The 72,089-nt window shown below is 38.9% G+C and overlaps 1 protein-coding gene and 1 pseudogene across 3 annotated transcripts; one reads left to right on the forward strand and one right to left on the reverse strand.

The window, feature by feature from the left end:
* Window positions 1–35,779: 35,779 nt before the first annotated feature.
* On the reverse strand, window positions 35,780–53,442 carry BIRC3 (baculoviral IAP repeat containing 3). 3 transcript variants are annotated; one of them, XM_043481801.1, is made up of 9 exons: window positions 53,294–53,442; window positions 47,464–50,679; window positions 47,256–47,355; window positions 45,571–45,649; window positions 43,598–43,646; window positions 41,796–42,038; window positions 36,871–37,125; window positions 36,573–36,614; window positions 35,780–36,459 (listed from the first exon to the last, which is right to left on the reverse strand). In XM_043481801.1, exons 2-9 carry the CDS (start codon window positions 48,314–48,316, stop codon window positions 36,266–36,268), a joined length of 1,815 nt encoding a protein of 604 aa, XP_043337736.1. In that variant the 5' UTR covers window positions 48,317–50,679; window positions 53,294–53,442; the 3' UTR covers window positions 35,780–36,265. The 3 variants fall into 3 exon arrangements, with proteins under 3 accessions (XP_043337736.1, XP_043337737.1, XP_043337738.1); XM_043481802.1 differs by lacking the exon at window positions 53,294–53,442 and adding an exon at window positions 53,024–53,257; XM_043481803.1 differs by lacking the exon at window positions 53,294–53,442 and adding an exon at window positions 52,997–53,257.
* A 12,305-nt stretch (window positions 53,443–65,747) lies between these two features.
* On the forward strand, window positions 65,748–66,320 carry LOC122450020 (annotated as a pseudogene).
* The last annotated feature ends 5,769 nt before the right edge of the window (window positions 66,321–72,089 follow it).

Here is a 72,089-nt window from a genome sequence, read left to right on the forward strand (position 1 = left end):
GCAGCCCCATGGACTGTAACACACCAGGCCAGCCTGTCCCTCACCATCTCCGCAGAGTTTGTCCAAGTTCATGTCCATTGAATTGGTGATGCCGGCCAACCGTCTCATCCTTTATGGCCCTTTTCTCCTTCTGCCCTCAATCCCAAGATCAGGATCTTTTCCACTAAGTGGGTACATTCATACGCGTGTATATGTTAATCATGAAGGAACCACAGAGGAGCCCTTATCAATAACGTTTATATAGTTGTGACATGTTTGTAAAGTTAAGTGATACAAAAATTGTAAATACAAAATCTTGGTTTGCTCCCCTCTCTAGCAGTGTGTGAACACAGTGGCATACAGTAAATATTTGCTATATTGCAGCAAGGGAAATTTTTAGTTTATGTTTTGTGAAGACTCTCTTTGTGAATGATACCAGATGATTTCTTCTCTCAGGGGAACCCCAGGGGGGCAAATATTTCAAAAACTTCCAAATAAGCTACTTAATTAGGCAGCCGGGGGAATTCCAAGACCCTGAACCATTTCCCATTTCCTGTCCCTGTCATTTCTGCCTGCCAGTCAGTCACAGAACAGGAGGGCTTCTGTTCGAGTGTTAATAGTAAAAAGAAAGTATTCATAACAGGTTGTGATACAGAGAAAAGAAATGCCGTGACTCCCAATGACTAAAAACTTCCAAATATGCACATGAGGTTTGATAGTAGTTCAGTATTTAGTCCAAGTTACAATTTCTCCGAAAGTTACCCAACTTTCTTTTTATGTGTGGGAAAATAAATATAGCAAGAACTGTTCATTCTGGATTCAAGACTATTTCTCATTTTCAATTCTTGTCCTGACCAAAAAAAGAAAGAACAGTATAAGGGAAAATTCGTATTTCAAAAACTGAAAGTCCTTAGATATTTCCCCAAAAAACTGTGTAATAACACTCAGGTATAATAAATGTAGCTTTAACCCTGTATAACCTTGTGCTGCTGCTAAGTCACTTCAGTCATGTCGGACTCTCTGCGACCCCATAGACGGCAGCCCACCAGGCTCCCCTGTCCCTGGGATTCTCCAGGCAAGAACACTGGAGTGGGTTGCCATTTCCTTCTCCAATGCATGTATGCATGCTAAGTCGATTCAGTCGTGTCTGACTCTGTGCGACCCTATGGACAGCAGCCCACCAGGTTCCTCTGTCCACAGGATTCTCCAGGCAAGAATACTGGAGTGGATTGCCATTGCCTTCTCCAGTATAACCTTGTAGTTGAATGTTAAATTTATTGTTGCCCACTGACTAAGTTAATCTTTTTAATATTTACAGTGTAGAATTGCTGGTGATTTTTTAAAATAAAGTGTGTATTCCTACTGAGGTTGCTATCCTAATATTTTTCACATTTATGTCGACAAAATATTTACAGGATCCAAGACAATTTTGAAGAAGAATATAAGATTGAAGGGACTTACCCATGAGATAATGAGTTATATAGTAAAGTCATAGTCATTAAGATAATACTGAATTAGCGCAAGGACGGACAAATAAAGGAACAAGATATGGTGCTTAGAAATATATATATGAACCTGACATTGGTATTATATTACATATCAATGAGAAAAGGATTTAACTGGTCAATAAGTAATAATGAGTGGTTACTCTAATGAAAAATAAAGGTAACCTGGACTGTTAAAAAAAAAAGTTCTAATGGGTAAAAACCCTAAAGTGAACAGCTATCTGTATGAATCTAGGGATTTTAACACTTTGTGAGTTATAATGTTTTGCAGTTATTCTCAATAGACCAATGGGAGCTTATTTATGTTGGCTCCTGAATCCTTTTTTAAAAATTTATGTGTATATTTTAAATACTTATTTATTTGACTGTGCTGAGTCTTAGTTTTGGCTCATAGAATCTTTGATATTTGTTGTAGCATGCAGGACCTTTAGTTGGAGTGAACCCAGGCCACTGCATTGAGAGCAGAGTCTTAGCCACTAGACCACCAGGGAAGTCACTCCTGAGTCCTTTAGAAATGGCCCTGGTAGTCTTTGATTGCTTTCCATACTGGCTTTGTACATCTCTTACCCAGTAATTATAACAAGCCATTTATTCAAAGTGCTCTGTTTCCTCCAGTGGGAAATGGTATTTAAGACCATAATCTGACTGTCTGTGGTACTGTTATTCAGTTTTGAAGCCATTTGGTGTCATATCAGAGGCTCTGAAGAGCTGCTAGTCCTCTGTGTCTCAGTGCGGAATTCAGTGAGAGGCAAAGTGATAGACAAGAAGATGCTTGTGAGGCTTACAAGCAGGTAGCAAGAGGGTGCCATGCCCCAGGATCTTACTGGGCTAGAGTTTTATAATCAAAGGAAAAATGAAAGAGGGAGAAGAACTTGTTTGTCTTTCTTGAGTAGCTCTCAGAGTACTTTCCACTGAGTAGACTTTATTTTGTGGGGGCTCCAAAATCACTGCAGATGGTGATTGCAGCCATGAAATTAAAAGACACTTGCTCCTTGGAAGAAAAGTTATGACCAACATAGACAGCATACTAAAAAGCAGAGATGTTACTTTGCCAACAAGGGTCCGTCTAGTTAAAGCTATGGTTTCTCCAGTAGTCATGTATGGATGTGAGAGTTGTACTATGAAGAAAGCTGAGCGCCAAAGAATTGTTGCTTTTGAACTGTGGTGTTGGAGGAGACTCTTGAGAGTCCCTTGGACAGCAAGGAGATCCAGCCAGTCCATCCTAAAGGAAATCAGTTTGGAATATTCATTGGAAGGACTGATGCTGAAGCTGAAGCTGCAATACTTTGGCCACCTAATATGAAGAACTGACTCATTGGAAAAAGACCCTGATGCTGGGAAACATTGAAGGCAGGAGGGGAAGGGGACGACAGAGGGTGAGATGGTTTGATGGCATCACCGACTCAATGCACATGAGTTTGAGTAAACTCCAGGAATTGGTGATGGACAGGGAGGCCTGGCGTGCTGCAGTCCGTGGGGTCACAAAGAGTTGGACACAACTGAGCGACTGAACTGAACTTAACTGAGTAGACATCATGCTTCCATCATCAGTTCCTCCTCCAGGCTGAGCAGGAAAGTTTTCTTGTTCCCTGCATGGTCAATTTAAGTCCACAACTTATTGTTTTTAATGTGTGCAGAGAGCATGTCCTAAGAATCGTTAACTTGAGATATATGGGTTTTATGCGAGCACTGTTTTATTGTTTGGGGGCATGTCTCATGCTTCTGCTGCATGGTTTTGTTGCTAAGCAAGCCTACTTGGTTTTGTGGTTAAGTAAACCTGCTTTCTTGAGTAATCATTAACTTAAACAAGGGTCGCCCATGTTTTTTCTACTTATAATGTCCTAGTGAGATTAATTATTTAATCACCTACTTTGTCCCTTTACTCTGTTCCCATCAGTTGTATTTTTCTTATAACCTGTTCTGTGGACAAAGCTGGATAACCCTTGATTGTACATCTGTAGCTCCCTTCCTTCACAATGAAAAATCCTTATTCTCACCTCCATTTTCTTCCTGCCCTGTAGGTAATGATTTAAACGTTTTTATGGGGTTTTTTATTCTAAAAATTTAATTATGTATATTTATCCATATACTTATTTTTTTATTAGATAAACGGTAGCATACTTTTCCCCACTTTTCCCACTTACTAATTCTGGAGATCACTCAATACTAGTATAGATAGAGTTCTCATTTCTGCACAGTACTCCATTGTATAGATGTAGCACTATATAGTCAACTAGTCCCTGTTGGTGAAAAAATTAATCAGTCAATCTAAGAAAGAAATGGAAAATTTGTTTGAGCCAAATTGAGTGTTATAACCCAGGAATAGATTCTCAGAAAGCTCTAAGAACAGTTCTGCCCCTTAGAGGTCAAAGCACAGTTATATCAATATAAGTTTTTGAGACAGAGGGCTGTATATTAAATGATGTATTATTGACAGTTTATACAATCAAGTCAGTAATGGGTTATGGGTCATTGTGGCCCCTTCCTAGATTAAGAAGGACTGTTATCTTTTAAGGAACTGTCTTGCTGGTGCTGGGAGAATGTTGCTCTGTATAGTTGAGCAGGTATTTCTGCAAATGGAAAGGTCTGGTCGATGTTTAATGCAGATACATAATGCACAGTGTCGGGAGAGAGGAGGCCAAAGGGCTGAGAAAAATTTTTATGTTTGATTTTTTTCTTGTCTTGCTATAAAATGTAATTTTACTTCATATACTATAATGTATTCAACTACTTCCCTATTGATGGACATCTGGGTGGTTTCCAATCTTTTGCTATTACAAATAATACTATAATGAATAGTCATGAACATTTTGTTTTAGGATATATTCCCAGAAGTTGGATTCTTAGGTCAAATGGCAAATTCGTAAGTAATTTTGCTAGACATGATCAAATACCCCTTCCCTTTCATGGAAGTATTAGCATTTTGCAATCCAGTCAGCAATGTATGTAATTTCCTTTTTCCTACATCGATTCATCCAGGAGATGGGCTTCCCTGGTGGCTCAGCTGGTAAAGAATCCGCCTGCAATGTGGGAGACCTGGGTTCAAGCCCTGGGTTGGGAAGATCCTCTGGAGAAGGGAATGGCTACCTACTCCAGTATTCTGGCCTAGAGAATTCCATGAACTGTATAGTCCATGGGGTCACAAAGAGTTGGACACAGCTGAACAACTTTCACTTCACTTTCATCAAGGAGATATGTTGTCAAACTTTTGAATTTTTGCTAGTCTGTTAAATAGTATTTCAGTGCATTAACATTAATTAATTTCATTGCTTTAGGATGAATGAGATTGATACTCTTTTCAGTGCATCAGTTGCATATGTAATGGTTATTTAATTTTTTAGGAAGTATAAAAGAATATTAGTATTTATTATGTGATATTATTAAAGAAAAAAATTGTTCTGACACTTGTCAAAACATTAACAAATAATGAACAACAGAAAGGAAGACTTAACTCAAGACTGTTGCAATAAAGCATTGCAATGGGGAGAGAGATCAGACTCAACTCTGAATACCGCAAAGATAGCTGAGAATTTGTAGCCAACCAGTATTATGAAGGGGTCAATGGATGTAAAATTACTTAGTGGAGACATCAAAGGCAGATGGATCCTTGCTGAAGATTGGCTGAGGGCTTATATATATCAAAGGCGGAGGATAAAGTATTTTATCAGATATTAAGGTTGGGCACATTCTCACTAACATGATTTAGCAAGATTCTTGCTAAGACTGGGCTAGACAGGCCAAAGATGCATTGGGGAGTGACAAATGGAGAAGGCACTGATTTAAATCTATGTAGCAAACTTTACCCTGGTTTACTGTGCTTTTCCTGGAAACTTCCCCATAACTGGCCTCCTCACACCCTTCTTTTTGTTTTGAGGTGAAAGTGGTATTTAAGTGGCTTAGTCCATGTCAGGGAGTTACTCAGTTTCCCCAGGGTATCTCCCATGTATACATGAGGTAGATGTGTGAAACTTCTGATGTTTTTCTTGTTAATAGTCTTTTATTACAGGGGTCTCAGCCAAGAACTCAGAAGGGCAGAGGGGAAATTATTTTTTTTCTCCCTTACATCAGTATATACCATAAGGAAGGAAAAATTCTTCCTCTGCCCATCTTAGGTTCTCCAGCTGGGATGCTGGAAACTAGACTGGCCAAAGATAGATTGGCAAGAGAAAAACAAGTTTATTAACATGTGCATTACACATGCATGACTAAGAATCCTCAGTGATGAATAACATTAAAGATGGGATTAGAACTTGGGTTTTAATACCAGCAAAGGAAAAGAGGTTTGGGGTTTCTGGATGAGAATCAAGATATAGGAAGGTAATCAGGAAAAGCATGGTAAACAAGAATTGTTTAGTAAGGTTTGCTTTGCAGATTTGAGTCCTTGTCTTCTCCTTTGATAAGAGTTTTAAGAGTCATCTTTAAGATACTAAAGAGCAAGACAAAATAATCCATTTTCCAAAAGTACACTTTGGGGTGGCATATTCTGGCACCCCTTAATACAAGAATGAAATGTATACTTTCCTGAATTTTTGAAGTATTGTATTTAAAAAATAAAACCCAACACATTAAAAATTTGGAAATTTTGGCCATGTCATAATTTTCTTCCCCAAATTCTAGTTACTTACAACATCCCAAGTATTACCTTTCTATCTGTTGGGGGAAAAAATCACTATCTGTATTAAGTTCATGACAGCTTTAAAATTTTGTTGTCTGTAGCAAAAGTCAAAATTTTAATATCAGAAATATTATTTAAAACCTTAATTAGTAAACTTTAATTGATGTAAGTTAGAATATCAGCAGCTCTAATTTCAAAAATCAGTGAGTTAACAGCCATTAAAGACGATGAAATAATTCAATTTGCAGCAACATGGATGGATCTAGAGAGTGTCATACTGAGTGAAGTCAGTCAGACAGAGAAGGAAAAGTATCATATGACATCCCTTATATGTGGGATCTAAAAGGAAATGATACAAATGAACTTACAAAACAGAAAGAGACTCACTGACTTAGAAAATAAACTTATGGTTGCCTGAGGGAGGGGATCATTAGGGAGTCTGGGAAGATCATGTACACACTGCTATATTCAAAATGGATAACCAACAAGGAGCTATTGTATAGCACATGAAACTCTACTCGACGTTATGTGCCAGCCTGGACGGGAGGGGGACTTTGGGGAGAATGGACACATGTATGTGTGTGGCTGGGTCCCTTCACCATTCACCTGAAGCTATCACAGCGTTGTTAGTTGGCTACACCCCACTACAAAATAAAAAGTTTAAAGTCTGAAAAAAAAAAATGAGTTAAAAGTTAGGATGGGACTTCCCTGGTGATGCAGCAGATAAGAACTCGCCTGCCAATGCAGGGACATAGGTTCGATCCTTGGTCCCGGAAGATTCCACATGCCACGGAGCAGCTGAGCCCGTGTGCCACAACTTCTGAGTCTGCAGTCTAGAGCCTGTGAGCCACAGCTGCTGAAGCCCGCGTGCCCTAGCGTCTCGCACTGCAACTGTTGAGCCCGCTTGCTGCAACTACTGCAGCCTGCACGCCTAGATTCTGTGCTCCACAGCAAGAAAAGCCACTGCAGAGAAGCCCTCACCGCGATGAAGAAGCCCATGTGCAGCAACAAAGACCCAGTGAAACCAAAAATGATAAATGAGAAAACAAAAGGGCGATAAAGGTTTATATAAATGGATTAAAGATGTACTCTGTGAACTCGCTGGTGCTCTGTGATGACCCAGAGGGGTGGGATGGGTGGGTAGTGGGAGGGAGGCCCACTAAGGAGGGGATGTATGTATACTTACAGCTGATTCACATTATTGTAGAGCAGTTACCCTCCAATTAAAAAAAAGAGATGCCCCATGCCTATTGACTTCATATAACTTTTTCACAGCAGACTCCGACTACTAGCTCAAAATCTTGCCTGTGCCAAATTCAAATTTTACACATCTGATTAACTATATCCTAAATAACCATATTTTAAGCCATTTAGATCCTGCCTGTTTTGCATACCCAGAATCCGCAAGACAAATCCTCAGTCTAAGAAACCAAGTCCCTGCTGGCCTTTTGAGATCCATGACTAAGCTGTCTGTAGCAGCACTTAGACGCCTAAACCTCCTGCCTGGGAGTTCCCTTGCCCTCTTCCCCTGCGGGGTGGCCCCGCGCCTCTGACTGGAAGGTCACCCACCCTCTGTGGGAACTTCCCCTTGCCCGAAACCTGCCAAGCACACCAGCGGAAAGCTCCTTGTGCGCGACTGCCACCTGCTGGCCTTTTCTTTAATAAGCCCCCAAATCCTCTAACAGTAACAAAAGGAAAAGAACTGCCACTGGAGAAAGACTGTCGTAAGGAGTCACCCTAGCATACACAAGGCATAGAGAACCTTGTTCTTTCTATACATATTTCCTTTCGAGGAAGTAGAAGATAAAAGACTTCTAGGATCCAAAAAGCTGATGAAGGTCTAGGGGAAGTTTTTCCTGTGGTTTTCCGGAAAGCAATCATGAGAGAGAAATTGAGCAGCTTAATCTAGTAGAATTATTTGAAAGCCTTAGAAAAGTGCAATAAATAAAACTTTAGATGACTTAGAAAGTTGAGTTCTCTTCACAACATAGGTAAACTATATTAAATAGTGAAAACATACCATTTTATAAATGACAGTGCAAAATTACTCAAATCTTTGAAGTGTATGGAATATGTCACAATGTACAAAACTTGGGCATTACAGTGAAAGAGATTTTGCTTTAATCTCTGCTGTTTCTCCTTGAGTTACATGCCTATGAACAAATTATTTAACTCTGATTCATTTAAGAATCGTGGAGGTGAGTGGCCAAGATAGCAGAGTAGGAACACCCTGAGCTTATCTCTCACAGGCAAAACAAAACTACAACTACATACAGAGCAACTATTGATAAGAAAGACTGATATCTAGAAGAGAAGATTGTCTACAACTAAAGATATAAAGACAGTGAGATGGGTAGGAGGGGAGAAGACACAGTATAGTCAAGACCCATACCTCCAACTGGGTTACCCACAAACGAGAGGATAATTACAATTAACAGAGGTTCTCCCAAAGGAACAAGGGGTCTGAACTCCACACTGGGCTCCCCATCCAAGGAATCCTATACCTGTAAGATGAACCCCAAAATATTTGGCTTTGAAGGCTAGTAGGGCTTACATTGGGGAAAGCCAAAGGGTTGTGTGAAATAGAGACTCCACACTAATAGGGTACATACAAAATCTCACATGTTCCAAGACCCAGGGCAGAAGCAGTCATTTGAAAGGAGCCACCTATTGACCTTGGAGAGCCTCCTGGAGAAGCAGGAAGCAAATGGAGTTCACCCTTGTAACATACACGCTGATGACTTTTGGCAGTTCATTCTACCACTAGGACGCTGGTGCTGGGAACTGCCATTTTGGAATCCTCCTCTAGCTTATTAATATTAGGACCAAGCCCTGCCCAGCAGGCAAGCTGCCTTAAGACCTGCTGAGGCCATAGCCACCATCATAGAACATGGCCTTGTCCAACAGAGGGCCCCGAACCTGGCTCCATACACCAGTGAGCCAGCACTAGTCCCAGGAACCCCAGAACACTGCAGTTAGACACCTGGGGACACAGCTCTACGCACCAGTGGGCCTTCACTAGCATTGGGACCAGCCATCCAGCAGTGAGCAGACATTGGCGCCAAGATTCCACGGACCCAAGCCCCAACTATCAGTGGGATAACACACCAACTCCAGAACCCCAGGGCCCTGCAGCCAGAGACCCCAGGACGTAGCTCCAGCTGCCATGCCTGAACCAGCCCCAAGAAGCCCTAACTGCTAGTCAGTACGTGGGCACAAGTCCCAGCACCATTGCAGCCCCACAGACCGCCATGGCAGGGCCCAGCCCATCCGTCAGTAAGCCAACACCAGCCCTGAGACACAGCGGACTCTCAGCCAGCTGACCCAGGGTCTGGCCCCACCTACCAGGGTGCTGACACTAGCTTCAGGACCCTCAAGGCTTTCACACAGAGAACCTGGGACACTGCTCTGACCACCACTGACCAGCACAAGTCCCAGGACATCCTGTGTCCAGGCCCCAACCACCAGCATACCAACACCAGCTCTAAGAAACCCTTCAGCCAGCCACCCTGGGATCCAGCCCCACTCACAGAAGGGCCAGCACCAGCTATGGGACACCTCAGAACTTGTAGTGAGCCATATCAGAGATTGGCCTCACCCACCAGCAGGCTGCTACTGTGTCTAGGAATCCCAGCCCTATATCCAGGTTTTACTGAGCAGTGGGCCAGGAGCCCTGGGAGCCCACTGGGTCTCTGCCGCCACCCGCCCAGTGACCCAGCCCCACTAACTAGTGTCTTCATGGGCCAGCCATCCCCATCAGATCACTCAGTGTAGTTAGCCCACCACAACAGAGGACCAATGCACCCCACTCTGGGGCACCACTAGAGCATATAGTTCTGGTGACCAGAGAAGAGTGTGCTGCTTGGATGCATAAGACATCTCCTACAAAAGGCACTTCTCCAAGGTTGGGAAATTTAACCAGCCTACCAAATACACAGCAATAAAAAGAGCAAATTAGGCAAAATGAGGTGACAGAGGAACATAAAGATGATCAAAGAACTCAGGAGAGGAAGGAATGGACAGAGTGAGATGTTAGATGTTTTTAACAGAGAGTTAGAAAATATAAAGAAGAACCAAAGAGAGATGAATACAAAAACTGAAATGCAAAATACAACAAAAGAAATCAAGAGTAGATTAGATGCAGTAGAGGAAAAAATCAGTGAGCTGGAAGACAGAATAATGGAAATAACTGATGTTAAACAGAAAAAAAAGACAAAAGAATAAAAAGAAATGAGGACAGTTTAAGAGATCTCTGATACAATCTCTGAGACAATACCAAGTGCACTTATATTCACATTACAGGGGTCCCAGAAGGAAAAGAGAGAGAAAGTAGCAGAGAACATATTTGAAGACATAATAGCTGAAAAATTCCCCAACCTAGTGACAGAGTCAATTCCTAGGCAGGATGATAAAAAGTCCAGGGTCCCCAAGGAGGAGAAAGGGGTCTGGAATTCTCAAGGAGGAGGAAAGGACAAATGTTTTTTTTCTAAATTCCTTAGTAAGGATTATATAACAATAATGTATCCTGCTTTTTTGTTGCTATCACAACAAACTGTGGAAAATTCTTCAAGAGATGGGAATATCAGACCACCTGACCTGCCTCCTGAGAAATCTGTATACAGATCAAGAAGCAACAGTTAGAACTGGACATGGAAAAATAGACCTGTTCCAACTCAGGAAAGGAGTACGTCAAGGCTGTATATTGTCACCTGTTTATTTAACTTCTATGCAGAGTACATCATGAGAAATGCTGGGCTGGATAAAGCACAAGCTGGAATCAAAATTGCTGGGAGGAATATCAGTAAGCTCAGATGACACCAACCTCATGGCAGAAAGCAAAGGAGAACTAAACAGCCTCTTGAAGAAAGTGAAAGAGGACAGTGAAAAAGTTGGCTTAAAACTCAACTAAGTTCAGAAAACTAAGATCATGACATCTGGTCCCATCATTGCATGGCAAATAGATGAGGAAACAGTGAAAACAGTGGCAGACTTAATTTTTTTGGGCTCCAAAATCACTGCAGATGGTGACTGCAGCCATGAAATTAAAAGATGCTTGTGCCTTGGAAGATAAGTTATGACCAACCTAGACAGCATATTAAAAAGCAGAGACAGTACTTTGCCAACAAAGATCCGTCTAGTCAAAGCTATGGTTTTTCCAGTGGTCATGTATGAGTGTGAGAGTTGGAGTATAAAGAAAGCTGAGGGCTGAAGAATTGTTGCTTTTGAACTGTGGTGTTGGAGAAGACTCTTGAGAGTCCCTTGGACTGCAAGGAGATCCAATCAGTCCATCCTAAAGGAGATCAGCCCTGGGTGTTCATTGGAAGGACTGATGCTGAAGCTGAAACTCCAATACTTTGGCCACCTGATGCGAAGAACTGACTCATCTGAAAAGACCCTGATGCTGGGAAGGATTGAAGGCGGGAGGAGAAGGGGACCACAGAGGAAAAGATGGTTGGATGGCATCACCGACTCGATGGACATGGGTTTGGGTGGACTCCGGCAGTTGGTGATGGACAGGGAGGCCTGGTATGCTGCGGTCTATGGGGTCTCAAAGAGTCAGACACGACCAAGCGACTGAACTGAACTGAACTGAACTGAATGTATCCTGCTTGAGGACATGTTTCTCCTTCCTGAAAACCTTCTGACTCATCCTGTTATCTTAAAAGGTGTATTTAAATGGGTCTAGTAAGATCTTTACAAACTTGAGACATTCTTTTGATTTATTGTAATAACCAATTAGAAAGTATATAACTCCCTTGCTAAGACATGGGGGCACTCTCTGCCCCCCTTCTGATGTCTGTGTCAGAAACTTTCTCTGTCCCTTTTCTTACTTTAATAAAACTTTATTACACAAAAGTTCTGAGTGATCAAGCCTCATCACTAGCCCCAGATTGAATCCCTCTTCTCCAGAGGCCAAGACTCCCGATGTCTTTTCATGGCTTGGCAACAACCTTTCACTAGGAAAGGAAACAGGCACACAGGTCCAAGAAGCACAGGCAGTCATAAACGAGATTAACCCAAAGAAGACCAAGACTAAAACAATAAGAACAAGCAAAATATTAAATTAAAATGTCAAAAATGAAAGATAAAGAAAGAATATTAAAGCAGCAAGGGGAAAGCAACAAGTACAAGGAACTCCCATAAGGCTATCTGTTGATGTTTCAGCAGAAACCCTGCAGGCAAGAATGGAGTGGCATGATGTACTTAAAACAATGAAAGAAGAAACCCACAACCAAGAATAGTCTACCCAGCAAGGCTTTCATTCAGATTTGATGGTGAGATCAAAATCTTTACAGACAAGCAAAAGCTCAGAGTCAAGCACCACCAAACCAGCTTTACAAGAAATGTTAACAAGGCTTCTCTAAGTGAAAAAGAAAAGGTCATAACTAGAAACAATGAAAATTATGAAACGAAAAATTTGATTCGTAAAGGCTAGCCTACAGAAAATGTAGGAAATAAAGCATGTACAAAGCTAGTGGGAAGGTTAAAAGAAAAAAAAAATAGTTAAGTCATCTATATCTGCAATAGGTAGTTAAGGGATACATAAAACAAAAATATGTAATATATGATGTCAAACAAGAGTAAATGAGGGGGGAGGAGCCAAGATAGCGGAGGAATAGGACGGGGAATTTCTCCCCTACAAATTCATCGAAAGAACAATTGAACGTAGAGCAAACTTCACAAAACAACTTCTGATCACTAGCTGAGGTCATCAGGCTCCCAGAAAAGCAGCCCATTGTCTTCGAAAGGAGGTAGGACAAAATATAAAAGATAAAAAGAGAGACAAAAGAGCTAGGGACGGAGATCCATCCCGGGAAGGGAGTCTTAATAAAGGAAGTTTCCAAACACAGGAAACCCTTGCCCTGGCGGGTCTGGGGGAAGTTTTTAAATCTTGGAGGGCAACCTATCTGGGAGGGGAAAAATAAATAAAACCCACAGATTACGTGCCTAAAAGCAACTCCCAGCAGAAAAGTACCCCAGACGCCCGCATCCACCACCAGCAAGTGGGGACAGAACGGAGAGGAGCGGGCGGCATTGCTTAGGGTAAGGACCGGGCCTGAGTGCCCGGAGGGCAGTCGGAGGGAGCTTTTGTGAGTTACCAACTTAAACTGTGGGACAGCAAGAGAGAGAGAGAAAATTAACCGGCCGAACACACTGCCGGCCGTTCACAGAACAAAGGGACCGAGCAAGTCCAGAGAAGCTAGCCGGCTGCGGACAGGCCCAGCCCCGCCGGAGGCAGGAGGCAGGGGAGAGGGAAAGGGGCAGGCTCGGCCACAAGGACCGCATCCCCTACCGCACTGCAAACAGGCCTCCACTTTCTAATCAAAGACCTCCTGAGATTCTGGATGGTCGACATCCGCCGGGAGGGTCGCGGCGAGACACAGGGTGCACGCACCCGACCGGCGCCGGCGGGTACTAGGGCTGGGGAGGCGGAGGGGAGAAGGCGCACGCACCAGACTTGCGCGGGCGGAAACTGAGGCTGGGACCACGGAGGGGAGAAGGCGTGCCGCACCCGGGGAGAGTGCGCCTGTCAAGCTCCTGGCTGCCTGAGCCGCTCGGGAGGGGAAGGCACAAAACTCAGGTGCAGCGGAGTCCGCGCTTTTGTGGAACACCCGAGGGCTGGAACCGCGCGCAGCGCAGGGCCCACTCCATATACAGCAGCCGGGAGCCTGAGCAGCGTAGACGGGGAAAGCAGCACCAGCCCCTCCCCACAGCGCCAGCCCCTCCCGGCAGCGCCAGCCCCTCCCCGCAGAGCGACGGAACTAGCTACCTGAATAAGAGTCCACCTCCGCCTGCCTGTGTCAGGGCGGAAAATTGGCACTGAAGAGACCAGCAAACAGAAGCCAAATAAACAAAGGGAACCGCTTCAGAAGGGACCAGTGCAACAGATTAAAATCCCTGTAGATAACACCGACTGCACCGGAAGGGGCCTGTAGATATCCAGAAGTGTAAGCTGGAACGAGGAGCTATCTGAAACTGAACCGAACCCACACTGACCGCAACAGCTCCAGAGAAATTCCTAGATATATCTTTACTTTTTTTTTTTAATTAAAAAAATTTTTCCCCTTCTTTTCTTGTTTATTTTTTCTCTTTTATTTTCTTTTAAAATTCCATATTACTCCCCCATTACTCCTTAACTTTCATTTTCATAGATTTTTATGATTTTTTTAATTAGGAAAAAAATTTTTTTTCTCTTTTTTCTTTTCCTTTTTTCTTTTTCTCTTATTTTCTTTTAAAGTCCTCTATTACTCCTCTACTACTCCTTAATTTTCATTTTCATTTCACTATAACCTTGCAAAAAAAAAAAAAGAGAGAAGCCCTATTTTTAAACCGAACTTCATATATATTTCTAAATTTGTTTTTGTTTTTGTTTTTGTTCTTAATATTATATTTTTAAAAGTCTAACCTCTAGATTTTTAATCTTTGTTTTTCAGTATGTGATATAAATTTTGGACATTTAAGAATCCAATATTCAGTTCCCATTTTTATTCAGGAGTGTGTTGATTACTCTCTTCCACATTTGACTCTCCGTTTTCTACCTCAGAACACCTCTATTTCCTCCTTTCCCCTTCTCTTCCCAGTTCAATTCTGTGAATCTTTGTGGGTGTCTGGGCTACGGAGAACACTTTAGGAACAGACAACTGCGTAGATCTGTCTCTCTCCTCTTGAGTCCCCCTTTTTCTCCTCCTGCTCTTCTCTATCTCCCTCCTCCCTCTCCTCTTCTTCATGTAACTCTGTTGACCTCTCTGGGTGTCCCTCATGGGGGAGAATCTTTTCACCATTAACCTAGAAGTTTTATTATCAGTGCTGTGTAGTTGGAGAAGTCCTGAGACTACAGGAAGAATAAAACTGAAATCCAGAGGCAGGAGACTTAAGCCCAAAACCTGAGAACACCAGAAAACTCCTGACTACACGGAACATTAAGTAATAAGAGACCATCCAAAAGCCTCCATACCTACACTGAAACCAACCACCACCCAAGAGCCAGTAAGTTCCAGAGCAAGACATACCACACAAATTCTCCAGCAACGCAGGAATATAGCCCTGAGCGTCAACATACAGGCTGCCCAAAGTCAAACCTAACACATAGACCCATCTCAAAACTCATCACTGGGCACTCCACTGCACTCCAGAGAGAAGAAATCTAGTTCCACGCACCAGAACACCGACGCAAGCTTCCCTAACCAGGAAACCTTGACAAGCCAATCGTCCAACCTCACCCACTGGGTAAAACCTCCACAATAAAAAGGAACAACAGACCTCCAGAATACAGAAAGCCCACTCCAGACACAGCAATCTAAACAAGATGAAAAGGCAGAGAAATACCCAATAGGTAAAGGAACATGAAAAATGCCCACCAAGTCAAACAAAAGAGGAGATAGGGAATCTACCTGAAAAAGAATTTAGAATAATGATAATAAAAATTATCCAAAATCTTGAAAACAAAATGGAGTTATAGATAAATAGCCTGGAGACAAAGATTGAGAAGATGCAAGAAATGTTTAATAAAGACCTAGAAGAAATAAAAAAGAGTCAATTAAAAATGAATAATGCAATAAATGAGATAAAAAACACTCTGGAGGGAACCAAGAGTAGAATAATGGAGACAGAAGATAGGATAAGTGAAGTAGAGGATAAAATGGTGGAAATAAATGAAGCAGAGAGGAAAAAAGAGAAAAGAAATGAGGACAACCTCAGGGACCTCTGGGACAATGTGAAACGCCCCAACATTCGAATCATAGGAGTCCCAGAAGAAGACAAAAAAAAAGGCCATGAGAAAATACTCGAGGAGATAATAGCTGAAAACGTCCCTAAAATGGGGAAGGAAATAGCCACCCAAGTCCAAGAAACCCAGAGAGTCCCAAACAGGATAAACCCAAGGCGAAACACCCCAAGACACATATTAATCAAATTAACAAAGATCAAATACAAAGAACAAATACTAAAAGCAGCAAGGGAGAAACAACAAATAACACACAAAGGGATTCCCATAAGGATAACAGCTGATCTATCAATAGAAACCCTCCAGGCCAGAAGGAATGGCAGGACATACTTAAAGTAATGAAAGAGAATAACCTACAACCTAGATTACTGTACCCAGCAAGGATCTCATTCAGATATGAAGGAGAATTCAAAAGCTTTACAGACAAGCAAAAGCTGAGAGAATTCAGTACCACCAAATCAGCTCTTCAACAAATGCTAAAGGATCTTCTCTAGACAGGAAACACAGAAAGGTTGTATAAATGTGAACCCAAAACAACAAAGTAAATGGCAACGGGACCACACCTATCAATAATTACCTTAAATGTAAATGGGTTGAATGCCCCAACCAAAAGACGAAGACTGGCTGAATGGACACAAAAACAAGACCCCTATATATGCTGTCTACAAGAGACCCACCTCAAAACAAGAGACACATACAGACTAAAAGTGAAGAGCTGGAAAAAAATATTCCACACAAACGGAGACCAAAAGAAAGCAGGAGTTGCAATACTCATATCAGATAAAAAAGACTTTAAAATAAAGGATGTGAAAAGAGACAAAGAAGGACACTACATAATGATCAAAGGATCAATCCAAGAAGAAGACATAACAATTATAAATATATATGCACCCAACATAGGAGCACCGCCATATGTAAGGCAAACGCTAATGAGTATGAAAGAGGAAATTAATAGTAACACAATAATAGTGGGAGACTTTAATACCCCACTCACAACTATGGATAGATCAACTAAACAGAAAATTAACAAGGAAACACAAACTTCAAATGACACAATGGACCAGCTAGACCTAATTGATATCTATAGGACATTTCACCCCAAAACAATCAACTTCACCTTTTTCTCAAGTGCACACGGAACCTTCTCCAGAATAGATCACATCCTGGGCCATAAATCTAGTCTTGGAAAATTCAAAAAAATTGAAATCATTCCAATCATCTTTTCTGACCACAGTGCAGTAAGACTAGATCTCAATTACAGGAAAAAAATTGTTAAAAATTCAAACATATGGAGGCTAAATAACACGCTTCTGAATAACCAACAAATCATAGAAGAAATCAAAAAAGAAATCAAAATATGTATAGAAATGAATGAAAATGAAAACACAACAACCCAAAACCTATGGGACACTGTAAAAGCAGTGCTAAGGGGAAGGTTCATAGCATTACAGGCTTACATCAAGAAACAAGAAAAAAGTCAAATAAATAACCTAACTCTACACCTAAAGCAACTAGAGAAGGAAGAAATGAAGAACCCCAGGGTTAGTAGAAGGAAAGAAATCTTAAAAATTAGGGCAGAAATAAATGCAAAAGAAACTAAAGAGACCATAGCAAAAATCAACAAAGCTAAAAGCTGGTTTTTTGAAAAAATAAACAAAATTGACAAACCATTAGCAAGACTCATTAAGAAACAAAGAGAGAAGAACCAAATTAACAAAATTAGAAATGAAAATGGAGAGATCACAACAGACAACACTGAAATACAAAGGATCATAAGAGACTACTACCAGCAGCTCTGTGCCAATAAAATGGACAACTTGGATGAAATGGACAAATTCTTAGAAAAGTATAACTTTCCAAAACTGAACCAGGAAGAAATAGAAGATCTTAACAGACCCATCACAAGCAAGGATATCGAAACTGTAATCAGAAATCTCCTAGCAAACAAAAGCCCAGGACCAGATGGCTTCACAGCTGAATTCTGCCAAAAATTTAGAGAAGAGCTAACACCTATCTGACTCAAACTCTTCCAGAAAACTGCAGAAGAAGCTAAACTTCCAAACTAATTCTATGAGGCCACCATCACCCTAATTCCAAAACCAGACAAAGATGCCACAAAAAAAGAAAACTACAGGCCAATATCACTGATGAACATAGATGCAAAAATCCTTAACAAAATTCTAGCAAACAGAATCCAACAACATATTAAAAAAATCATACACCATGACCAAGTGGGCTTTATCCCAGGAATGCAAGGATTCTTTAATATCCACAAATCAATCAATGTAATACACCACATTAACAATTGAAAGATAAAAACCATATGGTTATCTCAATAGATGCAGAGAAAGCCTTTGACAAAATTCAACACCCATTTATGATTAAAACTCTCCAGAAAGCAGGAATAGAAGGAACATACCTCAACATAATAAAAGCTATATATGACAAACCCACAGCAAACATCACCCTCAGTGGTGAAAAATTGAAAGCACTTCCCCTGAAATCAGGAACAAGACAAGGGTGCCCACTCTCACCACTACTATTCAACATAGTTTTGGAAGTTTTGGCCACAGCAATCAGAGCAGAAAAAGAAGTAAAAGGAATCCAGATAGGAAAAGAAGAAGTGAAACTCTCGCTGTTTGCAGATGACAGGATCCTCTACATAGAAAACCCTAAAGACTCTACCAGAAAATTACTAGAGCTAATCAACGAATATAGTAAAGTTGCAGGATATAAAATTAACACACAGAAATCCCTTGCATTCCTATATACTAACAATGAAAAAACAGAAAGAGAAATTAAGGAAACAATACCATTCACCATGGCAACAAAAAGAATAAAATACTTAGGAGTATATCTACCTAAAGAAACAAAGGACCTATACATAGAAAACTATAAAACACTGATGAAAGAAATCAAAGAGGACACAAACAGATGGAGAAACATACCGTGTTCATGGATTGGAAGAATCAATATTGTCAAAATGGCTATTCTACCCAAAGCAATCTATAGATTCAATGCAATCCCTATCAAGCTACCAACGGTATTCTTCACAGAACTAGAACAAATAATTTCACAATTTGTATGGAAATACAAAAACCTCGAATAGCCAAAGCAATCTTGAGAAAGAAGAATGGAACTGGAGGAATCAACCTGCCTGACTTCAGGCTCTACTACAAAGCCACAGTCATCAAGACAGTATGGTACTGGCACAAAGACAGAAATATAGATCAATGGAACAGAATAGAAAGCCCAGAGATAAATCCAGGAACCTATGGACACCTTATCTTCGACAAAGGAGGCAAGGATATACAATGGAAAAAAGACAACCTCTTTAACAAGTGGTGCTGGAAAACTGGTCAACCACCTGTAAAAGAATGAAACTAGAACACTTTCTAACACCATACACAAAAATAAACTCAAAATGGATTAAAGATCTAAATGTAAGACCAGAACTATAAAACTCCTAGAGGAGAACATAGGCAAAACACTCTCCGACATAAATCACAGCAAGATCCTCTATGACCCACCTCCCAGAATATTGGAAATAAAAGCAAAACTAAACAAATGGGACCTAATGAAACTTAAAAGCTTTTGCACTACAAAGGAAACTATAAGTAAGGTGAAAAGACAGCCCTCAGATTGGGAGAAATAATAGCAAATGAAGAAACAGACAAAGGATTAATCTCAAAAATATACAAGCAACTCCTGCAGCTCAATTCCAGAAAAATAAATGACCCAATCAAAAAATGGGCCAAAGAACTAAACAGACATTTCTCCAAAGAAGACATACAGATGGCTAACAAACAAATGAAAAGATGCTCAACATCACTCATTATCAAAGAAACGCAAATCAAAACCACAACGAGATACCATTACACACCAGTCAGGATGGCTGCTATCCAAAAGTCTACAAGCAATAAATGCTGGAGAGGGTGTGGAGAAAAGGGAACCCTCTTACACTGTTGGTGGGAATGCAAACTAGTACAGCCACTATGGAAAACAGTGTGGAGATTCCTTAAAAAACTGGAAATAGAACTGCCATATGACCCAGCAATACCACTTCTGGGCATACACACTGAGGAAAACAGATCTGAAAGAGACACGTGCACCCCAATGTTCATCGCAGCACTGTTTATAATAGCCAGGACATGGAAGCAACCTAGATGCCCATCAGCAGACGAATGGATGAGGAAGCTGTGGTACATATACACCATGGAATATTACTCAGCCATTAAAAAGAATTCATTTGAATTAGTTCTAATGAGATGGATGAAATTGGAGCCCATTATACAGAGTGAAGTAAGCCAGAAAGATAAAGAACATTACAGCATACTAACACATATATATGGAATTTAGAAAGATGGTAATGATAACCCTATATGCAAAACAGAAAGAGACACAGATGTACAGAACAGACTTTTGGACTCTGTGGGAGAAGGCGAGGGTGGGATGTTTCAAGAGAACAGCATCGAAACATGTATATTATCTATAGTGAAACAGATCACCAGCCCAGATTGGATGCATGAGACAAGTGCTCGGGCCTGGTGCACTGGGAAGACCCAGAGGAATCGGGTGGAGAGGGAGGTGGGAGGGGGGATCGGGATGGGGAATACATGTAACTCCATGGCTGATTCATGTCAATGTATGAAAAAACCCACTACAATATTGTAAAGTAATTAACCTCCAACTAATAAAAATAAATGAAAAAAAAAAGTAAATGAGGGGAAAGAGGAGTAAAACTGCAGGGTTGTTAAAATGCATTTGAAATTAACAGACCACAACATAATATTATACTGTATTATACATTATATCACATTATATATGTGTATATATATATATATATATATATATATATATATAAACCTTATGGCAACTGCAAACCAAAGAGCTATAATAGATACACACACACAAAAAAGAAAGAAATCCAAACATAACCCTGACGATGATAATCAAATCACAAAGAAAGCGAAGAAGAGGAGACATCAACAACCAAAAAAAAAAAAAAAACCCCAAACAAAAACTACAGAAAAAAAATCAAAATTAACAAAATGGCAAGAAGTATATACCTATCAATAACTACTTTAAATTGTTACATTTAAACATATTTTAAATGTAAATGTACTAAATCCTTCAATCAAGACATAGAGTGGTTAAGTGGACACAAAAGCAGGACCTATATTTACGTGGCATACAAGAGACACATTCAGATCTAAAGGCAGACATGGACTGAAAATGAGAGAATGGAAAAAGTTATTCCAAGCAAACGGAAATGAAAGCTGGGGTAGCAATATTAGTGTCAGACAAAATATATGTTAAAGAGTGTAACAAGAAACAAAGGAAAGCAACATAATGTTTAAAGGATCAATCCAAAAAGAAGATATAACAATTGTAAATATGTATGTACCCAACATAGAAGCATGTAAATACAGGAAGAAAATATTAACAGACATAAAGAGAGAAATTGATAGGAACATAATAATAGTTGGAAAGTTAACACCCTATGTACAGATCATCCAAGCACAAAATCAATGGGGAAATGCATATCTTAAAATGACACATTAGACCAAATTGACTTTACACATATATACAGAGAGAGAGAGCATCTCACCCACCAATGGCAGAACACACAGTCTTCTCAGGTGCACATGGGACATCCTCCAGGATAAGTCACATGCCAGGCCACAAAACAAGCCTCAATAAATTTAAGAAAACTGAAATTATATCAAGCATCTTTTCTGAGCACAGTGCTAAGAGAAAAATAAATTACAAAGAAAAACCTGCAAAACCCCACAAACATATGAATTATAAACAACAAGCTACTAAACAACCAAAGGATAAGAGAAGAAACTAAAAAATATCTGGAGACAAATGAAATGGAAACATTATAATCCAAAATCTATGGGATACAGGAAAAACATTTCTAAGAGGGAGGTTTATAGCAATAAAGCCTACCTCAGGAAGCAAGAAAAATCTCAAACTACCTAAAGTTACACCTAACGGAACTAGAATAAGAAGAATAAACAAAATCCAAAATTAATAAATGGAAACAAATCATAAAAGTCAGAACATAAATAGAAGAAATGGAGAAGGAAAAACCAATGGGAAGGATCAGCAAAACTAAGAAGCTGGTTCTTTGAAAAAAATAAACAAAATTGATAAACTGTTAGCTATGTTCATCAAAAAATAGAGAGGGCCCAAATCAATAATATCAGAAACAAAAGGAAAGTTACAAATAATACCACAGAAATTCAAAGGATCATAAGAGATTACTATGAACAATAAAATGGACAACCTAGAAGAAATGGACAAATTCCTAGAAATGCATAATCTCCTAAGACTGAGTCAGGCAGAAATAGAAAATAAGAACAGACCAATTACTAGCAATGATATTGAATCAGTAATTAAAAACAAGCAAAGAAAAAACTTAAACAAAAGTCCAGGACCAGATGACTTCATCTATGAATTCTATCAAACACTTAAAGAAGAGGTAACATCTATCCTTCTCAGACTATTTCAAAAATTTGCAAAGGAAGGGACACATCCCAACTCATTTATGAGGCCAGCATCACCCTGATGCCAAATCAGATTTTACAAAAAAAAAAAAAAAAAAAGAAAAGAAAATAGCAGGCCAGTATCACTGATGAACATAGAGGCAAAAACCCTCAACAAAATAACAAACCAAATCCAACATTAAAAAGATCATTATCAAGTGGGATTTATACCATGAATACAGTAATGATTCAATTTCCACAGATCATCAGCATGACATATCACATTAACAAACTGAAGAATAAAAAATCAAATGATCATTTCCACAGAGGCAGAAAAAGGTTTTGACAAAGTTCAAATCTACAAAGTTCAAATATGATAAAAAAAAAAAATTCTCCAGAAAGTAGACATAGAGGGAACATACCTCAATATAATAAAGGCCATATATGACAAACTGACAGCTAATATTATACTCAATGGTGAAAAGCCAAAAGCATTTCCTCTAAGATCAGGAACATCACAACAATGCCCACTCTCACCACTTTTATTCAACATAGTGTTAGAAGTCCTAGCCACAGTAATCAAACAAGAAAAATAACTATAAAAAGTCCAATTCAAAAGGAAGAAATAAAACTGTCTCTGTTTGCAGATGATTGATATGACACATAGAAAATCCTAAAGATGTCCCCAATAAACTACTTGAGCTTATCAATGAATTTGGTAAAACTGCAGGATACAAAATTAACAAATAGAAATCTATTGCATTTCTTTACACTAACAATCAACTATCGGTAAAAGAAATTAAGAAAAAAATCCCATTTACCATCACATTAAAAAGAATAAAATACCTAACTAAGGAAATAAAAGACCTGTGCTTGGGAAACTGTAAAATAATGATGAAAAAAAATTAAAATGACACAAAATGGAAAGATATATTATGTTCATGGATTGAAATAGTTAATATTGTTAAAATTCCCATACTATCCAAGGCAATCTACAGATTTAATGCAATCATTATCAAAATACTAATGGCATTTTCATAGAACTAAAACAAATATATCTAAAATTTGTATGAAAACACAAAAGACCTTGAATAGCTAAAACAACCTTAAGAAGAACAAAGCTACAAGTTTCAAACTATCCTACAAAACTACAGTAAATAAAACAGTTGTGCTAGTAAGGCACTAGCACAAAAACAGACACTCAGATCAATGGAAGAAAATAGAGAGCCCAGAAATGAACCCACACTTATATGGGTAATTAATCTATGACAAAGGAGGTAAGATTATACAATGGGAAAAAAACAGCCTCTTCAATTATATTTTGTGAAAACTGGACTGCCGTATGCAAAAGAATCAGAATGGACTACTCTCCCACTCTTTGCACAAAAATAAATTCAAAATGGACTAAGCTGGTAAAGAATCCATGTGTAATGCAGAAGACCCTGGTTCAATTCCTGGGTCAAGAAGATCCCCTGGAGAAGGGAACGGCTACCCACTCCAGTATTCTGGTCTGGAGAAGTCCATGGACTGTATAGTCCCATGCAAAGAGTCAGACATGACTAAGCGACTTTCACTTCACTTTCAAAGACTTAAATATAAGGCTTGAAACCATAAACTTCTAAAAGAAAACATAGAAAGTACACTCCTTGACAACAGTCTTTATAATATTCCTTGGATCTCTCTCCTTGGGCAAGGGAAACAAAAGCAAAAATAAATGGTACTACATGAAAAAAAAAAAAAAAAGCCTTTGCACAGCAAAGGAAATAACCAAGAAAACAAGAAGGCGACCCATTGAGTGGGATAAAATATTTGCAAATGATATATTGATACGTGGTCACTATCTAAAATATGCAAATAACTCATACAACTGAACATCAAAAAGACGAACAATCCATTTAAAATTGGGCAGAGAATCTGAATAAACATTTTTCCAAGGAAGACAGACAGGTGGCCAACAGGCACATGAAAAAATGTTCAACATTGCTAATTAGTGAAATGCAAATCAAAACAAAAATTAAATTATCACCTCACACCTATCAGAATGGCTATCATCAAAATACACACAAATGTTGATAAGAATTTGGAGAAAAGGGAATCCTTACTCTGTTGGTGGGAATGTAAATTGGTACACTACTATAGAAAACAGTACAGTAATTTCATAATTAAGGTTCAACAAGAAAATCACAAAATTTTACATCTCCCCTTTATTTATTTACTAAAGATATTTCAAAAGCTACCACAACCATCACATAAATTTACATAGATTGGCCCTACTTATATATAGGGATTTCTCTTTGGAAAAAGTTGACTTGAGAGAGGATCAATTACATGCCCTTTGAAGTAAAAATAGGTGTGTCTACAAAAAAGAAAAAAAAAAAAACAGTATAGAAAGCCCTCAAAAAATTATGACTAGAATTATCATATGATCCAGCAACAGCACTCCTGGATATTTATCCCAAGAAAACAAAAACACTAGAATATATATGTAATCCTGTGTTCATTGAAGCATTGTTTATAATAGTCAAGGTATGGAACAACCTAAGTATCCAGCAAGAGATGAATAGATAAAGATGATGTGGTATATATACACACAGTGGAATATTACTAAACCATAAAAAGGAAATATCTGTTATCTTTGATAACACAGAGGGTATTATGCTAAGGGAAATAACTTAGACAAAGACAAATATCATATGATTTCACTTACATGTGTAATTTAAAAACACAAAACAAAAGAAAAAGCATAAAACATAAAGAGTTATAGTACAGAGAACAGCAGGTGTATGCCAGAGGGGAGGTAGGTAGGGGGAGGGAAGAACTAGGCGAGGGAGTTTAAGAAATGCACATTTCTAGTTGCAAAACAAATGAGTCATGGGTACGAGAGAGCTTATTCTTAGGTAGGTTGGTAGGACCAGGACCCTTAAGGAGGAAAAAGTGACAAACATTTCTTTTTAAAATGCTTTGTCTTAGTCACATAAGTCACATAGTTCAGTTCAGTTCAGTCACTCAGTCGTGTCTGATTCTTTGTGACCCCATGGACCGCAGCACGCCAGGCTTCCCTGTCCATCACCAACTCCCAAAGCTTGCTCAAACTCATGTCCATTGAATCAGTGATGCCATCCAACCAACTCATCCTCTATCATCCCCTTCTCCTCCTGCCTTCAGTCTTTCCCATCATCAGGGTCTTTTCAAATGAATCTGTTCTTCACATCAGGTGGCCAAAGTATTGGAGTTTCAGCTTCAGCATCAGTCCTTCCAGTGAACACCCAGGACTGATCTCCTTTAAGATGGACTGGTTGGATCTCCTTGCAGTCCAAGGGACTCTCAAGAGTCTTCTCCAACACCACAGTTCAAAAGCATCAATTCTCCTAACTATCTATTTTATATATGGGAATGTATATGTTTCAATGCTACTCTCTCAATTCATCCCACCCTACCTTGGAAAAGACTTCTTAGAGAAGACTCTAAGTGACTGAGTGACTGAACTGAGTACTAGGGATGTAACATGCAACATGATAAATATAATTAACATTACTATATGTATGTTATATATAAAGTTAGACTTAGTCCCTAGAGTTCTCATCACGAGAAGAACATTTTTTTTTCTGATTTTTTAATTGTGCATCTATATGAGGTGATGGGCTTCCTAGGTGGTAAAGAACCTGTCTGCCAATGCAGGAGACATAAGAGATGTGGGTTCAATCCCTGGGTGGGGAAGATTCCCTGGGGGAGGGCATGACAACCCACTCCAGTATTCTTGCCTGAAGAATCTAACAGACAGAGGAGTCTAGCAGGCCAGAGTCCATAGGATCGCAACTATCAGACATGACTGAAGCAACTTACCATGCATGCATGCATGAGATGATGGATATTTATTAAACCTGCGATAGTCACTTCATGGAATATGTAAATCAAATCATTATACTTATCTTAAACTTAGATAGTACTGTATGTCAATAATATTTCAGTAAAATTGGGGGGAAAAGAATCGTGGAGTACATATCACCTGCACAAATTCTAAGGACAGTGAGAATAAAAAACAGTCCCTTCTCATGAGCTCACAAACTAGCAAAAGAAACCAATAAACAAACCCCATAGTGAAACTGGCTCAGTTTTGTCCGACTCTTTGTGACCCATGGACTATACAGAATACTAGAGGCCAGAATACTGGAGTGAGTAGCCTTTCCCTTCTCTGGGGGATCTTCCCAACCCAATGATCGAACCCAGGTCTCCCGCATTGCAGGCGGATTCTAAACACTAGCATAAAGTCAATCACAGGGACAATAAATGATCATCAAGGAAAATCAACTATACTTTAATACAATTATTTTAAAAATAGAGCATTAAAGAAACTTTCAATCCAGACCAGAGGAAAAGGAGGTGATGGTGCATGGACAGAGTAGTTTTCTAGAGAAGACCGTGTTTTATAGTATAAACTACCTTTTAATAAACTTTGATGAGTCCCTAATGTCTTGAAACGATAAAATTAAGAGCAATTATATTATCTAGATCAGTGCTGTACAATGAAATGTAATTTGATCTACATGAGTAATTTAAAATCTTCTCATAACCATATTAAGAAAAAAACAAGTGAAATTAATTTTAATGATATATGTAACCAAATATATCTAGAATATTATTTCAACATGTAATCAACATAAATTACTGAATATTTTATAGTTTTCTGTACTAGGTCTTCAAAATTTACTGTCTTAATACTTACCACTTATTTGAATTCATTAAGCCACATTTTAAGGGCTCAATGGACTGACTAGCCAACACAGAACTAATTTGAATTACTAGTTCCCAATATTTTCAAGTATAAAGACCTCTCAAAATATTTTGAGGATATCCACTTTATAGCTTGACACTTTTATTATCCCTTCCCTTGTGGCTCAGTTGGTAAAGAATCCGCCTGCAATGCAGGAGACCCTGGTTCAATTCCTGGGTCGAGAAGATCCGCTGGAGAAGGGAAAGGCTGCCAACTCCAGTATTCTGGCCTGGAGAATCCCATGGACTGTATAGTCGCTGGGGTTGCAAAGAGTCAGACATGACTGAGCAACTTTCACTTTCTTTTCTTTCTTTGGCCTGACAAAACATAGATCACTATTTTCAGGCATCACCTAAGTTCTATCATATCCACCTCTATTACTATAAGATCAATAAAGCTGACACATGAGCATTTTTGAGAGGTTCCTTACAGAGATGATCAAATATTCTGGTGCCACAATGATTATTAAAGAACTCCTAGAGAGAACAAGGGGAGAAGGCAATAACACCCCACTCCAGTCCTCTTGCCTGGAAAATCCCATGGACAGAGGAGCCTGGTAGGCTGCAGTCCATGGGATCACAAAGAGTTGGACACGACTGAGTGACTTCACTTTCACTTTTCACTTTCCTGCATTGGAGAAGGAAATGGCAACCCACTCCAGTGTTCTTGCCTGGAGAATCCCAGGGACGGGAGAGCCTGGTGGGCTGCCATCTATGGGGTCGCACAGAGTCGGACACGACTGACAGTGACTTAACAGCAGCAGCAGAGAGAACAAGATGGTGGAGGAGTAGGTGGATGTGGCGCACCTCTCTCTCCACGGATACATCAGGAGTACACCTTCAGACACAGCAGTTCATGCGGAACACCAGCTGAGAGTGGACCGGTGGAAAAGAATATATAGAACCATGCAAAACTCAGTAGGATGAAGGAACTAGTGGGAAAAAAGGAGTGTTAGTAGGACTGGACCTGCCCTCCACAGTGGGAGAACTAAAGCAGGGGTCCAATCCCCACCTTGGGGCAATTGTCTGAGTCAGAGGAGAAACATTTAAGGCTGAGAATGAGAAAGCAGATCTGTGGCAGCCTAAATGGAATGAGAATCACAGTCCTTGCCACAGCCGTACATACCCCAGACAGGGACGCAGGTCCCCTGGAAGGCGCAGCAGCTGGGAGCTGGAGCTTAGGGGTTGTGGAGCAACCCCAGGGCGAGGGCTGCTGTTGACTGTGGAGAGACGGATCCAGGGGATATGAGGGAAGAGATTGTGGTGGGAAATGCCTGTGGAGGAAAGCCAGGCAGCCATGGAAGCAAGATGATACTGCTGAATCACACGTAGGTGAAGCCATCGCCATAGCCTCTCTCTCCCCACACCCCTGCATTGGCAGCTGAATAATTGAGAATCTGGCCCATCAAGTGCCTGACGCCCTAAACTACAGAGGAGGACCCCACCCAGGGTGCCCATTTAAGTGTCTGACGTGCCGATCTACAGCATAGGACCCCAGCCAGGGGGGCCCCTCTCTGTGCCTGATGCCTTGAGCAACAGAGAAGGACCCCAGGCAAGGGAGCCCTCTGAGTACCTGAACAGGCAGAGCTACAGAGAAAGACTGGCCAAAGAGGCCTTCTGATCACCAGCTACAAGAGCCTCAAAAAAAGATTCTTATAGGGCCATAACTCCTGCAGCAGAGGCAGGCCGTGTCCCTGCACATTTGGTGCTGCCAGCATCCTCGCGACCCGGGCAGCTGTGCCACCTTCATGCTCAACCCTCACTGGGGAAGAGCTGCCACAGACAAAAAAAAAGTCTTGTGTCTAAGCACGGAGGGTTGCTTCAGTTGTGTCCAACTCTTTGCAACCCTGTGGACTGTGGCCTGCCAGGCTTTTCTGTCAGGAGGTTCTCCAGGTACTGGAGTGTATTGGCCAACACTGGTTGCCATACCCTTCTAGAGAACTATATTTCCTGCTGCCCTCATTGCAACTCCCCTGAGTACCTGGTGCTGCCAGAATCCCTGTGAGCCAAGCAGCTGCACCACCTCTTATGAACAACTATATGGCAATAAAATGGATAACCTAGAAAACATGGACAGATTCTTAGCACTGAAATTGAGGCTGTGATCAAAGATCTCCCAAAAAATAAAAGCCCAGGACCAGATGGCTTCACAGGAGAATTCTATCAAACATTTGGAGAAGAGCTAATGCCTATCCTTCTAAAACTCTCAAAAAATTGCAGAGGAAGGAACACTTCCAAACTCATTCTATGAGACCACCATCACCCTGATACCAAAGCCAGACAAAGACAACACAAAAAAAGAAAACTACAGACCAGTATCACTGATGAAAACAGATGCAAAAATCCTCAACAAAATTTTACCAAACAGAATTCAACAACACATTAAAAAGCTCATACACCACGATCAAGTTGGGATGCATTCCAGGGATGCAAGGATTCGTCAATATATGCAAATCAACCAATGTGATACACCATATTAACAAACTGAAAGATAAAAACCATATGATAATCTCAATAGATGCAGAAAAAGCCTTTGACAAAATTCAGCACCCATTTATGACTGCAACTCTTCAAAAAATGGGCATAGAAGGAACCTACCTCAACATTGTAAAGGCCATATGTCATAAGCCTACAGCAAACATTATTCTCAATAGTGAAAAACTGAAAGCATTCCCCCTAAAATCAGGAACAAGACAAGGGTGTTCACTTTCATCACTATTATTCAACATAGTTCTGGAAGTCCTAGCTACAGCAATAAGAGAAGAAAAAGAAATAAGAGGAATCCAGATCAGAAAAGAAGTAAAGCTCTCATTGTTTGCAGATGACATGTACTGTACATAGAAAACCCTAAAGATACTATCAGAAAATTACTAGAGCTAGTCAGTGAATTTAGCAAAGTCGCAGGATACAAAATCAGTACACAGAAATCACTTGCATTTCTATATACTGCTGCTGCTGCTGCATCACTTCAGTCGTGGCTAACTCTGTGTGACCCCATAGGCGGCAGCCCACCAGGCTCCCCCATCCCTGGGATTCTCCAGGCAAGAACACTGGAGTGGGTTGCCATTTCCTTCTCCATTCATATATATACTAACTATATATACATATATACTAACAATGAAAAATCAGAAAGAGAAATTAAGGAATCAATCCCATTCACCATTGCAACAAAAACAATTAAATATCTAGGGTTAAACTTACCTAAGGAGACAGAAGAACTATACAAAGAAAATTATAAGACACTGATGAAAGAAATCAGAGATGACATTAACAGATAAAGAGATATTCTATGTTCCTAGGTAGGAAGAATCAATATTGTGAAAACGACTATACTACCAAACACAATCTACAGATTCAATGTAATCCCTATCAAATTAACAATGGCATTTTTCAGAACTAGAACAAAAATTTTCACATTTCATATGGAAACACAAAAGACCCTGAATAGCCAAAGCAGTCTTGAGAAAGAAGAATGGAGCTGGAGGAATCAAACTTCCTGACTTCAGCTTATCCTACAAAGCTACAGTCATCAAGACACTATGGTACTGGCACAGAAACAGAAATATAGACCAATGGAACAAGATAGAAAGCCCAGAAATAAACCCATGCACCTATGGGTACCTTATTTTTGACAAAGGAGGCAAGAATATACAATGGGGCAAAAGACAGCCTCCTCAATAAATGGTGCTGGGAAAACTGGACTGCTCCATGTAAAAGAATGACATTAGAACACTTCCTAACACCATACACAAAGATAAACTCAAAATGGATTAAAGACCTAAATATAAGACCAGAAGCTATAAAACTCTCAGAGGAAAACATAGGCAGAACACTCGATGAGAAAAATCAAAGCAAGATCCTCTATGACCCACCTCCTAGAGTAATGGAAATAAAAACAAAAGTAAACAAGTGGGACCTGATTAAACTTAAAAACTTTTGCACAGCAAAGGAAACTATAAACTATAGAAAAGACAACCCTCAGAATGGGAGATAATAAAAGCAAAGGAAACAACTGACGAAGGATTAGTTTCTAAAGTATACAAGCAACTCATACAACTCAATACCAGAAAAACAAACAACCCAATCAAAAAGTGGAAAAAAGACCTAAACAGACATTTCTCCAAAGACATACAGATGGCTAACAAACACATGAAAAGATGCTCAACATCGCTCATTATTAGAGAAATGTAAATCAAAACTACAGTGAGATATCACCTCACACCGGTCAGAATGGCCATCACCAAAAAGTCTACAAACAATAAATGCTGGGGAGGGTGTGGAGAAAAGGGAACCCTCTTGCACTGCTGGTGGGAATACAAATTGATACAGCCACTATGGAAAATGGCATGGAGATTCCTTAAAAAAACTAGGAATAAAGCCACCATATGACCCAGCAATCCCACTCCTGGGCATATACGCTGAGGAAACCCAAATTGGAAAAGACACATGTATCCCATTGTTCATTGCTGCACTATTTACAATAGCTAGAACATGGAAGCAACGTAGATGTCCATCAACAGATGAATGGATAAAGTTGTGGTACATATACACAATGGACTATTACTCAGCCATAAAAAGGAACACATTTAAGTCAGTTCTGATGAGGTGGATGAACCTAGAGCCTATTATACAGAGTGAAGTAAGTCAGAAAAAGAAAGATAAATATCGTATACCAATGCATATACATGGAATCTAGAAAAGTGGTACTGAATAATTTATTTACAGGGCAGCAGTGGAGAAACAGACATAGAGAATAGACTTATGGACATGGGGAGAGTGGAGAGGGTGAGATGTATGGAGAGAGTAACATGGAAACTTATATTACCATATGTAAAATATATAGCCCACAGGAATTTGCTGTCTGGCTCAGGAAACTAAAACAGGGGCTCTGTATCAACCTAGAGGGGGGGATAGGGAGGGAGACGGGAGGGAGGTTCACAAGGGAGGGGGTATATGTATACCTGTGGCTGATTCATGTTGAGGTTTCACAGAAAACAACAAAATTCTGTAAAGCAATTACCCTTCAATTAAAAAATAAAAAAAAAAAGAAAAAAGAACTCCTAAGGTCTCTTCCAATTGATAGTAGTATGAGTTCTCCTTCCAACTCTTTCACTTACCAGCTATGAGACCTTGGGCAATATACTAAACCTCTCTAAACCTGTTCTTTCATCTTTAAAAAACAAGAACAGAAAAAAAAAAAAAAAACAAGAACAGTATCTACTTAGTATTTGTTGAGCACTCCAGGCATCTTACAGCATCAGCTCTTTAAATCCTCACTGCAATCCCATGAGAAACATCTCACGGGAGATGAGATGTTAATCTCATCACGGGACATGAGATGATAATATAGCAACAAGTATATTATCCCCATTCCACACAGATGCACTCAGAGGCACAGAGGTGTTAACCAATTTGTCCAAGATTACTCAGCTATAATTTGAACCCCAAACTTGCACTGTAAGTCCCTGTGTTATATACTGTCTTTTTTAGGTTACAGTGATTCTCTAATGAGATAATGTCTACAGACACTTACTACATGCAAGTTCAATACATGTCAATTATTGTTATTATTAAGATTCTAATGCCCATATTTGTAGCTTTTTAAAATGCTCTTTCCAAACTTGAAATCATCTAGAAAATAATTGCCTTGTTTCATCATTCAGAAAATAATTGCTAGTCCCATTTCCTACATAAAATCTTTTTTTAACTGAGTTGATTGCTCTTCTCTAAAACTTCCCTTTGATATCTAAAGGACTGACTGCAGAATTTGGCCCATGATTCTACACCAATGATTACGCCTTAGTACTTTATCAACAGTGATAATTATGGAGGAAGAAATTCCTTCTCATATCCCAACCCTGCTCATAGAAAGTCATTCATTCACTCATTCAGTAAGGGCCTATTCTATGTCAGGCTCTGAGTTAGGTGCTAGACATGTACGGCAAACAAAACACATGGTTCCTTTTCTCATGGAAATTTTTACAATAAACATGACAACACAAATAAATGTATAAACACAAATTGTGATAAATTTCATAAAAAAATAAAAGAGGCCTTTGGAAAGACAGTTTAAGTTCAGTTCAGTCGCTCAGTCGTGAAGACAGTTTAAGGGATATAATCTAGCTGTAAGAAGTAAGAGAAGGCCTCTCTGAAGAACTAACATCTAAGCTAAGACTTGAAGAATGAGTGAAATTTTTCAGGGAAAGAGTGAATGAAAGAACAGTCCAGTCAAAGACCCTGAAGCAAAAGACCTGCCATGTTTAGAAACTGAAGAAAACCAAAGTAGCTGAGCTATAGTGAGCAAGAAAAAAGTGGCAGAAAATGAGGTTGTAAACTGTACAGGGCCAGGTGAGAATCTGATGAAGAGCAGGTATATTGCACAACTTGGAAAAAAAACCCTACTACTGTATTTGCACAGTACATACCCAGGAAATTGGACCTTGCCCATCTCTTCTTGACTAGAAGGGTGGGGATTGGCATAGTTTTAAAAAGAATGAGTAATCCTGACCTACTAATACTATTTCAAGGGTACTAGTGTTGCTTCTTGGAGAAGGCAATGGTACCCCACTCCAGTACTCTTGCCTAGGAAAATCCCATGGATGGAGGAGCCTGGTAGGCTGCGGTCCATGGGGTCACTAAGAGTCAGACATGACTGAGTGACTTCACTTTCACTTTTCACTTTCATGCATTGGAGAAGGAAATGGCAACCCACTCCAGTGTTCTTGTCTGGAAAATCCCAGGGGCGGGGGAGCCTGGTGGGCTGACATCTATGGGGTCGCACAGAGTCGGACATGACTGAAGTGACGCAGCAGCAGCAGCAGCAGCAGTGTTGCTTCTAAAACAGTGAATCCTTTAAAGAACCTTTCATTTTGCCTAGAACTTACACAGCAAACATTCACACTGTCTACTATCATGTGCAAGCCATCAAAACAAGGTAAAGATGGTTGAATAACATTGCCTGTGATCACAAAGGCATTTACAGGCTAATAGTATCAAGTAATACAAGAAAATGAATAAAAAGAATGGATGGAAGTTTAATGAGCATAATCTAAATAAGAAATTAAGCCCACTGCAAATTCTGAATTGTAACCCTTAGTGTATAATGTATATTGAGGTTTAAATTATCTACTCAGTTATGGGAATTGGAAGGCTAGGTTGGGTGAGGGATGAAGCTGGAGGGAATCAGATGAATGACTGAATGTCAAGCATCTAAAAACATGCCTGATACCTGACATGGCAACAGCAAGTGAAACTACATTATTATCTACAGTGACTTTGAAAAAAACTTTTTTCAATTTAACTAACAGGGTAATAACAAAACATCTGAATAAACAATTTGGTTATGTTAGCTATACATATACTACTAAAATGAGAAATGAACAAGACTTTCACAGTGGATATGGAAAAGTTCAAATATTAAGTGCAGCATGCAGTAAGAACTAGATATAAACATAGCTGCTGTCAGAAGTGTATATACTATCTAAATGTTTATCTCAAAAGGCTGAGTTGGACCATAAGGAAGGCTGAGGGCTGAAGAGTTGATGGTGGTCCTTTTGAACTGTGGTCCTGGAGAAGACTCTTGAGTCCCTTGGACTGCAAGATCAAACCAGTCAATCCTAAAGGACATCAACCCTGAATATTCACTGGAAGGACTGATGCTGAAGCTGAAGCTCCAATACTTTGGCCACCTGATGCAAAGACCTGATTCATTGGAAAAGACCCTGATGTGAAAAAGTGAGGGCAGGAGAAGGGGGCAACGGAGGATGAGATGGTTGAATGGCATCACTAACTCAGTAGACATGAGTTTGAGCAAGCTGCAGAAGACAGTGAAGGACAGGTAAGCCTGCGGTGCTGCAGTCCACGGGGTCGCTAAGAGTTGGACACGACTGAGCAACTGAACACCACCACAAATCATTTAAGGAATAATCCAACTGATTCAGCCTCGCACCCCTGCAGGACACTGTGGTTAGCATGAGGCTAGCCAACTTAATATTCAAACAAAGATGCAAAATCAGCGGCATCATAAGCAGCCTCCCAGCAACAGCCTGAAGAGACGGAATCTCCCCTCTTACTTGGTTCCTAAGCTTTCTCTCTATGGAACTCTAGCAGCCATTTAGAACTAGTTTAGATGACTGGCTTTTTCGCTTGTCTCTCCAAGACTATTCTGAATTACAGAGTCACTTCTGGTTTTAAAGCCCTAAAAACTCTACAGGAAACAAAGGCTAGAGAATTATGAACTGGACACACAGAGTACCAAGACGTAATGTAAAGGAGGAAATCTTTCTGCACTGGCAGAGCAGAACAAATTGACTTACAAGCTGTTCATTCCAAACACTGCTACCAGTGTACTTCTCAAATCCCAGAATTAATATCAAAGTGGTGAGAATAAAACTAGGGGTCTTTCCCAATAGGCAGGACAGGCATGAGACTTCCTGAATAAACCAACAGACAAATAAATAAACAAACTTAATGGGAGGATATCTGATTTTGACTCAGACATCCTGTAAAATCCTATGGATTAAAGCCAGCTGTGGCTGACCGCTGTGTTCTACAAGTACAAATGAAGAAGCACCTTACAGAGAGGGATCTAAAGCAGAGCTCAACATTCAAAAGGTCTTAGGGAGGTAGGGAAGGAGCGTGGGAGTCAGCACACTATCTGATATCACAGAAATGAAGGTATCAAGAACAACAGTAATTTTGATTGCTTTATTAAAATGTTCCTCATGGAATTCTTTACAAAAACATTATGTCCTAAAAAGTCATTCAACAAATATCAAGACCTTCTATGTATAGGACATTGATGGAAAAAGCAAGAGAATGTGTTCCTGATTCTTAATACAACTAAAAAATATGCAAAATTCGGAAAGGTCTGTTCAAAAGCTTAAATTTTACATCACTTACAATTTCAATAATGCTGAAATTTTAATTTAGAATTGTGCTTATAGTGCTATCCCTGTATTTTGTTCATAAGAACAAAAGCCCATCATTCCCTGCTATATAAAATATGCATGTTCATATTTTAGATATATTTATATAAATATATTTATATAAAACAAAATCTTCTGAGTTACAGATAAATAAAAAATCTTAAAGAAACCAAAATAGTATCAAAGTTAAAATTATAATATATTTCATCCATTAATTCTAGTATAAGTTTAGACAGAGTTTTAGATCTTCTTCATGAAAGAAATGTACGAACTGTACCCTTGATTGTACCTCTACAAATAGGGCATTTTCTTAGAGAAGGGGCACAGTCTTTGCAAACTACTAGATGACCGCAAGGAATAAACACTATGGACACTTCTTTGTCCATACACACTTTACATGTTCTTTCTTCTTGTAGTCTCCTCAATTGTTCTTCCACTGGTAAATCTAAGAAGACAGAAAAAATGTTATTAAAAGGCAATTTGCTGCTTCTCCTCCAATGAAAAGCCAAGAAAATAAAAAATAATGTTTTCTTCTGGTTTAAATTATTAATATTTTACCTGAAACATTTTCTGTAGGAATGTATTTTATGTCTTGTTGCACTAAGGAAGCAAAAGCAAAAACATTACAATTACAAATAAGGTTAACAATATTCAGTGACAGAATATATATTTTTAAACTAACAGTTTGGACTCTGGCCAAACACTATAAATAATTTTCATAATGTCAAGGCAATGAAAGCCTTTTTGTACAATTACTAGTTTACAAATTAAGTTATTTTCAGTAATCACAAATTATTAATATGAGCATATTTTCAATTGACCTATAAAGTTTCAAAAGTAATTTTTCAGCACTCACCAAATAAACGCTTGTATAACATGGGATCAATTTCTTGTAAAGAGTTTTTGAATATGGTGGCTGCAACATTTCCTTTCACTAAAATAGTATCAATCAGTTCTCTTGCTTGTGAAGACGTTTGTGTTTTCTGTTTAATAACATCATGTTCTTGTTCACTAATCACTCTGGCAGTTAGGAGATTATCCAGAATTGGAAACACACAAGTCAAATGTTGAAAAAGTGCCATTCTATTCTTCCGGATTAATGACAGGTCATCTTTATAGAAAAGAACACAAACATAATCACATTCAAATTCTGCCCACAAACCTCCTTCCACATATACACATATAACTGAATGAAAACAACCATAATTCAGTATCAGTTAGCACTGAAGTTGATTGCTAGCTTGGCAGTACCAAAGTAGAAAATAACTCTACTTATAATAAGAACTAATGCTGAGCACTGTGGTAGGCACTTCATATGTATTAACTCATTTCATCTTTACACAGCCCAGCTCAGTCAATAAAGAATCCTCTTGCAATGCAGGAGACCCTGGTTTGATTTCTGGGTTGGGAAGATCTGCTGGAGAAGGGATAGGCTATCCACTCCAGTATTCTTGGGCTTCCCTTGTGGCTCAGCTAGTAAAGAATCCACTTGCAATGTGGGAGACCTGGATTCGATCCCTGGGTTGGGAAGATCTTTTGGAGAAGGGAAAGGCTACCTACTCCAGTATTCTAGCCTGGAGAATTCCATGAACTGTATAGTTCATGGAGTCACAAAGAGTCGGACAGGACTGAATGACTTTCACTAGCATCCTTATTTAGTAGATGAGAAAACAGATGCACAATGAAGTAAGTAAATTGCTAAAGTACATAAAACTAGCAAAAGTCAAACCAAGGCAATTTGGTGTCATAATCTCTGCTCTCAACAATTCTGCAATACTGCTAATCCTTTAACCAAATAAACCTTAAAGCCAAATGAAATTGAAATTTCAATCCAATCTAGTCCAAGTGGGGAAAGGCAAAATCAAGAGAATTAAAATGACAGGTTTTTTCTTAAATTATCAGTTACCAATAAAACTTCTTTAAAATTCCATTTAATTATTAATTATTTCCCCAAATTATACATGATATCACCATTAGCTCAATATTTTATAACAATGGGGAAATGGTACTAACATTTTGAAAAACAAATCCTACTTGTCACACCTTCCTGTGCTAAAGGATCACTTTATTCTCCTTAAAAATCTAGATTTTGTATCTACTAGTAAAATATTTTATATTTGAAACTCTGCAATTGTATTGTCTTTTTGGAATATGACTTATGAATCTAGGTTTGTTAATTAACCATCATATAGTTCTACCATGATCCATTAAGCTTTACTACAAAATAAAAAGAGAAGTTGAGTTGTCTAAAGAAGGATTATTTGAGGGGAGATGATTGATAGACTTTAGAAACTCTGACTCTATCAAATAGGACATGTAAATAAAACCATTTAACAAGGAACACTGTTTAACTAGTGCCTAGTCAGATGGTCCAGGCTGAAGATACACATTTAGAAGAGGATTGAAGCTCTGAAAATAAATGAGAAAATGAACAAAACAGTGTCTGGTAAAATGTCAATGTTCCACACATACCTGCTGAATAAATGAATGACCAGGGCTCAGAAATTTAAAGAGCAGTAGAAACAAAGAAGTTTGAAGTAGATTACAGCAGAGGGATGGGAGAATCAGAATTTACCATATTGTTAAGTAATCTATGATTAAGAAGTAGTGATATATTAGAAAATTAAAATATAATTTTATATTGAAGTATATTCATTTTAAAGTTTTTTATTTTTCTAATTACATTTTATTTAAACTAATAAGTTCTCTGAAATTCTTAAGATTTCCAAAATTAGACTGCTACTGACTGAGGGAAATAGTCTCACTTCAAAGTCATAGGCTATATTATGGCTTATAAGAAAGTAAAGACTTGAATATACCTTTGAAACATACTATTCTTTTATTCTGGAAAAAAATATCCTAAGTTGCCTCTTTAATTGCACATTTGTAAAGAAATCACTCACCTACCATTCTGGGAAACTAGAAATTAATTAGTAACAGAAACATAAGAATTCTCATTGTCATTCAAAATTTCTTGGGCACAGACTGCAGACACTGTGTTAGGTACTGTAGCCACAGCAGCGAGCTGAGAAGTTACTAGATCTTTTTGACAAAGCAAGTTATCTTATACCATTGACTTGGAGTCATCTGGAAACTGTTATTTTTTTTTGAAGAAAAATAAGTATTTTATAGCTGGATGGCTTTAGACTTCATAGGGTTTTTAAACAGTTGTGGAGATGAGGGTTCTCTTCTTTAAGCAGTTGCTCACTGACAACCAGTGTTAAGAATGTGACAACTACAGGAAGGACATGCAGCCTTATCTTCCCTTTAAAATGAAAAAGAGAACTCGGTAAGGCTGGGCAAAGATAAATTTGGACTATACTACTGCTATACTGGTGACATGTACAACTGAATAAGTAAGTCACACTTTGTTAAATAGAGGATGCTGTATCACTACGATTTGGTGTCTATCTGGGTTGGCCAGGGCTAGATTTATCCAGGAATGGAGGGGACAATCTCACAGTCAACCATCCTGGGAAGAAAGAGGTCTCAGATGGCCATGGACAAGGGCAGGGGTGCAAACCTTTCTCATTCCGGGCTTTGTGGATATTTGAGGGCCTCCTGAGAAATCCGTATGCAGGTCAAGAAGCAACAGTTAGAACTGGACATGGAACAGCAGATTGGTTCCAAATTGGGAAAGGAGTACATCAAGGCTGAATATTGTCACCCTGCTTATTTAACTTATATGCAGAGTACATCATGAGAAATGCTCGACTGGATGAAGCACAAGCTGGAATCAAGATTGCCGGCAGAAATATCAATAACCTCAGATATGCAGATGACACCACCCTTATGGCAGAAAGTGAAGAACTAAAGAGCCTCTTGATGAACGTGAAAGAGAGTGAAAAAGTTGGCTTAAAGCTTAACATTCAGAAAACTAAGATCATGGCATCTGGTCCCATCACTTCACGGCAAACAGATGGGCAAACAATGGAAACAGTGACAGGCTTTCTTTTGGGAGGCTCCAAAATCACTGCAGATGGTGACTGCAGCCATGAAATTAAAAGACGCTTGCACCTTGGAAGGTAAGTTATGACCAACCTAGACAGCATATTAAAAAGCAGAGACAGTACTTTGCCAACAAAGGTCCGTCTAGTCAAAGCTATGGTTTTTCCAGTAGTCATGTATGGATGTGAGAGTTGAACTATAAAGAAAGCTGAGCACCAAAGAATTGATATTTTTGAATGGTGGTGTTGGAGAAGACTCTTCAGAGTCCCTTGGACTGCAAGGAGATTCAACTAGTCCATCCTAAAGGAAATCAGTCCTGAACATTTATTGGAAGGACTGATGTTGAAGCTGAAACTCCAACACTTTGGCCACCTGATGCGAAGAACTGACTCATTTGCAAAGACCCTGATGCTGAGAAAGATTGAAGGCAGGAGGAGAAGGGGATGACAGAGGATGAGATGGTTGGATGGCATCACCGACTCAATAGAATTGAGTTTGAGCAACCTCTGGGAGTTGGTGATGGACAGGGAGGCCTGGTGTGCTATAGTCCATGGGGTCACAAAGAGTCGGACATGACTGAACGACTGAACTGAACTGAGCCTTGCTTGAGACTTTCCTAGTCATTTGTGTCAACTGGCCAGAGCTACAAAGAGATGAATCAGGAGCTAGGCAGAGAGATTCATGAGGATGGGGATAAGGAGCACCAAGAGAGCACACATACAGTTATAGCTGTCAATTGCCATGTGCGATATAATGTCCTTCTGTGATTCCTAAATCTCCAGTAAGAGCTTGTTAAGAGTTGTAGTCTGTTTTCGGCTGTGTTGAAAGGACTCCTGGATCTAGTCCACGCTTCAGAAAGAGTGGCAAAGGAGAGATCAACATTTCTCCTTGTCCAGGCCAAAGTGATGATGGAAGCAGAGCAACCAGATGAGAATGAAGATGATGAGAAGAGAGGGTTTTCTGTAGAGCAACAGAGCAGAGGTAACAAGGAGAACACATGGCTAGCAGGTAAGGTCATAGGCAACTTGTCTTGAGAGAATGTGAAACAGTATCCCGGCACTAAGACACTCCAAAGGGGAACTCAGATCTTGTGTGGGCAAATAGGAAACTTAATGATAATTTGTACATCACTTTTTAGTCAGAGGTTGAGACACACTGTTATGCTACTATTAACAGTTGTCCCTGATCCCACCCCAATTTACAGCAACGAGGAGTGAGCAACTAGTCTGGGATCAAAACTGTGCCATGGCTTCCCTGGTGGGCCAGCGGTTAAGAATCCGCCTTGTGGTGCCGGGGACGCTGGTCCAAGCCCTGGTCTGGGAAGACGGCCCACGCCAAGGAGCAACTAAGCCTGCACACCACAACTACTACGCATGCACTCTGAAGCTCGAGAGCTGCAACTGCTGAAGCTCGAGTGCCACAGAGTCCATGCTCCACAGGAGGAGAAGACACTGCAACGAGAAGCCGGGCACCACAACTAGAAGCCCAAGGAAGACCCAGTGCAGCCAAACATTTTTAAAAAAACAAAACTTTTTTTTTTAATGTGCCATGAATAGTTATATACACAATCAATTATTCAGAGTAAAAACAGAAATTAAGCAAAGGCAGGAAAATTTGCTTTCACTCAATATATACAATTTCAATTTACTAATAAGCAATCAAATATATTTTAATGTGAAGAAAGTTTGCAAAATTCAAACGTAGAAGACTGAACTTAAAATCCAATTGGATTAATGAGTATATTGTCAATAACATATACAAAAAAAAATACAAAAAAAAATAACATACAGTGGCATCCTTATGGAAATAGAGACTATAAATAAATATGTGTACCTGATTCTTTTTCCTCAGTTGCTCTTTCTTTCTCCTCTTCCCTTATTTCATCTTCTGCATTAAGTAAATCTAATACAAGATCACTGATGGTTTTATAATTCTCTCCAGTTATTAGGATTTTACTCTGAACTGTCTGCTTTACCAGCCTTCTACTAAAGCCCATTTCCAAAGCAGCTTTAACCACAGGTGTATTCATCATGACTGAATCTTCTGAATGGTTTTCTCCAGGTCCAAAATGAATAACTGTATGAAATAAGGAATTTAACACATTATGGGAGAGTTTGTATATATTCTTAATTGCAACTTGTTACAATATCAAAAACATAAGGCCCAGGAAATATGCAGGTACTATTTTTGTACTACCTTTCGTAAATTTAAAATAATGATATACATGTTCAGTCACTAAAATAGGAATATGGAACACTGTATTCAGATACAAAATATGCATTATCTGGCATAACTGTAAGTGGGAGAAAGAAATAGAATGTTGGTGCTGGTGGATCATCCCAACCAGTATTGAGATTCTTTTTTCCCCAAGTTGAATGAACAAATGAGCTTTCTAAATTAAAAATGTTTTATATAATTTTGAAATAGGCCAATTGTCATCACTCATCCCTATTACTGCAGTGGCCTTCTACAATACTGTTCCTATCTAATTTATTCTCAATATTGTAATCAGAATGACTTTTTAAAACCACAAATCTGAATTTCTATAAATTCCATCCACAATTCCTTTGCTTTTAAGGTAACATTCAATTGTGCCTTATAAGATCTTACACAGTATGGACCCTAATCCCTTCAGCCTCATCACTTGCCACTTACTCATTTGCCTTCTAGCCCAGAAGTCACAAACTGACAGCTGCTGGGTCAAATTCTGCCTATTGTGCTGACCACTGTTAAGCCAGCCTGTCTCATTCATTTATCTGTTCACAAATCCTACTTCTATCCATACAAAAGTTTGTTCAGTTCTTCTAATGTGCCTGTTCTCCTTTGTCACTTAAGTCTTTCACGTGCTGTTGTCTCTGCCGAGAATATTCTTTTCCTCCCTTTGTTACTTTGTTAACTTTCATTCTTCAGTAGCTTCTGTTCTAAGACAAATACTTCTTCTGGAAAGGCTTTTCTGATCTTCCAAGTCTGGGCTAATTGTCCCACATGTGCTCTCAGAGCCCACTTTATTTTCTGCACCATTATCCTATCCATGTATTTTCCTGTATCCCTCAGACTAGTAGCTCAAGAGAAAAGGTGTTACATTTATTCTGTTCTTTATTCGTTTCTCAGAACAGCAGAAGCACAACAAATATTTATTGAATTGAATTTAACACTAGATAATGGAGAAGGGCTTATTCAAATATTGGCTCTATCATCTTTTAGGTTGAGGTGATGGACAGGTCACTTAACCTCTCTGAGCTTCCAAGTCCTTATTGAAAAATTGGGAATATTATTTTCTACTCTCTCCATTTCATAGAAATAATATGTATGCAATCTAATGTCATAGTGCACCTGTTCCAACACTGGTCTGAAAACTGGATGTATGTAGTTTGTTAAAACAGTCAGGCCCCACTTTTAGATACTATGATTCGATTCAGTAGGGTTAAAGTGAGACTAGAAATCTATATTTTTTTGGAGTTCCTCAGGCAATTATGATATGCACTAAGGTTTAAAAAATATTATGTGTATTTGAAAATTCATTGTAAATTATAAATCATAACATAAATGTATATTATGTAATTATCAGCTTTCAATCTTAACAGTATCAAATGGTTCTAGTATTTAAATGTAGCAATTATTATTAGTATACATACTTGGTGACTCTGTATTTTCATCTTCTGGATTGTCTGAAGTAGACAACAGCTACAAAAAAAGGTACATAAATTAAAATGTAAATTTTATCTTGTTCATTGCAATAAAAATTAATCAAGAGACTTATTCAATTTATTGCAAACCAAATTGTTTATTGGCAACATGGTTTTTTATGTCAAAAGCAGAATCTTATTTACATTCAACAGCAATTCTGTAGGCCATAAACTAGTAAGACTTTCTTCATGTGTGTATGTATTAACAAATAAAACTCATTTTCAATAAGGCACAAAAAGGATTATACCTTTTCAGTGATCTACCAGACAATCATTGTTAACCTATTATCCCAAAGATCTTCCATTTTCTGGGTGTTTCCTTGGGATAAGCTGGATCTAATATTAGTTCCATTGACCATGGCTAGGAAGTGTTTGACTCTCAAGCTATTCTATAAGTTCTTATTTGCTTTTCTGGGAAGATTAGAAAGAGCAATACAATTATCTTCCTCAAACCCTTTTTAAGAAAAATTTATATAATATACAAATATATATAGAGAGAGTATATAAATATATATATATAAATATATAACTCATCATCATGTTGATATAGAGTGTAACTTAAATGCTACTACCTATTCAATTTTTTCCTCAAGTAATTTAATTTATTAAAACTTTATTAGAGTAATATTCAGAAACATAAATATTATTTTTCAGAAGGTTTCTAATTTTGGATCTGCTGTTATCCAAAGAGTAGCATTCTCTACTATTTATTGACTATGCCAAAGCCTTTGACTGTGTGGACATAATAAACTGGAAAATTCTGCAAGAGATGAGAATACCAGAGCACCTGACCTGCCTCTTGAGAAACCTGTATGCAGGTCAGGAAGCAACAGTTAGAACTGGACATGGAACAACAGATTGGTTCCAAATTGGGAAAGGAGTACGTCAAGGCTGAATATTGTCACCCTGCTTATTTAACTTATATGCAGAGTACATCATGAGAAATGCTCGACTGGATGAAGCACAAGCTGGAATCAAGATTGCCGGGAGAAGTATCAACAACCTCAGATATGCAGATGACACCACCCTTATGGCAGAAAGTGAAGAACTAAAGAGCCTCTTGATGAAAGTGAAAAAGTTGGCTTAAAACTCAACATTCAGAAAACTAAGATCATGGCATCTGGTCCCATCACTTCATGGCAAACAGATGGGGAAACAGTGACAGGCTTTCTTTTGGGGGGCTCCAAAATCACTGCAGATGGTGACTGCAGCCATGAAATTAAAAGACGCTTACTCCTTGGAAGCAAAGTTATGACCAATCCAGACAGCATATTAAAAAGCAGAGACATTATTTTGTCAACAAAGGTCCGTCTAGTCAAGGTTATGGTTTTTCCAGTAGTCATGTATGGATGTGAGAGTTGAACTATAAAGAAAGCTGAGTGCCAAAGAATTGATGCTTTTGAACTGTGGTGTTGGAGAAGACTCTTGAGATTCCCCTATACTGCAAGGAGATACAACCAGTCCATCCTAAAGGAGATCAATCCTGGGTGTTCACTGGAAGGACTGATGTTGAAGCTGAAACCCCAATACTTTGGCCACCTGATGTGAAGAGCTGACTCATTGGAAAAGACCCTGATGTTGGGAAACACTGAGGGCACGAGGAGAAGGGGACAACAGAGGATGAGATGGTTGGATGGCATCACCAACTCAATGGACATGAGTTTGGGTAGGCTCCGGCAGTTGGTGATGGACAGGGAGGCCTGGCGTGCTGCGGTTCATGGGGTCACAAATATTCGGACACGACTGAGCGACTGAACTGAACTGAAGTGAGCACTCTCTAAGATCATGCCGGGTGTTGAAAAAAGAAAGTGTACTTTTAAAGTGATTCTTATCTTTTCACTAAAATCTACTCTCTGTAATTATCAGAAAGCAATTTATCAGAAAGTCAATTTAACAAATGATTTTAAAAAACTGTCCCTTACCTGTTCAAGTAGATGAGGGTAACTGGCTTGAACTCGACTGATGAACTCTTGTCCTTTAATTTGTATTAAGTACTCACACCTAAAATGTAAACAAAATTAAATCTGGTTATTTCAATTTAAACAAATTTAAATCTGGTTATTTTAATCTGGCCATTTGTAGCCTGGTAAATATTTCAAATGAACATAAGCACAATTATAACCACTTGACTATTCATTTAGCATATAGGAAGTGGTAAGAGATAATGCAGTCAAAAGCAAAATATCAGCAAGAGGAGGGCTGTAACTGGTAATCAGCCAAGGCTGAGGCAGGTAGAGGTCCTGAGGCTCTCAAGTCTACTGAGAGAAGCAAGGCTGTCTCCATTCTGAGTTCCCAGCTGCTCTTTTCAACTTCCAAGATTTCTAAAAACACTCTGAACACTAATAACAAGGAGACAAGGTAGAAAGTTCCCTAATAAATGATACTGTATGTATGTATGTACGTTTAAAAGCTGAAAATATACAAAGAGAAAGAATGAGGAAGATGAACAACATTTTCTAGTACGTCAGACATTCACAAGTTTGGAAGTTCCTAGATAATATATATCCATTATTGAATTTAAGTACAAAATGAATTCATGACTCAATCAAAGCAAAATTATCAGTTCTTTATATATTCACAAAATTACAATAGAAAGCTAGCAGCACTTTTTAAAAACGTCTATGTTTTTTAAAGGTATTCCTTTTAATCTTCATAATTTTTGAAATCTGAAATATTTGGGGAGTGCAAAGTTGTTACAAGGGAAGACTAGTATTAAAAACTTATATAATGTAAACATTTAGTAATCAACATTAATAAATATTAGAAGACCATTAAAAATATAATTAAAGGCTACCTGATTTCAATTTAAAAAGGAGTGAAAACAAGCATGGAATAATCAAAAGACATGACAGCAAAATGCTATGCAGTGACCAAAACAGATGAAATGGATCTATAATTACCCTGATGACTCTGTTTCATTTTGCAATCAGCCTGGTACTTCTGATCTCCTTCATCCATCTCTCTTTTTTTGTTTATCCAAAGCACTTATTATATTCCAACATGCTATATAATTTATTTATGAAGCTTGTATTAATTGTTTGATTTCTCCTGCTATAAGTTTAGCATATGAGACCAGGAGTTTTGATTTTGTTCAACCGACTATATTAAATATCTACAACAGTGCCTGGTAATAGGTAATTAATATTATTGAGTGTTCAAGTGCAAATACGTTTAAGATATAACATTGACTGAAAAGTTTCAAAATAGTACATGTATCTAATTTATATAAAATTTTATACATTTGAGATGTCTCTGGAGGGATGTTCATGAAAATAGTAACTGTGGTCATCTTTAGGTGGTGAGATTTCTCAACATTTAAATTTTTTCTCTCTGTACTTTCCTATAGTATGTGACTTGGGTTTATAATGAGCATGTTATTTTAATATATGTATATATATATATTAATTACACACACAAAGAAATCCTGAACTGTTTATCTTAAATTTCCACCAAAACTTTTTAAGCAGTTATTTTTCTAAGTAAGCTTCCCTAGATTTATTCACAAATGTATTTTTTAAACAAAGACAGACTAAAGTAACAGTTGATTAAGTTACACACATAAAACTCATCTTACACACATGTGCATAGAAAATCTCAAAACAATTACCGTGGAAACCACTTGGCATGTTCCACCCATGGATCATCTCCAGATTCCCAACACCTCAGTCCACCATCACAGCAAAAGCATTTCACATCATCACTGTGACCTAAAATTAATTTTGGACCAAAACTTATGAATCCATATAATTTTACCACTAAAATGTATAAGATAAACATGTTGAATATTTTTTTAATTATCAGGTTAAGCTTCTTACCCACATAATAAAAACCTGCACTTGCAAGCTGCTCAGGATGAACTGGAACACTAGAGGGCCAGCTGCAGAACGTTTTAATGCGGGCTGCATATGTCTGCATGCTCAGATTAGAAGCAGTGTACCTTGAAGTGCCTTGGAGCTGGTTTCCTAAAAATGGACAGCTGGGGAAATGTCTCAGGTGTTCTGACATAGCATCATCCTTTGGTTCCCAATTGCTCAATGTTCCACCACAGGCAAAGCAAGCCACTCTGTCTCCAGGTCCTATGTAGTAAAAGCCTGCTTTTGCCAGGTCTGTTGGTGACAGAAAAGTCAACGGCCACATCTGGAAGGTAAGTAATCTGGCTTTTTCAGTATTCATTGCACAAGGGTAGGAACTTATCCTCAAGGCAGAAAAATCTTGATTTGGTCCAGAGTTTAAAAGATTTGATGGAAAGCTTGAATAAGAGCCACTGAAGTAGCCACTGTTTTCCAAACTGGGAAGTAGTGAATGTGTGGAATTTGTTAACGAAGAAGGAAAAGTAGGCTGAGAAGAGGCTCCTGAAACGTTAACTGAATTTAGATTCTGAACAAAGCTACAGCTAGGATACAACTTTTTATGCTTTTCAATAGGATTGTCTCCTTGTTTCCAGTTATCCAGCATCAGTCCACAACAGAAGCATTTGACTTTGTCATTCACACCAGTGTAATAAAAACCAGCACGAGCAAGACTCCTTTCTGAGACAGGAACACCGGCGGGGAAAGTTGAATATGTTGACATTCGGTAGAGCTCACATGAAAAGTCATACTTCAGTTCAAACATGTTGGCACTCTTCATCAAATTTGATAAGAATACGCTATTTTCTACTATGTTCATAATGAAATGGATGGGGAGGAAAAGGGACTAGTCTTTCTCTGGGGAGGTAGTTTTGTGCATGGCTTTTGATTTTATTCATTTTAGTACTAGGCTGAACACTTAGAACAGGAAATCTTTCATTCTTTTTTCTTCTATGTATTTAGGATTACAGCATGGCAAGATTCTAAATCCTATACTGATACATTTTAAGGGACAGTTATGTACAACTTGCACCTCTGCATACTCTTGATATATACAACGTAAACATGATGCTACACAGTACCTTGTGATGAAAATTAAAACCTTCATAAAAATGTAGAATGCGTTATGTCATCAAAATGCCATTTTGTGTCCGGTGTCTCCACAGGTAGGTCACCCTCTCCACTAGTATGCTTCAGTGACATTCAGTCAGCCTGAAGATAAAATGTCTCACATAGTTTGTTTTGGCAGAAAGCTATGCTGCTTAAGTGTCCCATATACACAAAAATATTCAAACTATACTTATTCTGCTTTTTTTAAATTGTGAAATTTTGGAGCCAGGGAAAAGAAAGTGTAAAATAAAACCTACCTCAAAAGAAGAAAAGAATGGATTATTATATTTCACTGATTCTAAGGCACATGTTTCAATATCTCTGTTATGGAGAGGTATCTTACAATCAATGGCATATCACATTTTAATTAACAGGATTTTTATTTCTAGAAGGTACATAAAATAATGGCACGCTTTACAAACAATGATATCTTAGATTCAGTGAAATGCAGTATATCCTAAATCTTACTCAAATTAATTTTTCTTCCTACAACCATTTTAATAGGGAGAACAAAACAATCCAAAATTTTCTTCCAGATGAAGAACCAAAGTAGTATCAGAATTGGCTCACAGATCTTAAGACCTGGTTTCAAGATTTAGTAAATAATTACTTCCATAGATAGGTACCTGACTGCTGAGTCATAGTGATGCCTCTAGATCTTAGCAAATTAAACATTCCACTTCAAATAAACTATCAGAGATGAGTATATTTGCTCATTTGATCTTTTAGGCTCAGTTCCATGCTGTTGAGAGCCAACATCAAATCTCCTGATAATGAATTTATTTTTAAAAACAGTCAAAAGTCAGAGTGCTGAGTCTCCAAGCTAAGATGGATAATAAACTAAAAAAAAAAAAAACCAGATGAATTAAAAAAATTTGGCTTTGGTCAGAAACTATTTCACAGATAGCATACCTTGAACCAGAATTTATCTTGACAAAACATAATAAATTTACTTTGTCACAATCCACTTCTTCTGAACAGCAGAGACCTCAAAATTCAGAATTTCTCAATTAAAACTAGCTACCAGTAGGCAGGTCTACATCAATAGTATCAGTAATGACCAATAAACAAGCCATCATGGTTCTTCCACAAGTGATTTGCAAGCATGTTTCCTGGGTCTTACATATATTGAGGCTTTTTACTGCAGATTTCAACGCTTTCCTTCCAGGTGGCATCAGAAACATCTCAATACCAGTGATTATTTCCCTCAAAGGTGAATTATTCTGTTTAACTTCAGTATTCCTTTCATTAGTCAATAATTTTACACATTGTTATAAAATGTATAATATTATTTGTGTTATTTTGAAATATAAAACTCTTGGTGTTATTACTACTATCTCTGTGTGTGTTTCTTTCTGAATTCAGTTTGTTCACGTACCAAAAAGTAATCATCCACCCATCACTCTCGTTCTAATTATTCTCAGAGATAACAACCCATTTGAACAAACTAAATTTTTTACTTTCAAAATATCGATAGGCTTAGAAATGGTTAATTTCTTTACCAATCATCACGTTTATCTTTCACACTTACTCTTATTTTGTTGTACCGATCAAAAAGTTTTGGTTTTGAGATTTCTTTGTCACTGCAGAAATCTTTTAACATGCCAAAGGTTTTATATGCATATTTCTCTAACTTAGCAGAAGGCTGAATATTAACTCTTTGTTCTAGATAACTGTCATTCATTTTTAAATCTTTACCAAACACAGGTACAATTTTTTTCTATTCTACACAGCAGCCAGTAGGAAACTGCCTGGCCAACTTTGAAAAAAAGTACTTCAACAATATGTCTCGGCCACAATCATTTCTCTATATCCACAAGTCAAATTCAGAATCAAATCTATTATTACTGTGTAATTATACCTTTTATAACTAGATCATATTTTTTAAATTAACATTCTTTGGATACCAAAAACTCCAGTTATCTACTTTGTTTATTCATGCACAAAACTACCTCCCTCAGATCAGACTAAGTCCCTTTTACGAGTTTTAGGCCTCCATTTTCAGATGTTTTGATTTATAGAAAAAACTGGAAAAAAATCTAGAAGTAGAACAGTTCCTCTCTTTTGTAAAACCTGTTTAGAAAAAAAAAAGACAGTTTTAAAAGTCAAATAATTCATAGATGTTACACCATTATCACTTTGTAAACATTTTTTCCAAAACAAAGCACTAGTATTTACTGAATGTCTACCATATACAAGTTGGTGTACTAGCCACTATAGAGGCCAAAAATTCCCAGATGAAAACCAGAGGCCTCAGACTGGTGGCCAGCAGAGGTATTATGTTTGGCTTGCACAGAATTAGACTCCAGCATTTCACTAATTTTTTAAACTTTTTACTTTGAAATTGATTTATATAGAGAGAAAACTTGTAAACATAAGAGTTTTCACATATCCTGCACTCAACTTCCTCCAAATTAGCATCTTATATAACCATAGTGTAACTACAGAAACCAGGAAATTAACATTGAAACAGTGCTATTAATTAATCTGTATGCCTCATTTGAATTCCACCAGCCTTCCAAGTAAGACTTTTCCTGGGAAAATATCACTGTATTTTTCAATGTTTTAGTTAATTACCAACACCTTTTGTAAGTAAGAAATTTCCAGACTTCCCCAGTGGTCAAGACTCCACACTTCCACTAAATGGGCAAGGGTTCAGTCCCCGGACAGGGAATTAAGATCCTGCATGTTACGTGGAAGAGTCAAAAAGAAGTAAGAGATTCCATGACATTCTAGATCCCAATGCTCTCATAAAAATATCAAAAGATCTCACTATGCTAGGCATACATTCCCGGATGGCAACAATAAGCTAGTGCTAAGCAGTGGCTGCACCCTTTTGGGAGGGTACATGCTCTCCCATTTGGCACTCTGATACAGAGATTCTTTTCCTTTATAGTTTATTACAAATAATGAGTATAGTTTCCTGTGCTATACAGGAGGTCCTTGTTGATTTTATAGAGAGAGACTAGTGTATATATGTCAATCCTATCTTCCTAATTTATCCCTCCCCCTTCTTCCTTTTTGGTAGCAGTAAGTTTGTTTTCTATGCCTGGGGAAAACCACTCTCAATATGAGTAACACCAATGGCTTCTTTCCCAAAACCAGTGGAATTTTTCACACCTGCCACTGGGGCCCACTTCCTCTAACAAATGTTCTAGTTCCTTGGCTTCTCTCTTGGAATTCCTCTTTCCTTTCTAGTGGTTACTTCTCAGATTGGCTCAACCCCAATCACACCTCTTCTCACTCTTCACTTCTAGTGGGCAACCTCCCTGATGCCAGGGATACTGGATATCTCTTCCTCTTGGACACTTAGCACATCCAAGTCTCTGATACTGGAGGTTAAGTGTGCCTTTTGTCTCTAGCTCAGTCCGTAAAGAATCAGCTTGCAATGCAGGAGACCCGGGTTCCATTCCTGGGTCGCGAAGATCCCCTGGAGAAAGAAATGACAACCCACTCCAGTAGTCTTGCCTGGAGAATCCCATGGACAGAAGACCCTGGCAGGTTACAGTCCATGGGGTCGCAAGAGTTGGACACAACTAAATACCTAAATCATCACCCCCTAGTCTGCGGTCTCCTTCACAGCAGAACTGTGCTGCAGCTCTGTATCAATCCTCCTAGCCCCACATCCATCCAGTCTGGCATACAATGAAGACAGAGTTTCTGTGGAGAAGTCAATGTCAGCAAACTTGACCGAGCCCCTCAAGGACCGCAGCACCCTCATCTGCATGGTATTAAGGACATCAATTTTACATTAATGACTACAAAGTCTGCTAGATGATGGTTTAGTACAGGCTTTGGAGTCAGATATCTTCGGTTTCCAATACTCATCAGTCTCCCCATACCAGAGGTGTGACCTTGGGCAAGTAAATCTCCCTGAGCCCAGAGTTTTCTCATTGTCAGTGGAGATAAATATGGCAACTGCTTCGCAGGACTGTGAAAAACCTGAAGGACACATGTCAAGTCTTTTGAGAGAGTTTTTGAGTACACTAGGTCTTAGAAACATCTAATGTTAGCAAAAAATAATGACAGAGTTAATAATACTGTTAGTTTAGCATCAGGTAAATATCTCCAGCACTTTAATAATTAGATTAAGAGCACTACAGGCTTTCCAGGCCGATTACCAGGAAAACACCAAAAATCAGCTCTTTCCTGCCACGACTTGGGAACACTCCTCCGTCTGGCACCGACTGAGGACAGTGACACCTCTTGGGCTTAGTCGCTCAGTCCAGTCGGCTCTGTGCGACCCCATGGCTGTGGCTCGCCAGGCTCCTCTGTCCAGGGGATTCTCCAGGCGAGAACTCGGGAGTGGGTCGCCATGCCCTCCTGCAGTGGTACCTTCCGGCCATCCATTAAAACAACTGTCAAACACCCCCCACTTCCACTGACTCACGGCAAAAGGAAAACAGGAACTGCACACCTGGCAGAAGGCGGAAGGAAAGCGAGTGTCGGCGAAGCAGGGCCAAAGCCGGCGGCCCCCAGAGCTGGAGGGCAAGTCTGGGCTGCGGCGGCGGCGGGGACCGGCCTGAGGAGACCCGCCTGAGGAGCGCGGCCGTGCCAGTCAGGGCCGCCCGGGCTCGCACTCTAATCCCGCGCCGGCTCGCGAGACCCCGGAAGAGCCGCAGACGCGGCCCCCTCCCGCGCGGCGTCCCTGGGGGTCGCGCGCACGCGCGCGCGCACGCTCACTCACCGCAGTCCTGTTCGCCGGCTTGCCGCCCCGCGCCGGTGCGCGCCAGAGGGGATGTGCCGGCCGAGACCTGGCGGGCGCCACCCGTCGCCCCCGCCGTTCGGGGCGGGCCGGAGGCTCCCGCGGCCTTTTAACCGTCTTCCCCGCCCCCACCCCGCCCCGCCCCTTCCCCGCTCCCCGCGTCCCGCACTCCTCCCAGCGGTTTGCTTGTGAGCTGGTGCTTTCCTCTGAAGTCTTAGGGGAACTCCAGCGGTAATAACCACACACACTTCCCCTTAATCAGTGGCCTGGCAGACCCACTCGGGGATTTCCATGACCCAGAAAGCGTGACTGTTTCTTAACCGGGGCGGATCGACGTGGCATTTACTGAAAGACCTTTGCTTCATTGTTCGTGGGCCAGAGGAAATCTTGATAATCTGTGAGGGGGCAAGATGATCATTGGTCAGCCTGACTGGAAAAGGTGCATCTCCCCAAGTAATAAAACATTAAACTTTGTGCAAGCTTTCTGATTTATTTTTACTTTTTGTTCTAATTGTAAAGCATGAGTGGAAATGTAGGGGTTTTGTTAAAAAAAAATCACAAGAATCTCCTTTTCAATTTATTTTTAGTCATTTAAAAGATTACTATATTTAGTGAAAAAAAATTCTTTTTTTCTGGTTGGTTAGTTGTTTTTATAACTAGGGTGGAGTTGGCTGTAAAACAAATTCCTCTTTGTAGCCTTCAGTTTCACAGGGGAGATGTCTACCATGATAGCCTCATAGAAATCTGAAGTCAGAGTCTCACTGCACTGTCATATTTTCCTCAACATTTCCTGCCTAAGGAGTCAGTTTAAGCACGTGTATCTAAAGACAGTGCATGCCAGGATAACAAATGGATTGGGAGAGCTCACCTGATTTTCCTGCCTTCCAGTAAATCAAGAAAAGATACCAAGCACTAAAGGCAGAACTGTAATATTACTTAGTACTTCACTCTTCTGTGGAAACAAGGATGCAGTACAGTCAGGATGAGCTGGGGTAACTTCTGTGTTAGCTGATTTGGCTGTCCATAGCAGATTTCCAGCTGGAACTATATAAAAAAGATTAAGTTTACTTATGTGGAGATTTCGATTCATTTTTGAGCCTGCTTAGTTCAAAATTTTATAAGCCATTTTCAACTCACTCTGTGAGATGGTGGAAAAAAATTTTGTGATCTTTATATATATTTATAATCATGTACCCACCAAAATAATTTTGGAAAACCATATTTCTCTGCACATTTTTAACTTAGCATTAAAACACAGAAGTTGTGGTTGCTAAGGAACTACTAAATCTAGACATTGATGTCTTAGAATAAGATTGATCAACAGTCTTTCAAATGTATTCAGTGGACTACAAATACCATTTGATAACCTTCATTATTAATATATCAGTTCATCTTTAATAGTTGGAAATATTTTATCATTGTTTTTTATCCTTGAACATTCTACTTGCCCACAGAATTTCTGTGTTTAAAATGGACATCTTTATGATCCCTCTGGCACAAATTTCTGAAACATGTATAAATTGAAATTTGATTTTTTTCCTGTGATCATAGGCTGTAACTCAAAATTTTCTCCTTGACTTTATTATCATTTATATTACTTTCAGTACTTATATTCAAAGTCAATTGGTCAAAGCAATATAAACATATATGCTGATATAACAATATACTCATAATTCTTTTACAAATGCAATCTTAATGGGGGCTGCAGCTTATATTTGAACAATTTATTCAAGTGTGTGTTCATGAATATTACTTATTAGTAGAATATTATAGAGTTCAGCATAGATTCTCTTCCTTTTATAAATTTCCAAATTTTACGTGTTGAAAAATCTTTCTTACATAAGTAGACTGGCCCAAAAGAAATGTTATATCAATTTTTTCCAAAATTTTTAACACCTGTTTTATAGCTCCAAAATTATTTAGTAATCTTTAATCCTAAAATGGAATTAGGTTTCAATAGACAACTCGTTTTGTTGGACTCTGTGACTTGGAAACCACAGGTATTTTACCCAAATAGGATTGCCAGAATTAGCAATACAGGAAGCCTAGTTACATTTAAATTTGAGACAACAAATAATTTTTTAGTATAATTATGTGCCATGCAATATATTATTCATTGACTATATTAGTCATTGATTCGCTAGAATTAAAATTTAACTGGGTGACCTGTATTTTACCTGATGAAATACCTGTATTTTATCTGATAACTATAGCCAGATATATGGCATCACCAACTTGATTGACATGAGTTTGAGCAAGCTCCGGGATTTGGTGATGGATAGGGAAGGCTGGTGTGCTGCAGTCCATGGGGTTGCAAAGAGTCGGACACAACTGAGCGACTGAACAGAATTGATACCCAGATATTAAAGTCATTCATTTTTCTCAACATTAACACCAGTTACTTTTGACCATACAGTAATATTTTACACCCTTGGCCAAAATTATACCATTTTAAAATCCAAGATGGTTGAGAGGTGGGCCTGTCTTTTTTTAAGAAGAAAGAACCATTGAGAAAAGGTTGGTAGGAAGACAGAACTGTCCTCGCGCCTCTAACAGCTCTTGTTTTCACTCAGATCTGCTTTAGGAAAAACTACACTTGGAAACTGAGGATCAGGTTGTTAATTTCCTTAAAATTATTTGAGTTCCCACTTCCCCAAGACTAAATTTTTGTAAATACTTGGCAACTTTGTCCAAGGGAACACTATCCCAATTTAAAGATCAGGGCCTAATAAACACTGAACTATTAATAGGATTCTCACATTCTTCACATTAGTAATGAAAGTTGGGATCAAATCTGTCAGGGCCTAAAGTAGATGAATATGTCTCCTTCGCAGAATTTTGCACAACTTTATTCATTTTTGTAAAAGTAATTTAAAGTACTTTTTAAAAAGTAACTTAAAATAGTAATTATGATCAAGGACTGTATTTATTTCACTCATCGCATTATTCTAATACTAGAGGGGAACCTGCAAACAGAAAGAAAGAAAGTGAAAGTCACTCAGTCATTGCCAATTCTTTGCGACCCCATGGACTATATATATAGTCCATGGAGTTCTCCAGGCCAGAATACTGGAGTGGGTAGCCTTTCCCTTCTCCAGGGGATCTTCCCAACCCAGGGATTGAAGCCAGGTCTCCTACATTGCAGGCGGATTCTTTATGAGCTGAGCCACCAGGTGCTCAATAAATCTTTGTTGATAGACTGACAAAAAGGAAGTCAGTCTATCCGCTTGGGCCTTCTCTAGTCTAAGAAAGTGAAGTGAAAGTGTTAGTCGCTCAGTCGTGTCTGACCCTCTGCAACCCCATGGACTGTAGTTCGCCAGGCTCCTCTGTCCATGGACTTCTCTAGGCAAGAATACTGGAGTGGGTTGCCATTCCCTTCTCCAGGGGATCTTCCCAACCCAGGGATTGAATCCTGGTCTCCTGCATTGCAGGCAGATTCTTTACCATCTGAGCCACCAGGGAAGCCCTTCTCTATTCTAAACCTCCAACCAAATGTTTAATAATGTAACATACCTTATATACCTTATATTTTCCTCTAACACTTTGACTATCCCAAATATTTTGTGTAAAAACCCCTTCTCCTCCCAATACCCAACTTTGCTAAATATATTTTTTTCCCCAAATATTCTTTAAGGACAGAAATAAGCAAGGAAATATTTGAGGGAAGTGACAAGGTGGCCATTACTATCTCTAGTTTGCCAATTTTTCTTCTATTTGCAATGTGCAAACAAGGTATAAGAAGTGTGTGCAAGAGTTTCCCCCCCACATTTCTGGTTTGGAACTTTTATAATTTTTAATAGTGGTGTGTTCTCAACATCCTCTTGTTAAGTAATCAACTTAATTTTTTTCTTGAGGGTAATCATGATAACAAACACTCTTTCTCTGGAAGGAGCTTCATACAGTATTGCTGTAACAACTTCAGATCCAATATAATGCTGTATCACTGTAAGTTTTTACGTATTCAGTTTTAGAAATTAAAGTCAGTTGAACATACATGTGGAGGTTTCTTTCTGGACTCTATTCTGGTCTATTAATCTGTCTATCCTTTGCCAATAACATACTGTATTGATTACTGTATCCTTATAGTCAGTGTTGACATCAGATAGAATAAGTCCCGTAACTTGTTCTCAAAATTTTCTTGGCTATTCTAAGCTCTTTAAATTTTCCTATAATTTTTAGAATTATTTTGTGAATATCTTTTTTAAAGTTCTTGAGAATTTGATTAGCATTACATTCAATCTACAGATCAGTTTGAGACTTAGTGATATTTTACTGTTATTGAGTCTTTTAATCCATGAGCATGGTATATCCCTTCAGCTAGCCTTCTTTAACTTTTTTGTTTTCAGTATGAAGATATTTCTCATCTTTTGTTGTTTATTCTTAAGTATTTCATATTTTGATGTTATTTTAAATACTATTTAAATTTAGATTTTAATTGTTAATAGTATTTTTAAATTCCATGTTTAGTTATTTCTTGTCAGTATGTAGAAATAAAATTGAATTAAGAATCAGGATCTACCTTGCTAAATTCACTTACTATAGTCATTTCTTAGATTCTTCTTTATTTCTGTCAGTAAACTATAATGTTATTTGTAGAAACAATCACCTCTTTTCCTTTCTGATTTTTATTCCTATTTTTTTCTTGTTTTATTGTACAAGTTGGGCCCTCCAGTACAATGGTGAATAGGCTTGATTAGTCAACCTCCTTGCCTTATTCCTGATCTTAGAGAAAAAAGTGATTTCTCATAAATATTCTTTATTAGATTGAGGAAATATCTTTCTATTCTTAGTTTAGTGTTTTAAAATCATAAATAGAAGCTATATCTATAGATATGACCATATATTTTTGTCCTTTATTCTATTAATATGGAGATTTATATTAATTTATGTGTTACTTCAGTCTTGCACTTCTGAGATAAATGCTACTTGATCATGATGTGATATCCTTATTATATATACCTAGATTTAATTTCCTAGTATCTTGTTTAGGATTTTCGAGTTGAGGCTGGAAAAGAAGAGCAATATGGGGGAAAAATGGAAATAAGATAATTGGGATACCAAGATAATGTAAGATATAACTAGAACAAAATACTTATATTTAGTAGAGAAGAATTAAAAGTCAGCAATTTACTTACTATTACTGTGTAGTTGAATGAGGAGAAACACGTGGCAATGTAGATTTAAACTACATTTGATCCCATAAAGTAAATATTACTTACTGAAAGAATTTTTAGAACAATAGCAGCTGTGGAAGTGGCCCCAGACTCACATCAGCCAAGTTCTGGAGTAGGTCACAGGTAAAGCATTTAGTGGCTCCCACAGCTTTGGGGTTTGGTGAATGGAGAGATAAAGCAGGTCAATTCATGTTAGAAGGCTGAAAACCACTAAGTGTCTTCCCTCAGTTCAGTTCAGTCGCTCAGTCGTGTCCAACTTTTTGTGACCCCACGAATTGCAGCATGCCAGCCCTCGCTGTCCATCACCAACTCCCGGAGTTTACTCAAACTCATGCCCGTCGAGTCGGTGATGCCATCCAGCCATCTCATCCTCTGTTGTCCCCTTCTGCTCCTGCCCCCAATCCCTCCCAGCATCAGGGTCTTTTCCAATGAGTCAACTCTTCGCATCAGGTGGCCAAAGTATTGGAGTTTCAGCTTCAACATCAGTCCTTCCAATGAACACCCAGGACTGATCTCCTTTAGGATGGACTGGTTGGATCTCCTTGCAGTCCAAGGGACTCTCAAGAATCTTCTCCAACACCACAGTTCAAAAGCATCAATTTTTCGGTGCTCAGCTTTCTTCACAGTCCAACTCTCACATCCATACATGACCACTGGAAAAACCATAGCCTTGACTAGATGGAACTTTGCTGGCAAAGTAAGGTCTCTGCTTTTTAATATGCTGTCTAGTTTGGTCATAACTTTCCTTCCAAGGAGTAAGCATCTTTTAATTTCATGGCTGCAATTACCATCTGCAGTGATTTTGGAGCCCCAAAAAATAAAGTCTGACACTGTTTCCACTGTTTACCCATCTATTTCCCATGAAGTGATGGGACCAGATGCCATGATCTTAGTTTTCTGAAGTTGAGCTTTAAGCCAACTTTTTCACTCTCCTCTTTCACTTTCATCAAGAGGCTTTTTAGTTCCTCTTCACTTTCTGCCATAAGGGTGGTGTCATCTGCATATAGTGTCTTCCCTAGGACCTGATCAATTATTATAGGAGCTAAACTAGCACAATGAAAATGTTGGGACTGACAGTCCCCCTATGGTAGCTAGGAAATAGCACTCTCAGAACTGGGGAAGCTTGTTTGGTGCAAATGAACTAGGCTAAGAAGATTGGCAGAGGTTTCAGGAGAGAGATATTATGCAAAGAGCTCTAAGTATATAGGAGGACTCTAGTGTTGCCTTGTTTCCCCATTCTCAAAACTTTCCAGCCTTCCATGGCTGACTCCATCCTATGTAGGTTTGAGTACATTCCTAAGTCCCAGAAGCTTTAAAAGCTGAAGTGAGCAGTTCCAGATGTCTCCCTCCCTCATTCTACCATATTCTCCACTGATAAGTTATAGGAAGAAGAACATAAGAAAATACCAGGCTTCTTAGGGCCAAGCAGATTCTCTGCTGTCTGAAGAAAGGGCATAGGATCATAGCCTTCTCTCAGTGGCACTGGGACAAGCCAACAGAGGTTCTCCTCTTAGGTTTCTGTACGCTAGTCCTGGCCCCAGGCAAGTGCATTTAATAGGCCTTTTGAATTGGGGGCAATGGAAACAAGACAGTTGAACTGGTCTTGCAACTTCTGAATTAAATGGGCATACATTTTTCTCCAAATGAAAAGCTCTTATTCCTCTAGGAAACTGGAGGCAGTGCTTGGTTTGGCAAGTCAAGTTCTTCTTGATGGGCAGTGTTGAGGTGTCTGAAGGCAGCAGACGCAGAGTTCGCAGGAGGCTGTGTGGTGGCACTGGTAGAACTCTGGAGCCAGATGACTTGGCTTTGAACCCACTTTCCCCTCCCAGCTATATGGCTACAACAGACACTGCTGGTACTCATCTCAGATCCCGCTCACCTCCCTGTGCCCCTAAACATCAAGTGGTGAAGAGCTGCTAACAGCTTGCACCTGTGGCCTACTGTAGAGTATTACCCTTGGTTAACGAGACTCTGAGACCACTACCACAGCTGATATCATTGCCATTCCCTGCCCTCCCCACAGTGGGTCAGGCTAAGGCTCAGCTTATCCCCCCACCCAGTTCGTGACAGGCTTTCTTGAAGAGTGGTAGGTACGTGTTCCTGAATCTCGGTGCTAGCTTCTGCTTCTAGAAAGCCTAACACAGTGGTGGCTAGAGCAAGTCACCCATTACACTCCAACTGTAATATTGGCATAATAGTAGTACACACCTTTTAAGAGTGTTACAAAGATTAGATGATTTGAAATTTATGAGACACTTCAAAAAGTTTCTGACATGTAGTCAGTTTGGTTTTTACTATGAGAGGTTGACGCCATCTGACATAAAAATATGATAGTTCTTCACATTTTCAGAATAGGTAATTAGTACAGTTGTTTTGAGAATGATGTTTCTCAGCCAAATTAGTGTCTTACTTATACCATTAGTCACAGGAATGTGTTAGGTTGTATCAGTGTTTCACAATAATTTACCACTTCAACTGAGGGGGAGAAAAAACCTCAAAATGTAATCCAAACTAAATAGAAGAAATACACAGCACCCCATCCCATGATCTCTGCCATTAGCTTGTGCTCAGTCAGTCATTCATTTCCAACTCTTTGCAACCACATGGACTGTAGCCCACCGGACTCCTCTGTCCATGGAATTTCCCAGGCAAAACTACTGGAGTGAGTTACCATTTCCTCCTCCAGGGGATCTTCCCTACCCAGGGATTGAACCCACATCTTCTATGTTTCCTGCATTGGCAGATGGATTCTTACCACTGCACCACCAGGGCCCCTCTGCCAGTGGAGAAGTGACTAAATAAATTATATGTCTAGACCATGAAACATTATATACTTATTTAAAATATAACAGACTGTATAACAGAGGCAACTCAACTTCTTTCTGAAGGACTGCATCTTCAAACTGGGTCTCAAAATGTGTTGATAGAGCCCCAACAAATGGGTTTACACATAAAAGTCACAAGACATATTAGAGTCACCAAATATCTAAGATATTTAATTAGATATCTAAGATATCTAATTTTAATTAACTCTTAAACATCTAAGATGTTTAAAGAAATAAAAGAAGGAGTTGACAACCTGAATAATGAGTGAGAAATGGAGTATTTCTGCCATATCAGCAAACCATGATGTCACAGTCAGCGATTGCAGCCCTCCAATGTGAGCCGGTGAGCCGTGAGGGAACTCAAGGAGAAGAATACCTGTGATCTAACAGCCATCAAACTGCAGCCACTCCCTATGGTGAACCCCAAGGGAAGCTCAGAATGTGAAAAACACAGGAGACCGGCCCCGACAGCTGAGATGCATAGGAAAGGAATGATTTCAGTGAGCCTAGACTCTTGCATCTTCCCATACATAGAAGATAGCTAAATTCCTTAGTTTGGCTTACCTGGTTTTCTTTAATTAACAAAAATCTTTTGATGTTCAGACTACCAGCCCTCTGTTGCTGGTTCCTCCCTACCCCCCACCCCCACCTCCTCAATGCAGTTCTCTCAGGGTTACTTGAGATGTTGCCTCCTGGGCTTAAGTCCTAAAAATTTCTACCAAATAAAACATAACTCTCAACTTTTAGGTTGTGACTATTTTTTAAATTGATGGGAGTAAGAGCTTATTTTAAAAATGAACAGGAAGACTTGTAAAAGAACAAAGTAGAACTTCTAGAAGTTAAAAAATAATCATGGAAATTAAAAACTTCATGAAGTATTCAAACTTCTGATAAAGAAATATTTAGTGACCTGGATAAGCAACTTGTAGAAACAACTAAGTTGGAGCATAAAGAGATGAAGTGAAAAAATGAAAATGTTGTTAGACATGGAAGGCAGGCCTTAAATTTGTCTAATTCAAGATCCAGTAAGAGATAATAAAGAGATGTGCCTGCATGCCAAGTCTGATTCTTTCTGACCCTATGGTGTGTGGTCTGCACACATCTTCTGTCCATGAGATTCTCCAGGCGAGAATACTGGAGTGAGTTGCCATGCTCTCCTCCAGGGGATCTTCCGGACCCAGGGATCAAACCTCTGTCTCTTATGTCTCCTGCACTGGCAGGTGGGTTCTCTACCACTAGCGCCACCTGGGAAGCCCAATAAAGAGACAGGAAAATCCAATAGAGAGGTTATGGCTGAAACTTTTCCAGAAAGATTGAAAGACACCTAGTCTCAGTTTCAGTAGTTGAAGATGACCATAAGCAAGTAAAAACCACCACGGACTATTCAATAACAGACTATCTCTTATTAGATGTTGTGATCTGGGCACGGGATGGAAAAGAATTTCCAGATAAAAAACAGAATGAGAGGGAAATAAAGTTTATTAGAGTGGGAGACGCTGTTAGAATAGCAGGCCAGCCAGCTCAAGGGAGAACTGACCTTGAACGGGGTCCTTAGTCTACTTTTATAGCCAGGGTACAAGCAATGGGATAGGGGTCTTGTGGGTCATTTGCTGATTGGATGAGGCATGTATACTGGGTGGGAGGAAGGGTAAGGCAAATACCTTCTCCCTATGGGGTAGGAGGGGAGACATGTTATACTGCTCAGGAAGACCTGAAATCCATTAACAGTTACAACACGGGGGAGGGAAGGACGATAAGGGTCTGGTTTTTCCCTTCCTGCCTTCCAAGACCCTCCTTGGTTTTATCTGTTCTTTTCTCCTTGGATCACTACATCAGACATATTTGAAAAGTCATTTACAACTCAGCCAGTAAAGAATCTGCCTGCAGTATAGGAGACCCTGGTTCAGTTCCTGGGTTGGGCAGATCTCCTGGAGAGGGAAATGGCAACCCACTCCAGTATTCTGGCCTGGGGAATTCCATGGACTGTATGGTTCATGGCAGTAGCAAAGAGTCTGGACATGACTAAGTGACTTTCACTTTCATTTCACTTTTACAACAACCAATAAAAACTTTGATTTCTCTGTAAGTGTATTATGACAATGAGAGTAAATGTTAGGTTTGGAGCTGTTATGCTGGTAAAGGGAGCTTATGAAAAACATTTTGACATATTTTACTGACTGTATTCTTATATCTGGTACTATAGGAAAAAATGTATAATAAATAAGAGAGTATTCCTCTGGATATTTGGCAAATATGTTGACAAAATGATTTTTAAGTGTCTAAAAGGTAATATTCATTTATGATTAATAAACAGCAGAAGTTAGAAAAGCAAGTTCTTATTATTTCATTTCATGTAGCTTCCTTTTTAGTCTGCAGATCAAATTAGGAAAATGCAATTTAACCTATGGCAAAGGCAATGCTAAGTAAAAAAAAATCTGAATCATGCAATAGACTTCTTCAAAATGGTCTATAGAATTTTATGCAATAATTGAATAGAATTACCTGACTTTATGCTATCCTATTTTTTTTTTTACTTGAAATAACAGGAATTTGGAAAGGAAAAACTAAATAATTTGCTTTGGGGATAGGCTGAAAGACATTTTCTCATAAGATAAAAAGCACTAAAGTATTCCCCAAAAATGAGAATACTTGAGGTATCATTTTATAGTAAAAGAATTTTGAAAATAGCCTTTCTCTGATATGATTATGAGCACCTCAACTTTGGGCAGTTATTCCTATTGTTCTGACGGGTGCAAAAATGCTGAATGGAGCTGAGGTGAATCATTGCAACAAGTTGATACTTTCTACAACATAGTAAAAATCACAACATTCCAAGTAGTAAACCAAAGCTAATAAGACATGTTAGTTATAAGGATTCCAACTATTCAGACAGCAAACTCATGCTTTTAAATGTGACCACAATGAAAATTCTTAGAAATCTTCTCAAATAGAACTTCTTGACTTACCTTGCTTATAAATTTCCTCTCTATAAGCTAGAGGAAGTGGCAAGATCTGGCCTTGATAACCAACGTGTAAGAACTGGTTGATGAAGTTAAAAATAACATGGACCTTGAGTCAAAGGAGCAAAGTTGTCAGATGTTTTTTGTTGTGCCTGTTGTAGGTTGCATTCTCTGGCAAATAGACCTTCCAATGGAGACCGTGTGCACACCTTGCAGTGTGCAGGTGGAACATGGGGCAGTGACTTCAAAGACCATGCCCGTAAAGGAATGAATGAAGCAGTGCTGAGCAGAGGTATAAATTGAATCATAATGCAGTGGCAACAGGGGTTATGGCAGGTTTCACAGGAAATTCTGAAACTGGAATGGTTCTTCCAAAATGTCTCTAACTGAAGGGGCCAGACCTGGACTCCCGCATTAACTAGTCATTAGACGCAGAGAGCTGCTTGGGAAACTATTGGAGAGGCAGCTTCTTTTGGACCTGTAGAATTCTTAAAGAGAGTTTCAGCTGAGCACCATCAGGTAATACTCCCAACCATCAGGGTAATGAATGGCTCAGAGCTAAGGGAGATTTGGACAGCACAATACATTCATTACAAGGGCCAAGAAAGAGAATGCTTGTATTCATACATTTACCCCCAACTTTAGGAATGTACATTTCAGAAAGATTAAAGGATCAGGGGAAAACAAGCAACAGGAGGTTTGTGGCTAGCAGAAATATTTGTTCATTCAACAGGTACTATACTTAAAATGGGCTTACACTTTGTTGATGCAAGCTACTGCAGAAACAATGATGAATAATAGATAGTCCCAGCTAGTGGTGGACTGAAGCTGGCTGCAACCTGCTGGCCAGAGCCAATTTATCAATACTTCTTCCAGACTCCCAGTGATGTCCAGTTGGTAGCTTGTAATGGGCCTTGATGGAAACATTTATACTAGGAAACTAGATAATGGTAGAAAGCAGGGATTTTTTTTTAACCCCAAGAACCAATTGTTACTAATCTATCAGCGCAATACTGCACCCCACTTTTGAGATGACAATCCAACAGAACTGGAAATGAATAGAATTGTCTACTCTGCCTCTGGTCCTTTAAAGTAGCTGCACACTCCCCCATATGTATGAAAAGGTGAGTTCTTGACACTCCAGCATTGATCATGACAAGATCCTTAGACTCATGCTGTTCAATGAAAGTATAATCTGAGCCATACATATAATTTAAAATTTCCTAGTAGCCATATTCTTTACAGTGAAAAGCAAACTTAAACATTTTCAAGTAACTAGATTGAATACGGAAAGTTCTTTTCTTTTAGTATTTGCATGTACATTGACAAAACTTGTTCCTCTTTTCCAACAAGAACTGATTTGACTTTTAAGCAAAAGCTCATCAAGTAGCCATCACACTTTGCAGTCTAGTCTCAGAGGGTGCAGGGCCAGTATCAAGCAAAGAATAGGATTCTCTTCAGTCTCAGGTGCTAAAATATGGACAGATCCTTCATCTTTGATTAGATATACAGTGATTTCAGCAGAGTGCTACAGTTTTTAGGATTATAAAAGAAAACTGTCAAGTTGGTATTTTTTGGATTGGACATGAGAAAAACAACTTTACTGTTTATGCTAAAAGATGACAGACATGGACACGTGTCCCCAGTGTTACATCCCCCTTCAAAAGAACTAACCACTGCTGGCATGACCTCTGCAAATTTTAATGTGGGTGACTATGCTCAAGCTCAAAGAGTATGGAAAAACTACCTTCCTGCCATCAACAGCGTTATATTTCTGGTGGATTGTGCAGATCATGAAAGGCTGTTAGAATCAAAAGAAGAACTCAATTTGCTGATGACAGTTGAAACCATTTCTAACGCATCTATACTGATTCTTGGGAATGAGATCAACAGACCTGAAGCCATTGATGAAGAGAGGTTATGAGAGATGTTTGGTTTATATGGTCAGACAACAGGAAAGAGCCGAATGCTGACCTGTAAGTTCTCAAGTACACAGTGCTCAAAAGACATGGTTCCTGAGAAGGTGTTGGCTTCAAGCATAGGTTCTTAACACCAGCCTGACTGGTTCCAGGTCTCACTATTCAGTCCTACTTCGAGATCTGATCAGGCAACATGTATAACTTGAATTCAGTAGAGTTTTGTTGGTTATAAGAAGGTTATTTAGATTATTACTATTACATCAACTTAATTTGCGTGTGAATTGAAAACTGATTATAACAGTGTTAGCTTTATCATTCCATAAAAATAATTAGTTTTTACAGCTTATAATCTGGTATTACCCTAGCAATATTCACAGTATAAAGAGCAACTTTCCAGCAGTACATTTGAAACACTTATTAACAACATGGAACTACAAATATAGCCATATTGAAAATTGCATCATGTTAAACTTTTGTCTACTTTTCTTGAAACTCGTTTTTAGATTTAAGATTATATGTCCACCTAGCTTTAGTGTAGAATTAATAATTAGCTGATTGATGGTTGTAGGATAGCTTAGAGTTTTCAATACTTTTTCTTATGCAAACATTATGCAATAAAACAAACTATAAGGTTTAGCATCCTTAAAAGCATATCAATTTCAAAATTATGTCAAAGTTTAGTAAATTCACTAACAAGACAATTAATGTTAACTTCAAATTCAAAGTAGAATTGCATAAATTGAAAGCAACTCTGTTGGCCAAACTGTACAAACCTCCAGTTGTAAAATGAACAAGTTCTGAGGGTCTGATGTGTGGTGACTATCATCAGTAATACTGTATTGTATACTTGAAAGTTGCTAAGAGACTGGATCTTCAATGTTCTTAACAACAAACCCTCAAAAAAAAGTTATTTATGTCAAGTGATAGATGTGTTAACTAACCTTATTGTGGTAATCACAGTGTGGTAATCACACATTAAACTCACACAATGTTATATGTTAATTATATCTCAACAAAGTTGGAGGGGAAGGAAGGAAAGAAACTTTAAATTTAACATTAGCAACAAAGCGCTTTCAATTTTTGAATTTCTATCAGCCAATTTACATAAGACTTTCAGTTATAATTAAAATATTCTGTATATGAATTCATATTAGAAAATGTATAAAATCATTATTGACTAGTATTATGAAAAATTTCAATATCAACATTAATTCTCATATCTATAGATCTAGGTTACAAATAAGCCGTTCCTTGGAGCTTCAAGTTCTGCTTGTTCATATACAGTGTGATATGACTGACAAAACATAAATCATAACTGCCAAGTTTTGTCTTCCATCACTGAAAATTTGGCAAATATCCTTTTGTTTCAAGAGAATCTTGAATTGGAGCTAACAACATAGTTGTTGTTCAGTTGCTAAGTTGTGTCCGACTCTTTGCAACCCCATGAACTGCAGCACACCAGGCTTCTATGTCCTTCACTATCTCCCTGAGTTTGCTCAAACTCATGTCGATTGATTCAGTGATGCCATCCAAACATCTCATCCTCTATCGCCCCTTCTCCTCTTGTCCTCAATCTTTCCCAGCATCAGTGTCTTTTCCAATGAGTCTGCTCTTCACATCAGGTGGCCAAAGTATTGGAGCTTCAGCATCAGTCTTTCCAATGAATATTCAGGTTTGATTTCCTTGAGGATTGACTGGTCTGATCTCCTTGCAGTCCAAAGGGACTCTCATCAGTCTATTCTTTTAAAATTCTTATAAATCCGGATTTTTGATGTAACAGCTGAAGCACCTGTATCATATAGAAACCAATTTTTTTTTCATATTTAGTTGAAATTCTTTGACAGTCATAAAAAGTTCAAATATATCTATGCCATGAGTTTGACTTTTTAGACTATGAGTTGACAGCACTTCTTCATAAGTTTGGAAGTCTTCTGAAACTAAACATAACCAAAGTATTAATTAGGCATGACTCATCCTAAGCACTTGAAATGTGTTAAAGAAAGTCCTTGCAGTCTTTCCAATTTTGAGTCAATTGATCTTTGATATTCTTGAAAAGGGCCTGTACCTTACAGATGATTGTTTGGTGACTTTATTGAAGATATTTTGTTTTTTGTAAAATGTGATTTTTTTACTCCTTTCCTAGTAATTTTATAATGTTTCCGTAACTGAAATGAATTTCTTTTACCATGTTGCCATCTAAAAAATTAGTTTCGGTACTCCCTTCAGCAGCACATATACTACTAAAAATTAGTTTCTTATTTTGTGCAAGAGTCTAAGTCATTTAACAGCTAGCTAAAGTTATGAGCTCACATTAAATATAATTTTTTAAAATTTTGTTGGATATTCATTTCTGATTTCTGATAACTAATTTAGTCTATTCTTTTCAAATTTTTTTGATTGTTAGGGGAAACTTACACATGCACCATGTGTTTTCCGCTAATGTCTGCAGTATTGTCTGCTTCATCATCTTAAAGAAAAGTTAAACATCAAGCAAGCAGCTTTTTCATTTTGTTTAACCCCAAATTCTGCAATTGCCGTGCTTTGTGAAATTTGGGACACATCTTTTCTCAATTTTTTTTTTTCCTTTATTGCTTTGTTTGTGTGACTGACTTCTCCATCTCCATTTGATTCTATATCACTAGTATGCCCTAATTTTAAACTTAAAATTTTGTTCATACTTAATTTTTGAATAAGAACAAAAGCATAATTGCTTTAATTAAAATAATAAGTATTTCCATTTGATTACTGTTTCCATAAGTATCACTGTAACTTGTGTTTTCTGCATAAACATCCAATAACCTTGTTGCAATGTTACATCGTTGTGTAGGAAAAATCACTTAAACAGTTTTGTTTATACCAAGGAGATTGCTGATGTGCATACACAGGCCCACAAGACACACTCTAGCATCACAAAAACATCTTAGGTGATTTGTTAAAGTCAAACAGTCCTCTCAGAACAATGGGATTGTACTTAATGAGAGCATTTTTACTTTGTTTCAGTTTTTAAATTCTAAATTAAATGAGCTTAAATTAAACTGAAATTAACAATCCAGTTACTCAGTGGTGCTAGCCACATTTCAAGTGCTCAGGACCCCATGTGGTTACTGCCCACTAAATTTGACCCTACAGCTTTACACCGTACTTGCTTGGTCCTGGCCTGCTTTTCCTTTGGTGGGGGGAAGGACGCAGAGCCCCATGGCTTGCAGAATTTTACTTCCCCTACCAGGAATTGAACTCAGGCCCACAGCAGTGAAAATGCCAGAACCTGACCACTGGACTGCCAGGGAATTCCAGCCCTGACTTGCCTCTGAACCCCAGCTGTGACCCTCTATTTGCTCTGCATTAGACTCTGCCTCTCCTGATGGACGTTAATTAGCTTGCCTGCATCTCACAGCCCCTCACTGCACTCATCTAAATCGGACAATCAAGTTTACACTTCAGCTTTTGGTCCCATTCTCTGGCAGCAGCTACTTGGTGAACATTTCTCCCAGTCTGAATCCCATGGAGGGAGTAGGGAATAGGATGGTCTAAGAGTTAGCGAGAAGAAAACAGAGGGAGCATAATGGGGAGGCTATAGAAAGCAAGTAGCCACTCTGAATAATTCTTGATTCTTGTTTCAGACACATGACCTTAAAAAACTTGCAGAGCATATTACTTAACCATTGATATAATTATTTTTGAAAATCACAAAATATTGGAAGAACTGGAAATGAGCTAACATTTCTAACTTTCAGAAAAGGGAAGGAAGGGACTTCTGCAGACAGTTGACAGAATAAATAAATGTAACAGCCATCTTAAGCAAAATTCTATTATGAATTAGTCAAAGTGGTGTGTAAGCTTTAAGAAAATGAAGATGTGCTCACCATGAGAGAGTCTGCAATCACAAGGAAAGATCTGGGCCTGGCACGCCCACTTCCTGTTTTGATAAGCTCTGACTGGTAGCAGATGTCTGAGTCTATATCTTTCTGGCAAATGAAGAGCATCTGGCTGGATGAGGGTATATGTGGTGTTTATTCGTATCTGACATTCAATCCAACTTTTTTTGTCAAACAGACTTTTTTCCCTCCCTGCAGATTTTGATGATATCTTGGAGTCTGATCTCAAAATTTTCCTTTGCAATATTACAGTGAATATAGTGAAGAATAGATTGGATGAAAATACTGCCCATTATCTTTATAAGCAGCAGAAATTTAGGATTGATACCTGTAAGATCAAAATAGTCTTAGATCTTCAGCTCTCAGCAGGTGAGATTTGTAGTGTAAATGACCCACTTGGGGCATAAAATAGCTCAAGAACAGAATTGCAGAGCTGTGGTTTGTAGTGCAGCCTGTGTTAACCTGATCATCCCAATGTAGGATGGAATATGAGGGCTGTATATTTTCTGGGAAGTGGGATGTGATAAGGGCAGCCTCCAGTTAGTGTAGTTGCTGGAATTCTAGACCCATGCAAATCCCTTCCCATGGGCAGCTTCTGGGTGGCTTCCCTTCTCCCAGCGGCCAGTAAAGATCTGGACAGGAGCTGGCACGGCTCTGGTGCTGCTGCCTTGTGGCTTCTGACCCTGGCTGCCACTATTGCTGACATTTCTGCTGGGCACTGTTCCACAGCTCATTTCCCCCCCAGTACATAGACCAATAGACCAATGCTTGGCACACAGAACACACTTCGTACGCATTTCTTAGATGAGTGAATGAATGAAAATGCCAGCTTAATACAAAGAACTTAGTAACCACAAATGTTTTTCTAAATGGAAAGGACTTCCCCCCAAAAGCACTGAGTTTCCCATGACTTGAGCCATATCTGCTGGTCTGGTAGATTAGGCAACACATTCAGCTGCTAATCGGAAGTAGGGAGGAAACCGGAAGAGAGGCTATATTTGCATGTAATGTGACCACTACAGGGTTGCAGATATAACTGTAGTTGGATTTTTCATAAGTGCAACTGGTTTCTCTCTCCATTCCCCGATTCTCTTTCCATTTGTGAATTTCTCTCCCTCTCTAGCTGTCACTTGCAGGCACCCGTGCTCTGTCTCTCTGTCTCTCTCTCTCTCTCACACACACACTCACACACTTTTATGTAATCTGGATGCTGCTACCTGCTCCCTTGTCCCTTGAGATCTAGATTGCCTTGAGCAATCTAGATTGCCTTGGGTTTCATGGCCCAGGGTTATTCAAGATTTCTATGAGTTTCTGGAAATTCATGTGCTCTCATAACCCCCAGTGCCCTCCCCCCAAATCCTGCATCTACACATGCCCTCTCTGTCCAACCAGCATCCTCACAGAGGTGAAATCTATCCTTTTCATCATTCTCCACACAGTACACAGTCTTTACAGAATCACTGGGGTCCACCCCGTCACCGACTGCCCAGAACAGCTTTCATGAGGTCCCATGAGACGTGCTTCCACCAGCCCTCCAACCAGCCTCTTTCTCCTACCTCTTCCCTCCACTTCCCTCATTTCTCTTGACTTCACTCTCTTTCCCTCTTCTCTTCTCCCACCCTCAACTTCTCCCCTCTCCCATTATTCCTCTACACTGAAGAGCACCAAATTTCTTTGTTCTATAAAGCACTGATCCAATGGACACCCACCATTTACCCAAGCTTCCAATGGACGCTCACCATTTACCCAAACATTTACTTAACTGTCTTTGTTCCAAACAAAAACAATTCCTTACGTACCAAGAGCTGTGGTGCAAACTGTCAATATGATTTTTTAATTGTCTTTTGTTATGCCTGCAGCAAATCTTGAGCTCTTATTATTTGCCAGACATAATAATGTTTAATTTTTACACTTTAGCCTGAATTGACACCAAGAAATGTAGTGTCAGACTTAATCCATAAATGCTAAGTGAATTCTTGTTTAGAATAGTCTGAAAGTTAGGCGTTAAAAAGATCTGACCACTAA

The sequence above is a fragment of the Cervus canadensis genome, chromosome 11 (genome assembly GCF_019320065.1).
Source record: "Cervus canadensis isolate Bull #8, Minnesota chromosome 11, ASM1932006v1, whole genome shotgun sequence".
Taxonomy (NCBI): Eukaryota; Metazoa; Chordata; class Mammalia; order Artiodactyla; family Cervidae; genus Cervus; species Cervus canadensis.

Coding starts and splice junctions, on each gene's coding strand:
- BIRC3 (XM_043481801.1), bottom strand. CDS start 48,316: ATGAACATAGTAGAAAATAGCGTATTCTTATCAAATTTGATGAAGAGT. Junction 47,356..47,463: donor TGCAGGTTTTTATTATGTGG/GTAAGAAGCTTA, acceptor AATTAATTTTAG/GTCACAGTGATGATGTGAAA. Junction 36,615..36,870: donor GTTATACAAGCGTTTATTTG/GTGAGTGCTGAA, acceptor TTGCTTCCTTAG/TGCAACAAGACATAAAATAC.